General features: G+C 36.2%; 1 protein-coding gene across 4 annotated transcripts; it reads left to right on the top strand.

Annotated features, from left to right (window-relative positions):
• The first annotated feature begins 554 nt into the window (after positions 1–554).
• Positions 555–16,281, top strand: LOC132276783 (1,4-alpha-glucan-branching enzyme 1, chloroplastic/amyloplastic-like). 4 transcript variants are annotated; one of them, XM_059778389.1, is made up of 14 exons: positions 555–1,041; positions 5,442–5,561; positions 6,323–6,533; positions 6,935–7,004; positions 7,103–7,372; positions 7,945–8,851; positions 9,143–9,259; positions 9,557–9,619; positions 10,141–10,248; positions 13,218–13,319; positions 13,680–13,747; positions 13,946–14,027; positions 14,818–14,934; positions 15,754–16,281. In XM_059778389.1, exons 1-14 carry the CDS (start codon positions 964–966, stop codon positions 15,955–15,957), a joined length of 2,517 nt encoding a protein of 838 aa, XP_059634372.1. In that variant the 5' UTR covers positions 555–963; the 3' UTR covers positions 15,958–16,281. The 4 variants fall into 4 exon arrangements, with proteins under 4 accessions (XP_059634372.1, XP_059634375.1, XP_059634374.1 ...); XM_059778390.1 differs by lacking the exon at positions 555–1,041 and adding an exon at positions 1,508–1,525; XM_059778392.1 differs by lacking the exon at positions 5,442–5,561 and having other exon boundaries at positions 555–736.
• The last annotated feature ends 44,667 nt before the right edge of the window (positions 16,282–60,948 follow it).

The following is a 60,948-nucleotide window of genomic DNA, read 5'->3' as shown; positions in this document are numbered from 1 at the left end:
ATTCTCTTAACTTTTTGGTATTTTAAAATTATACGATTTTAAGAAGGATAATTTGGAATAAGAGCTTCGAAATATTTTGGACATTAACAATAATTTAATTTATAATGCATTTGTAATTATTTTATTTTATTCAATCAATTTAAAAAATAAACCATTTTATTATTTAATATATATAAAATCACTTATATGTAAAATTTCCAATATCTTCTTTTATATAAAATCACTTATATGTAGTATTTCCAATATCTTCTTTTAAATTTTGTGTTTTAAAATGTGAGTTATTTTTTATATCGTAAAAGATTTCCTATCCTTTATCTTCTAATTCGACTTTTGGGAGGACAGTAAAAAAGATATATAGAAATATATTTTACTATTTTTTTACACCATATCACCTCCCTTTCTTTTCTTTTCCCTTTTATTCCAATTCAATCAATCCAAACAAGTCCAAAGCTATTTTAGGTTATTATCAAAATCAAACCTGATGGTGATGGAACCTTCAACCACATTTGACGTCTTTTAACCTTAAAAAAAAAAAAAAAAAAAAAAAAAAAAAACCACATTTGACCTTCCTGGAGAGAGTGATCCTGGAGCGTCCGACGTGAAGACTTTGAATCAGAACGCTAAAGGAGACGTCCAGTGGCGTTTTGCGGAGGATATGGTTATGCTTTGCTTATCAGTGCGATCACGTCTTTTCAATCATTAAGAAAAGACAAAAGGAAGCAAACACATGCTTTTTGTGAGTGCCAAATTACCAATGTCTCAACGATTCAGATTATTCTTGTTTTGATTATAGGGTTTTGTTATACTGTTGACATATCCACCAACGGTTGCAATTTAGTTTTGGTTAATATAATAGGTAGAAGCTTCGAGAGAGAGTGACCATAAAAGAGTGAGACGGCTGAGGAACAGAGAGAGAGACTGAGATTGGTAGAGAGATGAAACAGTGAGTCTGATTGGGCGAAAATGTACGGATCCCAAGGCATTCTTTCTACACCTTTTTCTGGGTCTTTAGCAATCTTCTCAAGCAAAGACTCTGCAACGGTAATTTAAATTGTTCTCTCTATTATCTGATGATCGGCTTAATTTTTGTTTAAATTATTCTTTGTTGAATGAACTTCATCTCATGATCAGCTTAGTTCAATTAAAGGGTTTATTTTATTTTATTTTGTTTTATTTTTTTCATGTATAGGTGTTGCTGTTACTTGAGTTTGGTTGGGTGGTACATATAAATTTTTCTTGGGTTTATTATATATATAATTATAGGAAAATGAACTTCATCTCATGATCAGCTTAGTTTAATTAAAAGGTTTTTTTTTTAATTTTTTTTAATTTGTTTTCATGTATAGGTGGTTGCTGTTACTTGAATTTGGTTTGGTGGTACATATAAATTTTTCTTGGGTTTATTATATATATAATTATAGGAAAGATCTATTCAATCCAATCGGCTTGAACAACACCACTCTGATAACCGTTTCAATTTCCACTGTATTAGTAAAGTGGAGGAGCCAGAAGTGACCCAAGAATGGTAAGCATATGGAGCATAAGAATGTGAAATATGTTTTTCCGTTTGCACAATCTGGAAATCAATATAATATTTAATACAAAAAATAAAAACGATGATCATATATGTTGCAACGGTAAGGTTTGAAACAAAAAATAACCTCTTTGCATACGAAATTAAGGCTGCGTATATTTAATCATCCCCAAACCTTATAGTTATGGATGGCAACAGAAGCGGTTTTGGGTGGGGTACCCTCCACCCCCGTTTAGGTTACCCTGTCCTGTTCCCGCCCAAAACTGCTTAAAGGGGGTATCCTCCCACCCCATCCCCGCCCCAGTTAAAGGTTCCCCACCCCGCGGGCACCCACCTCTCCCCTTTTATAGGCCCACATGTAATGGCGGGAGCCTCATGCAATTGGTTATTCCTTTATATATGGAGGTTGTTCTTTGCGCAAATAATTAGGTTCACGAGGAGCCTCCAACTGAAATGTCCCTTCATCAATCTAGAACAACTAGTTAACTATTCTTAATTTTTTTCTAGATATGGCATAACATTGTACGGTTTGTACCTACTTAGTAGTAGTTACTAATATAGATGACATGATGATCTCAAAAGTTCAATCAGGATATCCAGAAAGCTATTTTCTTAAATATATATTATCTTAGTTCCTCAACATGAAGCATGAACACTGGTATGACACGATATGGACACGGTGATACGATAAATCTCATGTTACGTTTGGGAGCACCAAATTGATGCTTTAGATTTGAGATTGGAGAAAATTTAGTATAAACTTTGAACTAAATTAGAGTTTAAACTGCGAACATGGCCCAACAGGCCTTATTGAAAATTGGGGTAAACCCAGGAAAATTCACTTGAAGGGGCCAAACTAGTGGTGTGAAAACAAATACTGGTGTTAGGGAAAGCAAGACCCGGGCTGATTCTATACCTGCGCTAAGGTCTATCTCCTTCCTTTCTCGTGCTTGTTATCGGATAGGCTTGTTTGTTCTGGTCATGACTGAGATAGACATCCGTGGTAAGTTCCCAGAAGCTATTCCTACTCTTAAATAAATTGTAATGTATATTATTTCCAGTAGTTATCACAGGCTATGTTTTTAAATTTAATAGAAGATTTGAGACAAGATTACCTATGATCCTTAAGTATTTCATAACCCAATAAGTATAGGCGATACATATTATATTTGGTAGGCACTAGGGGGCTTCATGTTAATTTTTTTTTGGGTTAATTACAATGACACCCCCTGAGGTTTGCCTTAATTACAGCCATATAGAACTTAGCCTTTTTTTGAACAATGACACCCCTGTTAGTTTTATATCAAATTTTGCCAGCAAAATGTCTACATTGCCCTTCAATATTTAATTAATATGTGATGAGAAAATATTAGCATCGTAAAATGACTAAAATGCCCATCTTAAAAAACCCAACCACCACAACTCTCTCTGTCGTTTCTCTCTCTAACCTTTCAACTCCTTTATCACCACTCTCTTAACCCCTGCAGATCTCACCTCTCTTATGTAACCCTACAGAATCTCTTTATACCCTAACCCTTAGATCATGACAAACCCTCTCGAAATCCGACTGACTGACGACGACAACCAGCACCACCGACCATCGTCGACGATCAAATTGGCAGCGATGATCTTGACGTCTTGGCCAAGGTGATCATGGCTTTGGTGTTGAAGAGATCATGGTCGTTGATTTGATGAAAATGATCATCTCGATTGCTCGCATAAGTGGTCTCCTCGAGCTCTCGATGAACCTCTCTGTCATCTCGTTGGATGCATTTTCTCAAGATCAAGGCATGTTTTTGCGAAATCGTTCCACAGCTTAGAGAACTCCAATGAGAATGAAGTCGCAGTAGGGGAATTCTCAAGTAGGACAATTAGGAATTCGTCGTAGAATCAACAAACCTGCCTAGCAAGTTAAACCCAAGTTTGGTTTGATATGTTCTTCACCAAAACCAGGTGTGTGACCCCAAATGCCTCATGGGTTTCTTCGATTGGTCTCATCTCTAAATGCGTATCCCTCAATTCTTGCGATTTTACTCTACAATTTGTATTTATTTACGCATACAAATTAAGTTATTGAGCGAATGATTGAAAGCGATAAGCCCATTTCGGCAATTTTGGATTCATCTGTTACTTGTTATGTGAATCTTGTGTTTATAATGGGGGTAATGGTTGGGGTTCTAGAGAGGTGAAAGCTGAAGTGGGTTTATTGAGATAAACATGTAATCATAGAGGTATAATTTATGTGTGGAGAGCATTTAGCATAAGGATCTAAAGCAAGAAAATGCAAAAAACGGGAATGGGAGAATCTTCCTTGATCGTCAGCATCATAGGATTCTCACCACCATGTCTGTTTTGTGTCGCCAGGATCTTGTCGCCTTGTCTACGTTGGAATTGCGTCACCACAATGTTGTCGTCGCTGCTAGTCGCCGAACAAGATCTCATCGACGTCAGAATCGCTTCACCATCATGCCAACACCACTGCTAGTCAATGTTGCCAGAGCATCGTCACCGTTGCTGGAGCCCGAGAGAGAGAGAGTTGCAGAAGTATATGGGTTTCTCGTTGAAATGATAGAGTTTAGGCTTTATTAACTAATCGTTTGATATGGATGAATTGCTTAGAGTGAGTGAATGTAAGTCACTGAGCTCGGCAAGGACAGTTCCGGTGAATTTAGTATCTGAAATGATGAGCCTTGAATCAATGAAGATAAATTCAAATTCAATGGAAGTTGTAAAGGGACTGATTGGATATTGATTTTGGACTGTGGGTGGAGAGAGATGGGGAAGATGAGGGTATTTTTGTCCTAAAATGGCCTTTTGATACATTTTCTTATTTATAATTAAAAAATTAGGGTAATTGAAAAGTAGGGTAATAACGTCATTTTAACTTGTGTCAGAGCTGGCAGGAATGTCTTTGTTAAGTTTATGAAATCTGAAGGGGTCTCATTGTTCAAAAAGAGGTTAACTTGTATATGGCTGTAATTAAGGCAAACCTCAGGGGGTGTCATTGTAATTAACCCTTTTTTTTTTTTTTTTTTATGTTTCAAACTTACTAATTATAGGGAAGCCAATTCATAGGTATTTGCAAAATTTTCGGGGCCATGGTCCCCCTGGCACCTCAATAAGCCCACCCCCGATTGACAGTGATTGACCTTAATTGATTGACTAGAATCACCCCAATGTCATGGTCTTGGGAGGTGGACCCATCAAAAAATTTAATCCTCCTACATGCCCTGAATTAGGTCATTGTATCTGTATGTATAACAAAAATAATTCAATTTTGGCATTTCTTGAATAATAAGTATTTAACATGGAAGATGTGTAATTTGTGCTAAATATGACAAATTGAAGCAAAAAAAAAAAAAATTCTCTTAGTACAGGGCCTGCCATTATTTTCTTTTAGCACAGGACATGCCTGCTCTACTACAATGTTAACAAAGAGGTTAACAAAGAGGGTGTAACTCAAGTATTTAAATCTACACTTTTGACTTGTTTTTAAAAGTGATATTGCAAAGTTCCTAATCATTAGGATTTACCTGCACATTCAAGATTATATATAAAAAAAGGCACATGCTGTGCATGAAAATTGATTAAGCCTCCACGTGGCTCTCCAAAAGAATTTTTTCTCTCTTTGATACCTATCAATTAATCACAAAGCCTCAAAATTGCATAAACTTTGATGTGAAGCCCAACACATTGTAAAATTTCAACATGAACTTCGCAAATACTAATTTTTACAAGCCTTCTGTAATAAAGCAATCCAGGAATCTTGTTTTTTTGGTTTGTTGCAATTTTTTTCAAGATGCTACTTCATAGTTATGTGACTTATGTCTAGCATCCACATTTCTTCATTTTTATGCGACTTAGTTATGTAATGATCTTTACAGCCTTGTCTGGTTCCTTTTCGCAGGGCTCAAGAAATAACCGTTACCTTGCTGCACGACAGCCAATTGGAATTATCCCTGGGTCTCAAAATTTTCTTGGACGTGGCAAATTAGTTTTCCCAACACAATTCTTAAAATGTGGGAGGGTATGTTTAAGTTCCGACACTTCTAGATGGATTGTTATAACAAAACCAAGGAGTTCTTTGGAACAAAAGTTTGATCCATGTGAATGGTCCTGACCATCCGATTTTTCAAATTTATCAGAAGGCCAGAAGCACTTGGTGCATGGTCCCATTTATTTATTGTTGTGTGGTGTGGTACATTGAATTGACAGCTAACCAACTGGAATAAATTTCTTTGTGATCATGTTTCCAACTGAGTTTCGTTTTATACATTATGTCATTATTTACATAACATTCTGTTTTTTTTCATTTGGCTGACCTTACATAGTAGATGAAACAAAAATACAGAACAAAATAAAATCAGAAGCAAACTCTAGCATCTTGACTTAGAAACAACTGAATGTTCAATGACTGTTTAGAAAGTACAGGTAAAAAAGTTTTTTAGTCTATAGCATATATAAATTTCTTTGTGATCATGTTTCCAACTGAGTTTCGTTTTATACATTTTGTCATTATTTACATAACATTCTGTTTTCTTTTCATTTGGCTGACCTTACATAGTAGATGAAACAAAAATAAAGAACAGAATAAAATCAGAAGCAAACTCTAGCATCTTGACTTAGAAACAACTGAATGTTCAATGACGGTTTAGAAAGTACAGGTAAAAAGGTTTTTTTGTCTATAGCATATAAATTCTGACCCTCACTCTCTGGAGATATATTCCCTATATTCTCTTTGGAATATATTTGGTGTAAATTAGTGATCTGATGGATTTTCTCTGCTAGGTAGAACGCAATTCCACAACATCGGCTGTTTTGACCAATGACGACCCAACAATGACAACCATTGTAAACGAAGCTGAAAATATTGGTCTCTTGCGTGTAGATCCAGGCTTGGAACAATATAAAGAACACTTCCAGTATAGAGTGAAGAAATATGCAGATCAGAAAAGGCTTATTGAGAAATATGAGGGAAGCCTGGAGGAATTTGCACAAGGTGATGTACTAAGTCAACAATTCAAGCAAGTTTTGGCTTTTCCTTTTTATTTTCTACATGAGAAGTGGTAGGACCTACTTATAGTACATTTATAAAGTCCCGGAGACAACTACAATTAGGATATTAAGCATATCTTTGAGTAACTAAATGAAGATCCTCGCCTTATTATCAGCTGAAGCAGCTTTTCTCATAGTTAGAATTAGGTCATTGAATGCATTCTGTTGAATGGTGGAACACATTTCATAATCATCTTTTCTATAGTTAGATATCCCCTTTGATATATTAATTTTGTTTTGGACTGCCTATTTTTGGTCCAATGGCTAACTTTTGATCTTTTGTTTTGCTTACCAGTTACTTTTCCAATATAAGACTCCTCATTATCCATCCATTAATTGTTGTAGGTTATTTGAAATTTGGATTTAATAGAGAAGAAGGCGGCATAGTTTACCGTGAGTGGGCTCCTGCTGCACAGTGAGTTCTTCACCTCACAAAAATTCAAGGTTATCATATTTGTTATTTGTGGTCTTTGTTTAAGTGCTAACTTTGGGGTTGACTTTCTGATGAGGAAGGGAAGCACAAGTTATAGGGGACTTCAATGGGTGGAATGGTTCCAACCACAGGATGGAAAAGAATCAATTTGGTGTTTGGAGTATTAAAATTCCTGATTCTGGTGTGAATCCAGCCATTCCTCACAATTCTAGAGTCAAGTTCCGGTTCAAGCATGGTAATGGAGTTTGGGTTGATCGTATCCCAGCTTGGATAAAGTATGCCACTGTGGACCCTACAAGGTTTGCGGCACCGTATGATGGTGTATATTGGGACCCACCACTTTCAGAAAGGTGCCAACCATTCATCTTTTAAGTTATTTCCTTAACAAGCAAACTAAGACCATTTGAACAGCCAAATACCAAGGGCCTCATAAATATGAATCACAATTAACTAGATCCTTAGTCCCTACTTGGTTCACTTTTCTGAGAACTATTTTCTGTTTTGAAGAACTGAAAAACATTAAACAGTATGACAGTTTTTTTGCAAACCGAGTTAAAAAAATCCCTGTTTTTAGAGAAATGTATTTTATAAGTTATTTGAAAATTGTTTTGTGTTTGCTAAATTCTTGAAAATTGTTTTAAACTGAACCAATCAGGCCCCTTATCTGTTAGTATATTTCTCTTCAAAATTTTCCTATATTTTATGATAATTAAGTTGTAAGATACAGTTCATTTTGGCTTCAGGTTAAGAAAGTTTGTCTTCCACTTGACCTAATTACCAATAAAATAAGGGGAAAATTTTATGTATTTTCTTAGATCAAAATATGAATAAAATTAAATAGTTTTTTTTTTTTTTTTTTTTTCGGAAAGTCATAAAATAAAATTAAATAGTTGCTTGGCTTGTTCTTTTATTGACCATGCAGGTATCATTTTAAATACCCTCGTCCTCCAAAACCCAAGGCCCCACGAATATACGAAGCCCATGTTGGGATGAGTAGCTCAGAACCCCGAATAAATTCATACAGGGAGTTTGCAGATAATGTTTTGCCTCGTATTCAGGCGAATAACTATAATACAGTCCAGTTGATGGCTGTGATGGAACATTCCTACTATGCATCATTTGGGTATCATGTTACAAACTTTTTTGCAGTGAGCAGTAGATCTGGAACACCTGAAGACCTTAAGTATTTGATTGATAAAGCCCATAGCTTGGGTTTGCGGGTCTTGATGGATGTTGTTCACAGCCATGCAAGTAGCAATGTTACCGATGGCCTTAATGGCTTTGATGTTGGCCAAAGCTCGCAAGAGTCTTACTTCCACACTGGAGAGCGAGGCTACCACAATTTATGGGACAGCAAACTGTTTAACTATGCTAATTGGGAAGTTCTCCGTTTCCTTCTATCCAACTTGAGGTGGTGGTTAGAAGAGTTCAATTTTGATGGGTTCCGATTTGATGGAGTAACTTCAATGTTGTATCATCACCATGGAATCAACATGGGATTCACGGGGAATTATAATGAGTATTTCAGTGAGGCAACAGATGTTGATGCTGTGGTTTATATGATGCTGGCCAATTGTTTAATTCATAATATCTTTCCAGATGCAACTGTCATTGCCGAAGATGTTTCTGGGATGCCTGGACTTGGCCGGGCCGTCTCTGAGGGAGGAATTGGATTTGACTACCGTTTGGCGATGGCCATTCCTGACAAGTGGATTGATAACTTAAAGAATAAGAATGACGAAGAATGGTCAATGAAGGAAATATCACACAGTTTGACAAATAGGAGATACACCGAGAAGTGTGTCGCTTATGCTGAGAGCCACGATCAGGTACGCGATGTTCTCTTTGTGCTGAATGTTCACTTCTTCTGATTGAGTCTCATCCTTTTGTCCTATAGGTTATATCTCAAACTTGATGTCACAACTTTCTCGCTAAAAGGAAATGTAAAATAGAAGTTCTATAAAGTTCTACTGCTGTGGATCTTCTTTGCTTTGCCTATATTGACATCATTTCATAATCACTTGCATTCATCTCTTTAAGTTTAATTTATATACAATTTCACTTATACTCATACGTCTCTCTCTCTCTCTTCTTTTTCTAATTTCTGTGCTCTTGTGCAGGCCCTTGTGGGTGACAAGACTATTGCATTTTTTCTAATGGATAAAGAAATGTATTCTGGCATGTCTAGTTTGGTGGATGCTTCTCCTGCTATTGAGCGAGGGATTGCACTTCACAAGGTTTGTTCTGTTGTAAGCATTTGAATTGAATGCCCCTTGCAGGTATGGTTTCATGGCTCAACTGAGTGATGGTTTCTACCTTGAGGCTGATGTCACGGATCTTAACTCTTAACCTAACTGATCCAATAGTAATATAATGCTTACTTTATCTATTTATGTGGTGTTGTTTTATATTTTCAGTCTAGAAAACTGCAACTTTAAGGTTTATAATAAATATGGTTAAGGTCTCACATATTGTCTTCTGATGAATCATATGCTTCTGGTCATAGTTCTCATCGTTGCCATTTTCTTTTGTAGATGATTCATTTTATAACAATGGTATTAGGAGGAGACGGCTACCTTAATTTCATGGGAAATGAGGTGAGTAATTAGGACCCTACACTAGCCTGCTAAACTCGTGGAGTTGGTGCGCTTCAAGACTTGGATAGTGTAAAATAATATCTAACACGTGTGCCATCAATATTTTAATTTGTTTGCCTTTGAGAAAATTTCAATCCTCAAAAAAAAAAGAAAAGGAATTTTGTGCAGAAAAGGTGGGTCACTTTGTTCTTAAAACATTGCTAAAGGGGTAATCATGATCATGTAAAAATAAGATGAGCAGAGCAGATGAAATCAGCCAATGCTTCTAAAGTTACTCTTTTCAGATTCCATACTTGATGGTAGGTTAATTGGCATCATTTTAGGTGAAAATAATTACTGGAAACTCTTTCCTGACAGAAGCTTACACTCTGCTTATCATAAATCTGTTTTGAGGATCCTATTTCTACAAATAGGCATGGAAATAATCATGCATTCATGCTTTATACTTGTTACTTTCTTTTTTTTTTTCTTCCATGTTTTATACTTGTACAATACTTCTATTTCCTGTGTGCTTATTGTAGTTTGGCCATCCCGAGTGGATTGACTTCCCAAGAGAAGGCAATGGTTGGAGTTATGAAAAATGCAGACGTCAATGGGATCTTGTGGATACAGATCACTTGCGATACAAGGTTCAGAGTCTCATCTTTTAGCAGTTCATACTGTTACTTCTTGTTGCTATGTTTTAGAGCACTTAGTTCATGACATCAGTAGCCAACCTCCATTCCCATCCACTTCCTCTTGCAATTAAAGCCAATCATCATTAATGCTTCGTTTGGTTGGAGGGATGGAAAAACGAATGGAAGGAAGAGGGGAGGGATAGATGAGGCATCACTAGGGGAGGGAAGGTGTCTCCCTCTCTTTTTGTTTGGTTGAATGGAGTGGATAATAGAAAGGATGGATGGGGTAACACTCTTTTTTTTTTTTTTTTTGGTTGAGATGAAGGGTAAGAGAGTTTTTATAGTCTTTTTAGTAATATACCCCCATTATATACAATTATAAAAAGGAAGCATTTATTTCAAGTTTTTGGGAACGTTAAAAATGGAAACTACATATTTTTTTGTAGTTATCTTTTTCTCTCTCATCTCTTCCCCACAAATTTGGGCGGATAAAAAAATACAACCTTCCTCTTTTCCCTTCCCTCCTACCAAACACAAAAAGATTCTTCTATTCCCCCCTCCCCCACCCCACCCCACCCCACCCCCTTCCCCCCTCCTCATCCGTCCCTCCTCAATCCTTCCCTCCAACCAAACATACTATTAAGTCTTTGCCTAAATTTTTATTGTCACACCTTTTAGAAATCTCAGACTGTGACTTGACCTATTATGGCCTTGACCACTTGATCCATTTCATACTTTGGCAGTTCAAACCATATTGTTAATGGTCTGGTTGAAGTTCGTAACATTCATGCTTCAATAGTCTAATCATGTCCGGTTATGATGTGGGAACATACTGGGATGTGACGAGGGCCGTTCCAATACGCCAAACTGAATGTAGTGAATGTGTGGTTCAAGAAAAGCCTTTTATGTCAAATTTGATTTTATAAAAACCACTACCAACACTACTACTAACGTAGCAAGAGTGAGTAGGGATCGTCCCAAGGGATTATACGTGTTGGAATTTCAACTTCGACTCTAGCGTACCAAATGATTGCAAAAGAGAATTGGGTTGGTTGATTACTTCTAGAAAAGAATTAATTAAAATGCAATAAGATAAAGAGTAAGTAAGAAACTCAACAAGTGCAAATTGTCTCAATCAACATGTGTGAGGCCACAATACATCTATTGGTAGAGGAATATATTGTCTAGACATCATGTGAAGAGAACAAAATATCAAATCAAGTCATTGAACCTTTCATTAAGCTCATAGTCCAAGCAATCCATAAGGATGACTTAGTTAAACATGCATTATCTAAACATCATGTGAGAGGCCACAATTTATCTATTGGGAGAGGAATAAATTGTCTAAACACATGTGAAAGATACAACATATCATAACTAGTCATTAATCATTCATTAAGCTCACAATCCACATACAACACAATATTAGAGGAATATGCCATTTGGACTCACAAGCATGGAACATCAAACATCAAGAGTAGATTGTCCTCCCATCTAACATTATACTACCACTACACTAAATCTACACTACTAGCATGAAAATAAAGCTATCTAGACTAGGGGAGAGGCACAAGCCATCAAGAATAGGTATAAACCATCAAATGAACCAAAATAGCATTCATTAAGCATATCATCTTGATAATCTCTAGATCTATAGCATCAATACACATAGACATGCATCAAAAACACTAAATCTAGAGATAAGCACATGAATATCCTACTCTAGCATACATAGACATATGGGTAGAATAGAATAGTCAATTGGAAGCATTAAACCATACAAACCATGAAATAATCAAGATTTATATATACATGAATATCAAGATGTATCAAACAACACTAATCCCTCAATAATACACAAGATTAGAGTATAGAAAGCATGCTTGGGGCTAACTCTAGCCCCAAGAGGATGTCTAGACACTCATGATAGTGATGATCCAACCCTCAAGGGCTAACTCCATGGCTGCTTCTTGTTGGTGAAGATCTCCTCCAATGGTTGCTCTAGCTTCCCTCCTCCCTCCTCTCCAAGAATAGCCTCCAAGGTGATTTTCAATGTGTGACAAAAGACTCTAGACTCCTCCCCAAAAAGTGTATCATATTCCTTATATAGGTAGGTCAAATACACCCTATGATGAGCTGTGGTCGTGCAAGGCATATTCTCCAACGATTGGGTGAAGGACGGAATAAATGAGCTGGACTTTAACTTTTTCTCGCTGGAGGAAGTTCGATCGATCGAACCTTAACTTGGATCGATCGAAGATGGGTTCGATCGATCGAACTGCATCTTGGATCGATCGAAGTGGTCTGACTCCTCCGGATAAGGACAAGGCTGAGATATTTCGAAGATATTTATGGGGAAAAGGACAAAAGTAGTTGGTAGGCGTACAGTTGTGGATAAGATCAATAATTTGAATAGGATAAAATAGGGTTCGATCGATCGAAGGTGATGTTGGATCGATCGAACTTGGAATTTCAGCAAAGGCCAAGGTTGGATCTATCGAGAAGTACTGTGATCGATCATAGATGTTCGATCGATCGAACTCTAAGTTGGATCGATCGAACTTTTCAGCTGCACAACTTTGATTCCTTTTTGCTCCTTTCTTTCTCCACTTTGCTCCCTCCTTTGGTTTATCTCAGGATTGCTTCAATTAAGCTCTTATTTGGCTGAGTTAGCTCAATTTTGGGATTAGTGCCTGAAAATATAAATAACACGTAATAAGTCTAAAACGGCAAAGTAAGATAGATAAAGGTACTAGAATGCTTAAGCTTAACGGGTTTAAATGCGCACTTCTCAGTGCTCATCAGGATGCATATATGATGGATGGCTCTACTTTGATATAATGATTAAGCAACTTTATAGCACATAATTTATGGTCCTTCCTACAATAATTTTTATTTGTTGCCACATTATTTATTTTTTTCACTTCCATTAGTTACATCCTAAAGTAATTTTTTCGTTCTTAATGCTTGTACTTCTGCAGTTCATGAATGCATTTGACAGAGCTATGAATTCTCTCGATGATAGATTTTCATTCCTTGCATCAACAAAACAGATAGTGAGCAGCACAGATGAAGATGACAAGGTAAAGATGCTCCTGGGAAGTAACCTTTTGAGAAGCAATCCATAGGGCTTACAGGAGTCGGTATTAGAGACGATGAAATTATATTTAAGCAATTAATTGATGAATTCTTGATACAACAGTTCTTTATATGCATCTCTAGATTCTCTACATAATTTAAAAGAGAATAATGGCTTTTTGGATAGCTTGCTGCCCACAAGCCTTCCTCAAACTACAAACCTTCCATTGGTGTGACATGTCCAATTAACAAGAACAGCATTTAAAGTTCTCAATATTAACTTTATGTAGGCTTGATTGATCATTTTGCTTTGATGATTCCACTGTGTTAATGTCTAAATACTGATTATTTGGTTCATTTTACAGGTTATTGTGTTTGAACGCGGAGACCTAGTTTTTGTATTCAACTTCCATCCAGAAAAGACATATGATGGGTATATTTGTTTTTCATTATGCAAAATATTTGTGTGATTCTATGCGAATATGGCTCCACAGAGTATATGGAAGAATCAGATTGGTGGATCCAAGTTTAAAACATTTTGGAGAAGGCTTTGAGGATGATGATAATAATGCTATAATTTTATTTTGGGCTTTTCAAAATCTTCAAGTGATCCATGCTCTAAAACATACAGGTACAAGGTTGGGTGTGACTTGCCTGGGAAATATAGAGTTGCACTGGACAGTGATGCTTGGGAGTTTGGTGGGCATGGAAGAGTAAGGAATTAACCCTTCTTAAAATTATACATGCTCTACTATTTCTTAACGAGAGTGTAATATATTTTATAGACTGCTTGACTGGAGCACTTTTATACAGGTTATTGTTGATTGATTAATTTATCAGTGTTACTCTTTGCTCTGGTGCTATCCATTTTTCCTTTTCTCTTGGTGAAGTAAGAGTTACCTCAGACCCCATCCCACGCTATACTCCATTCCCTCTCCACCCCTCCTATTGAAGATGATTTTCAAGCTTCTTGGGAGCTTGAATGACATCCAACACTACAGACTAACCTCTAGAATTGATGTCATCTTTTAGACTACTACTAGAGAACCATAATGAAACTCTTTTTAACTTTTATCTCAAATTTATGTTATTGGATTTTTAGGAGTGATAAGATTTTTGGTATTCTAATTCAGTGCTCACTAAATGATCTAATTTTTTATTTTTTATTTTTAGTTTATTTAGTGGGCAATTGAATCAAGATAACTATATTTGAGAAGTTTAATTACATGTGGTACAGATTTGACACCACATGGTTTAGGGGTTCCATTTTCTGAAAAGCCAATGATGAGCTCTTTTTGGCTTGATTAGCTGGTTGAAAATTGATACATTTTCGTAGCTTTTCTTTTTCCTCATTTGGGGCAGTAAGACATCCCACCCAAGGTTCTGGGTTTGAATGTGTGTCCATCCTTGTTTATTCAGTAATGCATCCAAGGATATTGTGAATGTAAATTATTTATCAGTTATTAATTTATTGACAATATAGTGGATGGTTTCTTATGTCAGGTTGGGCACGATTGGGACCATTTCACATGCCCTGAAGGAATACCTGGAGTGCCTGAAACTAACTTCAACAACCGTCCCAATTCCTTCAAAGTACTCTCACCGGCTAGAACATGTGTGGTATGATTGTCTCTGGGCTTTCCCTCTCTACTCTCTGTTATTTGTATTTTTATTTTTTTATTTTTTTATTTTTTTTGTGGCTTAGTTGGTACTCACACACACATGCTTCCACCGAGGCTCGAACCCCTGACTTCCCTTTGGAAAGCAGGGTACCGTTAGGCCACTGGCCTGTTGGTAACCTGAATCTCTGTTGTTTGTACTAGTAGTTGTATTTGCAGTACAACCTTTCCGTTCCTGAGAAGTCCACTTATTGGCAAATGAATGCTATAAAGTAATTAGATATAGCTGGATGTATATAATGTATAGTGGTGTTTGTTCTCTTTTTGATGGACATATGCATCACTTTTCACCATGGAGGAATGACGGAACGTTCTCTTATACCTAATGTTAAGAATTCCCCCGTTTCTTTTATCTTTTGGTAAATGAAAATACTTATTACAGGGGGAAAAAATCTTTCTTCAAATTATGTATTTATTGCATGTGTGGCTGTACACAAACTGATAATTTAAGCAGTTGTCATAATAATTTCTCTGGGAAATAGTTTGCATTGAAATGAATTTTCTTAGGGTTAATCTCAGTCTCAAATTCTTTGACATACAATTACAAGTTATAAATGGAGTGTAGTGTAAACCTTGTCAAAACATTATAGAAGAGATACACAAGAAATTTTCAATGGCATGACTCACCATCACTTCCCAGCATGGGACATCAGTTTGAAGTTCAACTTAGTGAGTGTTTTAATTCGTTTTTCATGTCAAAGTTTGTAGTTTGAGCCATCAGATGGAATATACATTTAATATTCCTCCTTTTCCTTTAAAGGTCTACTATAGAGTTGACGAAAATTTAGAAGAAAGCAAAAATGTTTGCGAGTCAGCAAGTGCCAATGAGACGGTTGTGGCAAGTATGGTGGATAGCAGTGAGAGATCTGAAAAATTAGCTCCTGATGAAGATATCGATGCTGGCCCAAGCAAAATAGGATGTGTAGAAGCGGAAGAGATGGGAGAAGGATCGTTGGAAGACTGACCAACAATCTTTTGCCCTCGCATGTTGAATTGAAATGGAGATATTGATGCTGCCCCAAGAAAAATATGAAGTTTGGAAATGGAAAAGATGGGAGAAGGCGCGTTAAAGACTGACCAACAATCGTTTGCCCGTGCATATCGAATCGAAATGCAGATCTTTTTGTCTATTCATGTTGCTGTGAGTGATAGTGGTTACATGGTATATAGAATTTTCTATTTGTAATAAGGGGAGAAATAACCAGCCTTTGTGCTGGTTGTACATAATAACAAGTACTCCTACACTTTTTACTTGTTCAATACTGAATATGCTGGAGGGTTTGAATCTCGGTAGAGGCATAATATATAATGGGCGTGTGTTTGCTTGAACTTTTTGGATTTTTAAAAAAAAAAAATTAATATGCTTCATGTGAGCTATATCCCCCAATAGACTTCCATGATTCAACCCGTGAGTTCTTATAATGTCTGGTGACCTATGAGTGCTTGTCTATTATTTACTTTTAAGAATTGTAGTACATCACATTGGCTGGCTGACTTTTCTTTGTGCTTCTTTATTCACCAGGTTTTTTATTTCTCAAAAATGGCCAAAATAAATTGAATTATTTTTTAAGGATACATCACAGGCACATCATGAGTGATTCAAGTTAAAATGACCAAAATAATTCAAATTTGAGGATACATCACAAAGAGACCAGTATAACTCTAGTAGTCTACAAATTATTTTCCATTCTACAAACTCAACTTCTGTCAAGATTTTCTGTGTGTTTCATAAACACAAGTGAAGAAGAGACTAAACAAATGGTGGGGGGAGAGAAAATAACTCTCTTTTGATTTATTCATTTCCCTTCATTGAATAAATAAAATCGGCATTTAATGGATGATCCAACACGACTCGGGTACCGTACCCACTACCCGGGGTATGGTAGAAATATTCCTCATTTACATTTCAAGTCAATCTATGAACTTTAATGCACCCTTTCTCTGTTAAGATGTGGTACCATTGTACTACAAAATCATTGGCATAAACCCCAAAATTGTCTCCATCCTATCATTGCCATTTATTTTACAAGAGTCACAAATAAACTGAATCAATGCTCGGAAGTATGTAACCTCTAAAAGTTTTCAATTGTGAAATTGTCTACGGAATTATACATCCCAAGTCACCCTCCCATTATTAAGACAATAATAACCAGCAACCACAATATGTCCATTTACAACAATTTTGAAGAGTCGATTTAGATTGACTCATCGTAACAATGGGTGGGAATCTAAAACATAATGTGTTTAGATAATATGTCCATGATTAATTGTGCATTTGATTTGGAGAATTGGAGGGTGGGTGGGGAAAAGAAAGAGAATAGGGAGGGGCTCTCCTCAACCACAAATGGTTTCTTAGAAAAGGAAACCACCTTATTTGATAAGTGTGACACTAAAACCTCCAAGACTGTAAAAAAACTTCCATTTTTCATGCTGGCATAAAATGTGTTCCAGACTTAAGAATACTATGTAGCTAGTGGAAGACTTATCAAATGGAAGTCTTGAACATTGTTGCCAAGCATCAAATTGTAATACTTGTCGAATGTCTCGATTCTACTTTAGATCAGATTTTTTAAATTTTTTATTACAAGTGTTTTAGGGGGAAAAAAATTAATTTGTAAATTTTTTTCCAAAACATATAAAGATGTGTATTATTATATTATAGATATAAAACAAATTAAAAACACTCTTGAGCTTTTATTTATTTTTATTTTTTCTTTTCCTTGTTTCTGACATTATACGGGATTCATCTTTGTAACTTTGTTTATTAGTTGAAAATCTTTTGTTTAAAGGATTGCTTCTGAATGAAGTTTATCATGTGTAGACACCTGAAACTTCAATTTAAAAAAATTACAATTGAATCCACATGTAAATAAAGCTTTCCCTCTCGTTAATTAATTATGAGTTAGTTAATTTCTAAATTAACTTTCCTAAAAAAAACCTTCTAAAAAAAATTATGATCATAAATAATTTTATAACTAAAGTTTTTTTTTTCTTGAAGGACGCAAACATTTGGCAAACTAAACCATGGTTATGAATACTATTTCCTATTTCTAAATGTTTTTTTTTTTTTTTTCAATTATGATTATTAATATTATTTTCTATTCTTAAACATTTCCTTTCCATAAATGACATTAGTAAGAGTTATCAAGGGTTGTAACTCGAGCGGGTCCAATCCCAATTTTCTCTAGCTCAGCCCGAATTTTTACGAGCTTGGACAATAATTTTTTGTTTTCGGCCTGGGCCTGGGCTCGAGTTGTTATGATCTAAAACCCGAATCTCAGCTCGAAATTCTAAAGCCCGTTAAACCCACCCAAGGAATCCGAAAAATCAAGTCCAACCAACCGGACAAAAATACAAGAAACATTGTTCTAAAGAAAATTGAACTCTGAACATTATTACCATTTCTGCTTCAACATTACTTGTGCATTCATTTGCTTAGTAAAATATATAACTTTTTGATCCTATCAACAGATTCGGATCTTATCCTCCACTTTTTCTTTTTCTTTTTTTATTCTCATTCTCTCACAGATACAAATAAAACATACATATAATAATAGTTACATAATATAAAATTATAAATACTAATAATATATATATATTTAAAAAATAAAATAATGATTTTTTGTGTTCTTATCAAAATTCTAAATGCAATAAAATACTAATATTTAGTTAATTAATATAATAAAATTATCAAATGCAATTTTAGATGCAATAAAATACTAATATTTAGTAAATTAATATAATAAAATAAGTATGTATAGATTTTATATTACATATTTAAATTAATATTTAAAAAATACTGATCTGATAAACACTAATTTGCATAACATTACTTAGTTTTTCTATTATAGTAGAATTATAATATATATCAACTAACAATGAATCTCACCAATATATACAAAGCATGAATATGACAAAATTATATAATGGTTCTAACTTCTATATGATATGTTTTAAAAGGTTTTTTTTTTTTTTTCTTCTTCTCTAAAGAGTATTTCATAAATTAAATCTTATAAAAAAAATAAAATTCAAAAGGATTTCATTGGCTATTATAAAATACAAAAGGCTATTGTGATATATATTAAAAACAAAAAATGCTTTCTATTCAAATGAAAAGTTAAAAACAAACTTATATAACTTTTCCTCAATACGCTCCCCCATTATTCTTATCACAATTTTTTAATGATTTTATCACTCAACGGGGCAGTGAATGAATTGTCATATATATTATTACAATTCGTTTGAGTTATAAAAATAACATTTAAGCATTTATTTGACAAATGTACTACTTTGTGATTGTGATATATATTGAATACAAAAAAATGATTTCTATTCGAGTTCCCTTCAAAGTCATGAAAAGTGTTTTAATAAATACAAATTGAATATTTAAATAAAAATACCTCAATCTAGGTTCCTTTTAAATCACTATACCATTTTATTATATAAAGATTGAATATTTGAAAAAAAAATAATAATTTTGATTTAAATTTATTTGAATTCCCTTTGAATTCACGGATAATATTTTAATAAGTTAAGATTGAATCATTGAAAGTAACAATTTAACAAAAAGTGTTTTAATTAGTAAATATTGAATATTTGAACGAAAATACTTCAATCAAGGTACCTTTTATCGTATAAAGATTTAATATTTGAAAAAAAATGAGAATTTTGAGTTAAATTTATTCGAGTTGCCTTTGAAGTAACAAAGAGTGTTTTAATGAGTAAAAATCTAATATTTGAATGAAAGTACCTCAAAAAATGTACCTTTTAAATCACAAGTCATTATTTGATCATTTTTTTTCAAACTTAACGAAATTATATATCCAAAATAAAAAATAGCAGTATTATTTGCCCAAAATTAAATATATTAACGTATTTAGTCTAAGGTAGCAGTGATATATATATATACATGCATAGATATAAAAATTATAGTAATAGTGTGTATTTTATATAGGGAGATAGAAAAAAAATATTTATTTTTCAACGGCCCAGTGACCTAGCGGTATCATCCTTTTACTCCTCAATGGAAGGTCCGGGTTCAAGTATCAGAAGAGACACGTGTGTGAGAGTACTAATTAGGAAAATTTTTTTTTTTATTTTATTTTATAAATAATTAATAATTTTTAGTGTTTATTTAATAAATAATTTAGTTTACAGGTTAAAACTTAAACCTAAAAGCATTAAACCCTAACTATAAATACCAAAAGATGGCCCAAGCGCCTCCTCCGTCTTTCATTTCCAAACACAGTTCCGCTGTTTCAAATCGTCTTTCGTCCATACAGAGTCTCCAAAATTCCAAATCCTGTATCGCCGTCCTCGACATCATCCTGCCGACGTCGTGACGCTGTCCCGCCGTCGTCTGCTGTCCGTCCTCGACATCGTCCGTAATCGACGTCGGCCGCCGTCGTCTGTCCTCGCCATCGACGTCGTCTGCTGTCCCGCCGTCCTCGTCGTCTGCTGTCCCGCCGTCCTCGTCGTCGTCTGTGCCGTTGTCCCGCTGTCGTCGTCTGTGCCGCTGTCCATCCGTCATCGTCTGCTGTCACATCGGTAGGTACTGCATCAGTTGGAGAAAATAAATCAGAAGTTATGTGTTGAAGTGATTTTAGTTATAAATCTTTTTACTGATTTCACGGTCGAATATTTATATAGTGTTGAAGAGATTTTAGTTAAAGATATTGGCGTGACGTAAAATAAATTAAATATTATTACAAATATAATAAATTGAGTGTTTGAGTGGGTAGAGTGTGTGTTTATTTTTTTTGTTATTTAGAAATCCCTTTTTATTTTTATTTTTATTTTTATTGGTTCTTTGTATAATACTCTCTCTGCATCTTTTTTGTCACTCTCTATAATCTCTGTTATTGTTTTGCCTGGCATATTTATAGTTTGTTATTTTTGTAACTAGATACCCTTTCTGCATCTTTCTTGTATTGTCACTCTCTATGAATTCAATCTCCATTATTGTTGTTTTACCTTGCATATTGAGTTGAAATTTATAGACACACAATTTGCTATTATTATTATTGATTGACTGAGCATTTTTTTTTATTTTCTTCACACATACGATTTTAGACAGTATTGAAAATTTGGGACGGTGAAAAAGCGAGCGAGACAAAGGCAACAAATGAAGCCTCAATAAAAACCACGCCAAATTCATGGAACCAAAATTTGAAGTGTTGAATCATTTCACAAAAGTTCCGAAAGAAGGTGGGTAGCCTTCTGATCAGGCTAAGTATGGGCTGGGGACTCACTAGGTGGAATTATCCCTGGGTGGGCAATGTACTGAGCCTGAGTTCAGTGTCCAGCCCACCCAACCCGCCGATCCCAGTTGCAGCCCTAGTTATTACCTTCTAAATTAAATTATGTAATAAATAATTTTATTCTTAAAAGTTTCCATGTCTTTAAGGGAACCAAAAGGACATAAATTTGGCAAAACTAAATTATGGTGTACTCAATTATTTCCCATTCCTAAATCGATCATTGTGGAGAAAAAAGTAATATTTTGGAGAAATACTAATCCCTTCCAAATAGTCAATTATAGGTCATTCAAAGAGGTGTGCTCTATAACTATTCTAACTGTGTAAATGGTTTTTTTTTTTTTTGAAATTTTAAATATTTTTTAAAGATACCAAAGTGTTTTTTTAGAATGTATAAAAATTATAAAAATTTCACTCACTTCTGTGAGTAGTATTGGTATCTATATGGCATTGTTACCTGGTTCAAATAAATTTTACATGACTTGAAAGTAAGAATGTATTTAATACTACTTATTTAACTGTATAAATTTTACATTTGACTCAAATGTTTAAACCTTGTGATGACTGATTAGAGAAATTGACATTTCAAAAATAGCCTTGACTAGTAGTTTTGACTCCTAGGTAAGAACCGTTGGAAAGAATGGTTGGTAGACCATTCTTGGCATTTAATTGTAAACGAACATATAGAAATTTAGATGCTCCTCACCTTTTAATCTGAATTCACTTTCCCCCTTGGAGCACTGAAACTCAGCTGAAAGGTGAAAGTCCTCATTGATTCTACCTGTACAAGTGTGTTGAAACCTTACTAATTTGGTGGTGTTAAGTTTCTGGGAAATTTCTAAGGAGAGATCCCATCTATATATAACTGATATACCACTTCACGATATGAAGTTTCATTCTCTTGATTGTTGAGAGAGTGAAGATGAATATTTCTGTTTGTAATTTTAGAGGTAAGTCGTGCACTAATGCTTGTTATTTTGATGTATTATAATTAAGGGTTTGAGTTCTTATTTGTTTGTCTCAATAGATTTAGATTTTGCTTTGCTGGTTTGACTAGATTTCTATCACGGTTTTGTTCTTCTTGTGCTCCATATGAGATTCTAGGGTTAGGGTTTTGGTGTTCCGATTTTAGGTATTTGTTCTCTAGCATACTGATATTCTATTTCGTTGAAAAGTTTGGCTATGTTTCTGAATATTTTAGGGTTTTTTTCTTTGTTTTTCTGTTCTATGATATCCGTTTTAGAACTAGAGTTCTTGCACTTTTGATAGCACATGAGATTAGTTTTGCAATTGTTTGATCGTTTTGTCTATACTAATATCTACAAAAAAAAAAAAAAAAAAATTCTAGGGCAAAAAAATCATTCAATGCCTAATATTTTACTTATAAATATGATTTTTATGCACATGTATATAGAAGGTTATATATAAATATGTGATTTTTTCCCCCTAAATATAAATAGGCTTGTATAAAAGTCCCTTGCAAATGCTAATCTTTGCAGCTGCCTCCCTTCTCCCCTTAGTGGTTGATGCCGAAGTGGAAGAGAGAGAGAGAGAGAGAGAGAGAGAGAGAGCTGCGGTGGAGTTTTTCTTTCTTTTTTGGGGGTTGGATTAAAGTTTTGGCTCTAAAAACTATCAAAGGGTCAATGAGCATTATGCCTCCTCAGTCCTCAGGTAGTTAATTTCATTGCTATCTATGCTCTTCTTATTTCTTTAATTGGCGTTTTAATGTCTATAATGACATGTTTGTTTTTTTCGATTTTATGAACTATCTTCAGTTGAATGATTTTCTTCTTCTTCTTATTATATGTCCTTATGTTTGTGATGCTAGCTTAAGTCACAAATATAAATACTTGAACTACTAATGTCAATATTTAAAAAATATGACTTTTTCCACTCAAATTCCAGGTTTACTTGTTGGGCTGAGAAAAAAAAGCTCTTGGGAATGGGTGGAGTTGGCAAAAGATAGCCGATAGGTATGTTTTTGGGCTTATTATTATTATTTTGTTAATTAAGGATGTTGCATTGTATTTATTGTCTTTCTCATGTATTTAAAAATATTTCAAACATCATTTGCATAAATTAATCAATCCTTTTTTATTTTATTTTTTGGCCAATTTAAACTATGGAGCCCTTGCTTGAAAAAGTTTTGAATAAAACTCTTCAGTGAGTCTCAAGTATCAGATGTGTTCCTGTCCGTTCAACCAAAACTACTAATGGTATAAGCAGGCAGCGTTGTGGACAAACACAATTATTGATCTGCTTGTAGGAGTGAAAGTGTTGGTGTCTGCAATAAACCAAGCCCACTACATATAGCTTTAATTAGCTTTGTAACTGCTGTTTTATTAATTTTTTGTTTTTTGTCTAGGGATTTTATAGTTAGAATGATTTGATTGGTTGTGTTTGATTTTCTATTTGGGTCTAAGTTGTATTCTTATTATGTTAGAGTGCTAGATATTAAAATAAAATAATGGTTTCCTTTCATGTTTGGTTCTTTATAATCGTTGTTATCTTCTCTTTCCTTAACTTTAATAGTAATTTTTTTTTTTTTCCCCTTCTAGCATGTGTTAATTTTACTATGGATTAGTTTCTTTATGACATTAGTGGCTGGCCTGGTAACCTCTTGGTAATGTATGTGGCTGGCCTGGTAATCTCTTGGTAATGTATGACACTACCAAGAGGAATCTTCACACCTGTTTCTTTGATTCTTAGCAATAATGGAATCTTCAAACATTAGTGGCTGGCCTAGTAACCTCTTGGTTCTAATCCTCATCTACATGTTTGAGTTATGTGCTATACCAGCCAACCTCTAGAAACCAGCAGGTAGTTTCAAAGTATGGGATTGCAATTGGAATTGCTCTCTTTATCAAAGAAGGCCACGTTGAACATACAGGGTTTATTGTGTTTGAAAATTACTCAAATTAGTTTAGGCAAAACCCTAAATCAAGAGGGAATTAAACTATTTAAGAAGCATGAAAAAACTGGTTTTTAGGAAACAGGGGTTTGGGATCTAGAAAACAAATCATGCTCAATTGGCTTCAAGTTTCTATGCAATGAGTAGAGAATAAATGGTTCTGATAGTCAGTGAAGGTTTGTTTAAATGCCTAATTGTTTTTTTCCCCTAAATCTCAAGTTTTCAGTGCTAGAACTAATCGCTGTCAATATAAATTTTACTGTAGCACCTAATTTTTTAAAGTGGTTTTTGGTTTTTGTTAATTTTATTATTTTGTGATATAAAAATCTGGCAGTTGGAATGGGAATTCTCTGAAATGCATTTTAAGGGTCCTTCCAGTTAGGGAGAAACTAATGAAAATGATAGTCTCAACACTCATGCGTGACTTCTCTGCAGGAATTGTAAATAGAGTGTGCTTGCTTACTATACTTTCAGGATTATGGATTATACTCTCTGGCTGGATGGTTGCTCCAGAACCACTCTCTGATATATATAGATAATTTTTTTTGATAAGTAGCCACTCTCTGATATTGAGTGGTGCTTTTGGCCTGCTTGGCTCATTTAAGCTCTCCATTTGGATTGTTCCTTTGTTCCTTGTAGTTTTTCCTTCCTTTCACAGGAAAAAAATAAAATCATGAAATAGGTGTGAAAAGTCGCATATAAAAATAAAGAAATAAAGGAGGGACTTTGAAATGCTTCAAAAAGAAAAGTTGAAGCTATCCTTGTATTCTTTAACAGTACATTTGGATTTCTAGTAGGGTAACAATCTGAGAAGGTGACGATTATAAGAGAAAGGAAGGAGAGGATAGTGCTAACCTCTCTGTGTTTGGATAACTAAGGAGGGAAAAGAAAGAAAAAGAAACGCTGATAGTAACCCTTCATCAGATGGAAAGAGATGAAAGTGTCCTTGTATGATGACTATCGCAAGCCTACTGATGTATTCTTGATGGAAAAGAGCCACATATGGTAATAGATGTAAAAGAATGAATCAATGGCACTTGAATGTATCGAGTATCAAGGGGAGTCCGAGACACCACAGGGTATCAAGGGTGTCAAGGGGAGTCAGACACACTCCTAACATGTCCACAGGTGCTGGACACCACAAAAAGGAGTCCAAAGTGTAAAGTATCAACAGTCCAAGAGTTCTTGGATTAAATTCCAACAGCCCTTTTATAAAAAGGATTCTTTCAATACTCATACATATACGCGCACGTATTTACAGTTCAATTTTTTATTTGTTTTAACTCCTAGGTGTTTATCCTTGGGTCTCTAAATTCTTTATTTGAAACCCTAATTTTCTTATTTTTGACCTTTTGTATAACCTATTCACATTAGTGGAGTGGCTGGATGCATAAGGGAAGTGCACGTTTGTGAGACCCTAGTTGGGATGCATAGGGGAGTCAAACTACGAGCAAGAGCGTGGTACTGCTGCCCTTCTATTTTAAGGATTCTGTATATCCTATATGCCTTCCCGCAATGGGAGTGGACTCTATTCTCTCCCAACCATCGCTCAGTCAGTGTCAAAAAGGTTATTCACAACAACCCCATCTGAAAACATCTCTCGATTCAAACTAAGCCTCAGAAACAAATTCCTTTATATCCGAGATGCGGTACTCTTTTCTTCGCACTGATTTCATTGAATGCTAATTCATAGCCTACATAGTTGTTAAAGGTGCGCCTATGCTCCAAAAAAGCTCCAGGCTCATCAAGGCTCAGCTAGAGCACCTCCACCTACTGCAAGCCAGAGCCCTTCAATAAGGCTTACATAAAGCCCTTAGGCTCACGCTTTTTAGCAGGCTCCAGGCTCAAAAAAGGCGCGCCTTGTATTTTTTAATCATTTATTCATATCTTTTTATTTTTACTTAATGACCACTAAATTAAAAGGTTCTATACCATATATCGTATTGTTTAACCTTATGAAATATTTGACAAAATTCATAAATTTATGGTTCAATACTTATATTAATTGCAATTACTGCTTGATTATGAATATATATAATAATATATGTTTAAATATGCATTATTATATACACGCGCCTTACTTCGATCAGGCTCGCACCTTATACTGCGCCTTGCGCTTAGGCTCCAGAAGGCCTTTGGCGCTTAATGACTACTAAATTTATGGTTCACTACTTATATTAACTGCAATTACTGCTTGATTATGAATATATATAATAATATATGTTTAAATATGCATTATTATATCCACACGCCTTACTTTGATTAGGCTCGCGCCTTGCTATTAGGCTCCAGAAGACCTTTGGCGCCTTAGTGCGCCTTGAGCCTTTAACAACTATGAAAGCCTACTTAAAATCTATTTTCTCTTTCATCCTAGAAGTGTCATATCGCCCCATACTCTCATTTTTTACTAAAAGGAAGTCATTTCATATATACTGTAATATAAAACTGATTTGGGGTAGAGCCAAACTAGTGGGCAACTTAGTTTGCCATTCACTATGCTATTTAAGTAGGCTCAATATGGTTCTCAGCGAGGTAGGTAATTTGACAAGAAAGAAAGTTTGAATTTTGAACTACGTTCGGCCTGATTCTCATCACACTTGACTTGAGATACGTATGCACTCGAGACAACCCTGAAAGTAGGGAAGGGACATTTGTAAGAAGACAACGAAAGCAGGCAAGAAGCAGAAGCAAAGAAAGAGAAAGAGCATTTTCGGTACTAGAAAGAGGGGGAAGTGACTTAGTTCTAGATTTGCAGGGAGGAAAATCTATGATAGGAGTTTCATCGAGCAAAGAATTTACCTCAGAGATTGAAGACTCGATATCGAAATCCTCAAAATTGAAGTGAGCTAGGCAAGCTTCTAAAGGATCATTGGTTTGCATAGTTAGGAGTGAATCCTCAACCAACTCGTCAATGACATCAAGGAAGAAGCATTAACTATCATCGCGGGGCTGATGAATGGCATTGAAGATATTTAGCTTGACTTTCATATTCCTAAAAGATATATCCATAGCGCCCGTCATACAGTTAATGCAAGCATTCACTGTGGTGAGGAAAGGGTGACCAAGGATTACAAGAATACATCTCTTAGGATTATAGACAGGTTCTGTATCAAGAATAAGGAAATCAACCGAAAAATAGAACTTATCACTTTTATGAGTACATCTTCAATGATGCCACGTGGTTGCTTAACAGAACGGTTAGCAAGTTGTAAAACAACCGACTTAGGTTTTAGATCTCCCAAGCCTAAATTCTCATACACCGAGTAAGGAATGAAATTAGCTCCTAGATCAATAAGTGTTCGCTCTATCACATTGTTTCCAATGATGCAAGAAATTATGAGAGCACCAGGATCTTTGAACTTTGGAGGAGTGCTATGTTGAATTATTGCACTGACTTGCTCAGTGAGACAAATTTTCTTAGGAACTTGGTTTTTTGATTTCCTCTTTCGAGTGCACAAGTCCTTTAAAAATTTGGAGTAGGCTGGGATTTTCATAATAGCATCAAGGAGAGGTAGATTGATCTTGACTTGCTTGAAAACCTCCATCATGTCTTGAATTTTCTCCCCTTGCTTGCCAAAGTAGGAGGGTCTAGGTTACATCAACTCCCTAGGAGAGGAGTTAGATCCTCATGGACATGGCTGTAGCTTCAAGGATTGAAGACGAATAAGAAGATTTCCTCTGCAGCCCCATTGTTGCAAAACTTAGCATAAAACCTAGAAAAACTCTCCCCTCTCTGCAATATATTTTTTTCAAAGTGTAATAATCATCCTTGATACCAGCCTTTTACCCCCTCTTAAACTCAAAATAGGCTGCCTAACAATCCTAGCCCGTTGAAATTCAAAAATCCTAGAAAAGAGGAACAAACTTTGACAAAATCAAAGTTGGGCTGCGTAGGCTGGCGTTTAGACGCCATATCCTGCGTCCGGACGTGAAGGCTGAGTGTATGGCCCCAAATGCAACTTGTTTTGCATTTCTTCAGCTTGGACCATTGAGTCCTCCTTCAACCTAATGTCTTGCTGAGAGTTTCCATAGGTACATTGGAACCTCTTTTCCTCACTAGCCTTAGATGTTGACACCCGGAGTGCATTTGATCTTCAAAAGACATGGCCAGTGAATCGGCCATTCGAAAGTAAACACCTTCTACAGTACCTCATTCAACCTTCCAACCTCCAATTCTAACTATGTTTGAAAGTTATGTTGGCCATTCATTCGGCCGTTTCTTGCATTTCTTTCTCACATGCTTCATACATGGAAGGGTAGTACTTTTTAAGGTTAACCCCATTAGTGAGCATTAGATAGAGAATACCATCTAACTCCATTAATCTAGATGCACTCCTTCCAAGGATCTGTTCCATAAGGAAAAGTCCTTCCTAATTTGGGCTCCATTTTCCATATTTTTTGACCTTTTATCCTAATTGGGAATTGAACTTTTCACACTAAGTCTCTTTTAACAAACGACTAACTCCAACCTTTTTATTGTATGCCTTCATGACATTCTCCTTTTGAATAGTTATGTGATCTAAGGCATTAAGACATACCTTGTCAAGATCTTCCAATCCCGCTAGCGTGGCTTGGTTGTATTCGCTAAACTTTGGTCAGTCTTTTCTTCTTGAACTTTCTTAGCCTCCTTTTTTATGACATCTTCTACTTGAATGTCACTGTATATTCCAACTGGAACAGGTTTAGATTATGTTGGTCTTGTACTTTCCAGAGGTGGGTTTCCAGCAAAATCATCATCTTCAACATCTATTTTCACAGAAGTTAGCTGATTGGGTTTAGACTGAAAGACCAATGAAAGGATTACCACCATGTTACAGGAGACTTCATATGGCAGGCTTCTAAAATGGATTTTCTTTTCGGTGGAAAAGCCTCAAGACAATTTAGTCTCCTCATCAGGTTTCTTTAGTGTGTCTTCTTTCACGAGGGATTCTCCTACTTCAGAGGTAAGTGATACCTCCATAAGGTCACTTGGATCCAGGTCTCTTCCTATGGCTAGTCTTTTGGCCAAGTCTGATGGTTTTCTTTGGAAACCAGACTCTTTCCTTTGGAAATGGCTCCCTTTCCACGTTTTTCTCCTTTCAGCCCTCATCCGTTGGAGCTGGTGTTTATGAGTATGAGTCAAATCTGAATCGTCATATTGAGGGAATTTCGGATGGTCTAGCCGCTTCCATCTATTTGGTGGAATGATATGAGGCTTAACCATTCTTGGATGGGATGGTTCAATTCCTTTTTTGACCCATGTTTTTTAAACCAATTTGGGTCTGGAATGAGTGTGGCTTTCATGATTTCTGCTGCACTTCCCACTAGAACTTCTGTACTTTCCACTGGAACGTGATGTCCCCTCATAGGCAGCCTCCTTCCTTGCCAGTTGGGAGGTATTCGTGCCTCTCCATTGCATATTTTCTTTGATGGAAATACCTCCGTTCAGTATGGACTTGGCTTTCCTTTTTTGAAATGGTTACTGTGACAGTCTTTGCTGTCATAGTAACTTTGTCCTGCACCTTAGCTGTTGGAAAGTAATTTTGTCCTGCACCTTCCTTTTCTGTCCACAATCATCACTGGAAAGTCCTCCTACTTGCTTGTCCTTTTGAAGGTCTTTTTAACCTCCTTCATTCCTTGCGTTTTGGACAGTAACCTTGTCGAACAAGGGTTATCTTTGTCTCTTGAAGTTGCTTTTCCAACTCGGCTATGATCTTTTTTCATGGATGATGCTGTTGGAATTTCCAGCTTCCCTTTAGCTTTTGGGTCTGTCAATTCCACCTTTTTCCTGGGATGCTCAGGAGCCAAAGAAATAACATTGGCAGTAACCACCTTGGGGAATGGATTTTCGTCAACACCCATCACTTTTGGCATCTCTGGAAAGATTTTCTCGGCTTTAGAAATGTCAAGAATAGCCTTTGTAAGGGTCTATACCTCCGTTCAGTATGGACTTGGCTTTCCTTTTTTGAAATGGTTACTGTGACAGTCTTTTCTGTTATAGTAACTTTGTCCTGCACCTTCCTTTTCTGTCCACAATCATCACTGGAAAGTCCTCCTACTTGCTTGTCCTTTTGAAGTTCTTTTTAACCTCCTTCATTCCTTGCATTTTGGACAGCAACCTTGTCGAACAAGGGTTATCTCTGTCTCCTGAAGTTGCTTTTCCAACTCTGCTATGATCTTTTTTCATGGATGATGATGCTGGAATTTCCAGCTTCCCTTTAGCTTTTGGGTCTGTCAATTCCACCTTTTTCCTGGGATGCTCAGGAGCCAAAGAAATAACATTGGCAGTAACCACCTTGGGGAATGGATTTTCGTCAACACCCATCACTTTCGGCATCTCTGGAAAGATTTTCTCGGCTTCAGAAATGTCAAGAATAGCCTTTGTAAGGGTCTATGCCTTGCAACTTGGAATTGGAAATGGCTTGCAAGTTGGTAGTGGCCACTTTTGGTTTTGACAAGGTCTCACATGTGTTGGTCTTTTTGATGTTGAGTTCAGCCACATTGACTTCAAAGTCGCCTTCAACATCAATGGTGAACACATCATAATTGGGGTCGCGATAGTAAGTGCCCTTGGAAGAGGCTTTCATGTCCTGTTCTTTATGAAGGAGTTATTCATACTTAGCCACTCTACTGGCCAAGTCAAACAAGTTATGAAACTTTACCCCTTCGAACTTCGTACGAAGTTCTGGTGGCAAGGACAAATTGCATTTATACTTTGGCTCTCCTGAATCTGGATAGGAAACCCTCTATTGAATCTCCAGGCAGTTGGTGAAGTCTGGAAAGGTCTGCCATGGAAACTTCTGGTTCAGCCCTGTAGAACTGGTTATGGAACATATCTTCAAATTGTTGTTAACTTTGAATAGAGTTCGCTGGAAGATGGGAATACCACATGAAAGCATAACCAGTTAGCGTATTTGGAAACAAACGTATCTTTGGCCATGCATTGGTTGCTGCTTCCCTACATTGAGCAGTGAAGCGGCTGATATGTTCCAATGTGGACTGTTTGCCCTCTCCATTGAAGTGGCAAACTCTGGAATCCTGATATTTCTCGGATACTCAATCTCAATAACAAATTCTGGGTAAGGCTTTCTATAAGCTGGCCTTCTTCCCTTTTATGTTAGGTCAAACTCTTGTTGAAAAAATTCCATAAGTTGGCTGATATCAAAAACCATATGCTATGGATGGTTATTGTTTGGCCAAGCTTGCTGCTGGTTGATCTGTTGATGCCCCGCAACTTCCATTGGCAGTGGGTTAGGATCTAGGGGAAGGTTATTCCTCTAACGGTTTCTTCCTTCTTGATCTAGAAGTGGCTCTCTTTGGAAAGGTTGCCCCCTAATTGCCATAGGAATGGCCATATGTGGCCTTGGAGGCGTAGATGCTGTTGGTTGAGTATTCACAAATGGAATGCTTTGTTGTCCTCGAGGAATGTGGTATGAAAACGGCTAGCTAGGTTGATCAGTCAGTTGTGGAAACATCATAGGTGGGGGGTTCTGAACTTGCTGAGTGATTGGCATGGGCACTTATTGTGGAACGGATATCTGTGCCACTAGAGGAACCATGGGTGTTACTAGAATGTGGATTTGTGCCATTTGAGCATACTGCACCTGCTGCTAATTGTGAGGGAACGGATGTGAGGTAAAGGTCGACTGCATAATCCCTTCAGAATCCTTCAGAATTATTTGGCCTAGAGGCCAAACTTTGATTCAAACTTCTAAAAGACCGTTGTAACATAGATTCAAACCTATGAGAGTTTCGGTCTACCAAATCTTCTAACTTCCGCTCTTAAGCATAGCGGTTTTTGCTTGATCTTGAGCGTACCTATCTTGTTGGAAAGCCATTATGCGGATGTTATCCATGATATGCCCGTTTGTCATTTACTTGAGCAAACTTTTCAACCATATCTTCTTTTTCTTTGGGTGCAACTCGTTAACTTTCTACTGGAAGTTCACTAGTGATGTAGAACAGCTCGCTCACGATTATCTGAACATACAGGATCATCGCAAATCAGGGAGGCTGAAAAGGTAAGGAGAATAGAAGGAAATAAATAAATAAGGAAAAGTCAAAAGAATCATCACAAATCAGGGAGGCTGAAAAGGTAAGGAAAATAGAAGGAAATAAATAAATAAATAAGGAAAAGTCAAAAGGAGATTTCGTGTAGTTGCCAGCAATAGAAGATATTATTCTCCATTGCAAGATTGAAGGAGGATTCTACTCCATTAAATCTCAAATTTCCCCTTTAATATTATTTCACGCCTACTTTCTTTTTTTATTTTATTTTTGACTTGCCTATATAAAGGCAAGAGATGTAAGTCTACAGACATCATCATTATCAATATAATTTCAATTTCTCTCTTGTGAGTGTATTCTTTGTGAGTTCAAGGGTTTAACCCTGTTCTTTATTGTTTCCGCTACGTTAGTTGGTATCAGAGCAAGGTTCCGAATCCAAGATTCGCCTTTGTTTTCGATGGCCGGTTCACAAGATGGAAGCAACACCTCCAGCGACGGTGATCGTGATGGAGTAGCTCTTTTGAGGGCTGAGTTTATTGAGTTCCAGATCAACGTTAATCGAACCTTGCTTGATATGCATGAAACTATGCGTCAAGTATTGGCGAGATTGACAATGGTAGAACTTAACCGCGAGAACAATAGGCTGCCCAACGACGGTGATCATGGACGTCCTGCTGGTAATCGCAACCCAAACCCACCGAATAGGCAACCAGCCTATGAGGAAAATGTCGGTTTTGGTAACCACCGAGCTGTACAGGTGTTTGGAGATAATTGAGGTCGATGGGAAATTGATGATTCTAGGGATTTTCGTATGAAGATTGACCTACCCACCTTTCAAGGTCATCTTTGTATTGATTGAAGAATTCTTGGACTGGATTAGTGAAGTTGAACGTTTCTTTGACAATATGAAAATCCAGGAGGAGAAGCAAGTCAAACTCGTGGCCTATAAGTTGAAAGGTGGCGCATCAGCATGGTGGGATCAAGTGCAAACTACCCGTGCACGTGAGGGTAATCTGGTACGTACGTGGGTTAAGATGAAGAAGTTGATGAAAGCTCAATTTTTACCTCTTGATTACGAACAGGTTCTTCTCAGAAATATCAGTCTTGCACGTAGGGAAGTAGAACGATTGCTGAATATGCTGAAGAATTTAATCGGTTGTCATCCCGTAACAACTTGGTGGAACCCGAATTTAGCATGGTGGCCCGTTTCAAAGGCGGGTTACAATGGGATATTGAAGAGAAAGCGGTGCTGCAACGGTTATTCAAACTGTCTGAGATTGTCACGGCGACGGAGAGAGCAGAATCGTTACTAGAGAAGTCAAAGAATCGGTCTCGTGGTTCATATAATACCCAACGTCCTACACATGACATGGGTAAACAGACCGCGGTAGCCCCTTTTTCAATGACATGGCGAGGCATTAGAGATGGTCCAACAAAGGCCAAACCGCAGCACCCATAGGCCCTGCTGGGAGGGGAGCCCTAGTTGTGAGAGAAAATCCCTATGCGCACCCAAGTATGGGCAAGTGTTTTCGATGTGGAGAACCTGGCCATAAATCAAACAATTGCCCCAAGCGACCGACAATAAATCTGGTCGAGCATGAGGAAGGCGAGGGTGAGGAAGGTGAGTTCCTTACCTTTGAAGAAGAAGAGGTGACTGAAGTAGACAATGGCGAGTTGTTGTCCCACTCTTTAGTCGTGAGGAGGTTGATGTTCACGCCAAAGGAGGAGGAGCACCCGTAGCGTCATAATGTGTTCTGTACACGTTGCACTGTCAACCATAAGGTATGTGACGTTATTATTGATAGCGACAGTAGTGAGAACATTGTTTCCTTAACAATGGTACGAAAATTGGGGCTCAAAACAGAGAAACATCTCCATCCATACAAAATTGGATGGATTAAGAAAGGCTCAGAAACGCGAGTAACTGAAACCTGCACCGTTCCATTCTCAATTGGGAAAACATATGCAGAGGAGGTGCGTTGTGATGTAGTCGACATGGACGCATGCCATATGATATTGGGTAGACCATGGCAATTTGATGTCGATGCCACTCACCGTGGTGGAGACAATGTGTATATTCTATACAAGAATGGTTAGAAGATTGTTTTGGGTCTGATGAAAGAAGCTGAATTTCCCAAAAGAAATTCAGTTTTGTTGATCAACAGTGAGGAATTTATGGGCGAAGTAACAATTGCACTGAAATCTTTGCTGTTATGTCCAAGGGGGAAGTAGTTAAACCACCTCCTTTTATAGTACCAGCAATAGTGCAACCATTACTGCAGGAGTTTATTGAGTTGGTGCCGGAAGACTTGCCTGATAGTCTCCCTCCCATGAGGGACATTCAACACCACATTGACTTGGTGCGTGGGGTGAGCCTGCCAAATCTACCACATTACCGAATGAGTCCCTACGAGAGTTAGATCTTACAAGAGCAAGTGGAAGAGTTGCTACGGAAAGGGTTGATTCAGGAGAGCATAAGCCCATGTGCTGTTCCGGCCTTGCTAGTACTGATGAAAGATGGCAGTTGGAGAATGTGCGTTGATAGTCGCGCAATTAACAGAATCACTGTCAAGTACAGATTTCCCATTCCACGGTTGGATGATATGCTGGATATGTTGGCGGGATCGAAAGTCTTCACCAAAGTGGACCTCAAGAGTGGATACCATTAGATCAGAATCCGCCCTGGGGATGAGTGGAAAACGGCGTTCAAAACAAAAGGACTGTATGAGTGGTTAGTCACGCCATTCGGATTATCCAACGCGCCAAGTGGTTGATGAATCAGGTACTCAAACCATTTATTGGTCGATTTGTAGTTGTTTATTTCGACGATATTCTGGTTTATAGTCAAACAGAGGTAGAACACCTTTTGCACTTGAGAGAGATATTAACAGCTTTGCAGAAGAATAAACTGTTCATTAATCTGAAGAAGTGTAGCTTTGTGACCCCAAGCCTAGTATTCCTCGGCTATGTGGTTTGTAGTGATGGCATTCGCGTAGATGAGGAGAAGGTGAGGGCCATTCGGGAGTGGCCTACGCCGAAGAATGCGGGAGAAGTACGCAGTTTCCATGGCTTAGCCACGTTCTACCAAAGGTTCATCAAGAACTTCAGTAGTATTATGGCTCCCATCACAGAATGCATGAAGAAAGGAAAATTACAATGGGGAGGGGAAGCTGAGATAAGTTTTGCCTTAAGCAAGGAAAAACTGTCAACAGTCCCGATCTTAGTCCTTCCAGATTTTAAGAAGCTATTTCAGGTAGATTGCGATGCCTTAATAGTGGAAATTGGAGCAGTTCTATCACAAAAAGGAAGGTCAGTAGCGTTTTATAGTGAGAAGCTGAGTGAAGCACGCAAGAAGTGGACTACCTATGAGTTAGAATTCTATGCGGTGGTGCAAGCTTTGCATACATGGGAGCATTATCTTATCCAGCGAGAGTTCGTGCTGTTTACAGATCACCAAGCATTGAAATCCATTAACAATCAAAACAGCGTCAATTGGATGCACGCGCGATGGGCGACTTATATCCAGCGATTCACCTTCTCGCTAAAACACAATTCAGGCCAACAGAACAAAGTTGCAGATGCACTAAGTCGGATAGCAGCTTTCTTAGTAACTATGAGGGCTGAAATCACAGGTTCGAATGCCTGAAGGAGTTATATGAGGCTGACGAAGATTTTGGCCTAACCTGGGCAGCATGTAAAACGAGCCAATCCTATAAAGGGTTGCACATGCAAGAAGGATTTCTCTTTAATGGCAATCAGTTGTGTATTCCACGGAGCTCTTTGCGGGAGCAAGTGGTTCGTGAATTGCATGGAGGAGGATTAGGAGGACATTTGGGGCGTGATAAGACGCGAGAGCTGGTAGAAGAATGGTATTATTGGTCACAACTCAAGCGTGACGTGGAGAACCATGTGCGGCGGTGCTCAATCTGCCAAACTAATAAAGGCCAATCTCAGAATACTGGTCTTTACACACCGCTGCCTATTCCAGATGCTCCATGGGAGGATTTATCCATGGATTTTGTTCTAGGGTTGCCGAAGACGCAGCGAGGAACAGACTCTGTTTTTGTGGTGGTTGATCGATTCTCCATGATGTCCTATTTTATTGCAGGCAAGAAGACGAACTATGCAGTCCAAATGGCCAATTTGTTCTTTAAGGAGGTAGTTGTTTACATGGGGTGCCACAGTCTATTACCTCAGATCGTGACACCAAGTTTTTATCTCACTTTTGGTGGACTTTATGGAAGAGATACGATACCTCTCTTAATTTAAGTAGCACGAGTCAACCCCAGACTGATGGCCAAACAGAGGTGGTGAATAGGACCTTTGGAAATCTAATTCGCTGCATTTCAGGAGAGAAACCAAAACAGTGGGATCTTGCTCTTGCCCAGGCAGAATTTGCTTACAATTGCATAGTTAATAGGTCCACTGGCAAATCCCCATTTGCGGTTGTGTATTGTTGTCCTCCAAAAGTTGCTTTGGATTTGGTATCCTTACCGAAGTTGCCGGGGAAGAATGTTGCTGCAGAGAAAATGGATGAGCACATTAAGACCATTCAGGAGTGTCAAGAAACATATAGAGGAAATTTACGCCAAATACAAGGCCGCAGCTGACAAGAGACGAAGGAAAAGAGTATTTGAAGAAGGGGACTTGATTATGGTGTATCTAAGAAAAGAGAGGTTTTCAGTGTGAACATACAACAAGCTGCAAGCTAAGAAATATGGTCCGTACCAGATTCTAAAGAAAATCAATGACAACGCCTATGTGATTGATTTACCTATTGACATGGCCATTTCTTCTACCTTTAATGTGGCTGACATACATGAATATTATCCGCCAGATTTGGGTAACTCGGGGACGAGTTCTTTTTACGCAGGGGAGACTGATGTAGAACAGCTCGCTCACGATTATCTGAACATACAGGATCATCGCAAATCAGGGAGGCTGAAAAGGTAAGGAGAATAGAAGGAAATAAATAAATAAATAAGGAAAAGTCAAAAAGGAGAATTGGTGTAGTTGCCAGCAATAGAAGATAGTATTCTCCATTGCAAGATTTAGGTAGGATTCTACTCCATCAAATCTCAAATTTTCCCTTTAATATTATTTCACGAATACTTTCTTTTTTTAATTTTATTTTTGACTTGTCTATATAAAGGCAAGAGATGTAAGTTTACAGACATTATCATTATCAATATAATTTCAATTTCTCTCTTGTGAGTGTGTTCTTTGTGAGTTCAAGGGTTTAACTCTGTTCTTTATCGTTTCCGCTACGTTAACTAGCTTGCAATTCATCAACTTCGGTAGGGTCTTAAACAGATTTGTTGTGTCTTCTTCCACCAGCCATGGAACAATCTTTCTAGAAGGTCTCACCGGGCGTGCCAATATGTTTAGCTCACAAAAAAGGGGTCCCTTCCAAGCGTGTGGAAGGGATGCGGGCGTGCCAGGAACTGCTTTCGTTCCAAAGAGGAGCTCCAAACAATATTCCAATGGAGAATTGTTGGGATCAGGAGATTGAGAGGAAGATTTGAATGACTACTTCCTAGGGTTCTTTTTGCCTTGAAAAAGGACTTTGGGAGAGTTCTATAGCTAGTGGAAAGTAAAATGAAATTGGAAGTGCGAGACTTGCAATTGAAAAAACTAGGAACTACTTGCTGGAAAGTAGAAAAAGAAAGTGCTGGATTTAAATTAGACATAATGTAAATTCATTTTTGGAATGAAAAGATACATGAATTGAATAGCAAAGTTCTGTGTTGATTGTTGTGTGCTGTGAACAAGGTTTGCTTGCTGCACATAAGTACCCTATTTATATAATTTCCTTGCAGCAGTTGCAAATGGCTGTTACAGCAACAATTTGGGATGCTTCCAAGTGGAATGTCTGGATTGTGCCATATGTGGTCTTAATGTCTTCTCCAGCTTTCTCAGTGTGTTGATACAAGTAAAATCAATATCTCCCATGATCTACAACTTATAAAGAGGGGTCTTGGTGGTTGAATACATATTGCAAGCCTTTATTCACATTCTGGAACTGCCAGGTGGAAAGGACCGGTTTTAGCAGCAGTTGGAAACTTCAACCTGGAAGGTCCGGATCAAGCCACGTGTCCCGTGATCTGACAATTTCCTTTCGTGTGTATGAATCCTTCTCTTTATGAATTATAAGTTCTACATATATATACCACAATATATACACTTCTTTCATTAATTTGAATAACCACCCATGTTTTCATTTAGGTAGTTTGCTATAATTTAGCAAAAACTCCTAAAATTTCTCTTGATGGAACTGGTCATATATTATTCTTTCCGTACATCATCTTACAAACACTTCTTCATGTAACAGCAGTTGCATGATATTTGGAGCAACTCCTATAGAGTAGGAAGTATTTTAGGAGTGGGTGGTTTCCTTCCTTTATTGACCAAGTCAATAATATTTTAAACTTAAAACATGGATGATCCGGTGTCTATTTTGTAGCAATTATATGCTGCATGTGCCCTTTTTGTGGACTTTCGTCCCACCAGATTTCCCTTACCCTTGACCTGGTTTTCAGTGCCACATGGCAACATCTGAGTGGTTCCATGTTTCAAAGTTCAAGTTGCTGGGTGGAACTGCTTGTAGAGTAGCACTTCTCTTTTATCCCTAACGTGACATTTCTTCTCAGTTGCTGGAACAATAATCTGGTGTGGCAAGTTTCCATGGAACTTGCCGCATGTCAACATTCATAGGCCTAAATTGGTGGTATTAACAACATGCATATTATGGGACATTTGGGGTTGTTATGGAGGGAGGAACAGGCTGGATTTCAGTTCCAGCAAAGTCCCACAGGCGGCTGCACTTGTCCAGAATGGTTAATTTGCATTCCTTTATTTCTGAAGTTGATTTCGTGTGTTTGCATACCTTAAGCATGTTTAACATGAAATTGTGTAATCTCTCTATATAAATGACTATATTTTCCCACAAAGCACACTCATCATGTGATTTATGTTTGAGGATTGGTTCTGCATGTGTTTTGAAATCTGGTCCTGACATTTTATTTGTGAATTTGTGAATGTTGATGCAGGCCTCTCAAGGGTGACAACGGTGGAAAAGTTTACAGCAGTCCTTAAGGGGAAGATCAATGGGGTATGGTTTTGTTGATTTTGCAAGCATAGAAGAAGCAGCCAAGGCTAAAGAAGAATTGGACGGTACTCTGTTGGATAATTATGTCATCCCCTGCCAACAAACGTTAACCTAGACCCCACCTCAACCAGAACAAACAAACAAGGCTATCATTTATGGTGGTGGACCATTGACTTTATATTATCTCAAATTGTACTAGAACTTTTGTGTAATAACTAAGAACTATGTTAACTGTGGTTTATACTGTTTGAAATTGGTTTGTGGATTTGTTCGGGAAGCAAAAATAAGCCTCACACAAGTGTTTCAAAAGTCAGGTAGGTTGTCAAGTTTTAATTATACAGGCTAAAATGGTGTATCGTGGCTTGAAACTAAACTATATTTATGCGTTTGTTAATGTTTTCGAAGGCAGTGGAAATGTTTCGTTTCGGGAAGTCAATGAGGAAAATGGTACTAGGATATGGATACCGGACTAGCATCGTGGTCCAAATTATGTTAACAGTTGGAAATATATTACATGATGCGTCCGGTGGTAATTTTTCTGTTTTTTCTTAAGAGATCTAATACCATCACAAATTTTAATATAAGTAAGTACTTATTCATGAATTTTAAATATTGTGAACGTTTAATAATTTAGTCTTGTTAATAAATTAATGAATAAATATTTAGCACATAAACACACACATATATATTGGATTATGGGGATAAGTGCAAAAAACATTAAAAAATGTGCAAATAACATGTGTTCTTAAGCTACCTTTATTTTAAAAAATGTGCAAATAAGGGCTTTTTGTCAGAGGGATAGGTAAAAAAAAGAAAATATCCTCCAATATTCTTTATTAAATAATAATAATAAAAATTAGAGAAGTTGAAATTATCTAAATAGACATTGACCAAAACAACGTCGTTTTGCGTAATGAAACACAACACACGCAAAATACGTCGTTTGGCTAATGAAACACTAAATAGGGTTAGGGTTATATAGCCCAATCACATCATTAGTCATTCTTCATTATACGATCTCATACCAACACATAGCCCTTCACAAACACAGGCACCAAAGACGAAGCAAAGACGGTCATTCTCATGGCTTGATTGTGAACGATCCCTAATTTCTGGCAATTAGGGTTTGAGATCAAAGATGAACTTCTGCCATTGAAAGCAAAAAATGTGTTTATGAGGTTAGGGTCTTTATATTTTCTCATTTCTGATTTATTTCATGATGATAAAAGTTAGGGTATTTGTATTTATGAGATTCAGTGGATTATGTAATGTTATTGTTATTTTTTTGTTCGATAAAGAGTTTTATTCGAATCTGTGTGGTCCCCTTTGGGGTTTTGTGTTGATTGTCAACGAATTTGAGTTCCACATGTCTTTATTTGCTTTGATTATAGTTAAAATAATTTCCACTTTGTCTTCTTCATGCTTATTGCAGTGTATTGTATAGTTCTTTATTAAAAAGTTGGGTTACAATTTGAGATAAAAATGAGGGTTTTTTGCCTTTTTTTCTTGATCTGGGCTCCACATGTTTAATAAAGTGTTAAACTGACTTAAACTTGTCAAATTTTTTATTTTATATATATTTTTTGGCATTTGAGGTTGGTTCTATTAATGTCTTTACACTGATATTAGTATTATTTATTATCATATTCTGTCTGCACATGCATGTAATATATTGGGTATGTTCTTGTCCTTACAGTGCATGTAAATAATTTGTCTATATATGCATGTAAATAATTTGTCTGTACATGCATGTAAATAATTACTCTACACATGCATGTAATTTGATGTTAGTCTGCACATGCATGTAATTTGATGTTAATTAGTATTGTGTGTTTAAATTTTTGTAGGTGTCGTTCATAATGTCTAAAAAGTATATAATTGAGATGCATTATGATAGAAAATTTGATAAGGACCATTATTACTATATTGGGGGGAAAGTTGATAAATTTGATAATTGTGATCCTGATCGTATGTCATATTTTGAAATTGAAGATATGTTGACACTACTGAACTTAGATCCCAAAAGTGAAGTCTATTATAGAGACCTTAGTTGGAAATGTTTGCAATGTACAAGAACTTTTCATTGGTGAAGGTACTAGTAGTTGGAAGTAAATATATTCCAGTTGCTGATGTTGATGTGTCAACTGCACCTGAACCTGAAACTGCACTTACACCTGCACCTCATTCATCTGCCCATTCATCTTCCCATTCATCTTCCCATTCCTATTCCCATTCACCTGCACCTGAGAGTGAGGATAACAATGGTGATATTGAAGCTTTATAGGGTCAAGTAGAAGACTTAGATGGAGATTCTGTATATGCACCAAGTGATGAGTTGAGGAGTGTTCATAGCTTATCAGATGAGAAAGTTGATAGCAACATCAGGGCTAGTGAATATGTTGTTGAGAGGGATTTGGATATTAAACCTTTAGAAATTGGTATGAAGTTTGCATGTGCAGATGATCTTAGGGTAGCATTGAGGGACCATGCTATAAAACATAAGTATGATTTCAGGCTTAAGAAAAATGAGAAAAACAGGATAACTGTTGTGTGTATTAGTAAACGTGGTTGGAGGATTCATGCATCAAAGAATAACAGTAATAATAGCTTTCAAATCAAGACATATAAAAGTACACACCACTGTATTCCACCTGAAACAAATAGGCAAGCAACATCTAGGTACATAGCCGATCACTACATAAACTAATTCAGAGTGGACCCAACTTGGAAGAATTGTGGTTTAAATGGCTTTATTGAAAAGGATTTTGAGATACAAGTTTCTAGATTCAAGGTAAGCAGAGCTAAGGCAAAAGCCTTGAAAATGATTGAAGGTAATTTTGAAGAGCAGTTTATGAAGATCAGAGAATACTGTGAGCTTGTTAACCTTATTAACTTGAAATAGACAAAAATGCAAATTAGAACTAAAACGGGAAAGTAAGATAGATGAATGGACTAAAATATCCTAACTTAGGTGCTAAAATCTGCAACATTTGAGCACTTATCACACTCCCAAACTTATTATTATTTTTTTTTCCTAGTTGGCACTCACACACACATGCCTCCATTGAGACTCGAACCCCTGACCTCTCTTTGAGAAGTAGGAACTTGGTATCGCTAGGCCACTGGCCTGTTGGTATATACTCCCAAACTTAGATATTGTTAGTCCCTAGCAATGAGCTACAAAGAAAAGAAAGAAATAAACAACTATACAACTATAAACTAGAAAACAATAAAAGGATAGCCCCACTTTCGTAGGGAACACAATTGCATTTAGCATATGCAACAAGCCTTTTAAACCCCTAGGTTACCCCTAGTGGATGAGTGAAGTCTCGTGAAGGTTTCCAGAAATGATACCCACAAACATTAAGCTCTTTCACACTAAAGAGGAATCAATATTCCAAACAAGTATTGGGAGAAAACTACCTTAAGTATGCAATTTTTCAACCATCTCTAAGCAATTCTCCAAAATTTCAACAACAAGCAAGCAAGTATGGTCTACCACACATCAAGCAAGACGATCATACAAATCAAAACAACTTTAGAATCTTTTTTAGTGATCCGACCTCAAATATGCTGTTATCTTAGCCAACTAATGAAATTGTCACAGCCGGCCTCAAGCTAGCTCACAAATCTAGTACCGATCATCAAGACAAAGAATGAACTCTTTATTAAAGTTTATTTGACTAGGTGCACTCATTTTTTTCACTCGATTTTATTTATTTATTTATTTTTTCATTAGGATCAAAGATGGAAGTATAGTGCAATGTAGTGATCTCTTAAACTTTCTAGAAAATTCATAAGGCGAGCGTTAGGTCAATGATTCCCAAACCGGACGATTTTAGGGCATTAGGTGTAGAAACACCTTTAATGTGATACCCCTCAATTCTAAAGCCACGGGTGATCAAGTCCGAACACAGATCCGAGGAATACCAGACAATTAATATGTAAACAAGTAAGAGTACAAAAGAATTACAAATAAAATAATACGCTGAAAAAATTCTAAATATCAAAATTCTCCAATAATAATGGATTAATATAATTTAATCTTCCAATCCGTACAACTCGAGAATCCATCCAGTGGACCCCTAATAATCTCAAATGAACAAAAAATTACAGAACTAAAATCCAAAACTAAAATAAGAAAAGAAATCCTATGTAGTCGGAAGAGTGAGTGTCTGTATCTGCTCGGCACGATCAAGCTCTAATCCTGGAACTTGCGAACACCTGAAAAAAATAAGAGTGGGTCAGGCCCACATGCAAGTTCTATTCTACTAAAATCCATACAGAAACCCGATACACAGATACATCATAGATATTTCAACAATATCTATATAGTCTGTAAATATATAAATCCACACTACAGGACTCTCACTGGACTACAATGGGGGTCTCAACCTGAATAGAATGCAACATGCAAAAACGCACCCAAAGGTAGGCATGAATACCTAGACCTAACAGGGTATACCTCAACTATCACAACCAATTACGCATCCCAATGCATATACGCTTCCAAACCAACGATCCTAAGACTCAAGCTCATATCGCGGTACCATAAATTATATATATACATTTTCATCCAAAACCAATGTAGTGCCGCTCAACTGTTCGTTGCCAAGACACGACATAAAATTAGGATTTAAATGTTTTAATTAAATCCATTACCTTCCTAATACAGAAATATAAACAGCCATCCAATATATCGTTCAACTGTTTTAGTTGACAGGACATGCAACCATGTATGATTTAACTGTTTTAGTTAGTCCATTCCGTATGTATGAATAGGTAGGAATTTGCGTTTGATCTAATCCGTTCTTAATATGCCACCGTCCCATATCGGTGCATATAATGCATATGATCCACAAATGATGCAACACTTTAGATAGTACATCAAATAAAATCCACATAATCCATATAGTTGATAAAAACAGAATTTAAACAGTTCATCAACTAAAATCCAAAATAACATCCCTGTAATTGCTAGAATATTATTTAATAGTTCAGCAATTAGAATCCAAAGCATTTAATCCATGTAATTGCAGACAGAGTTTTAATATCTCAGCAATTAAAATCCAAAGTAAGCATAAAACAAGTCTGATAATTAAATAACCCCATTATGCATTCAAAACAAGTTTTATAAATCAAACTACAGTCCATTAAATTACTAGACACAGTTCAAGCAATTAAATCCCCTCCATCCATTAACAGCATGCAACTTGTTTTATGCTTTCATACTGTTTAGTCCAATCGCATAAAAACATCAATTCTGCAGTTTGGGTTCTAATACAGCATAATATAAGGTTTAGAGTCCATGCTACAGTCCATTAGATTATTAAAACAAAATTTAACAGTCTAATCCTTCCTATCTGTTAACCGTATGCAAAATTGTTTAATCTTCGATATTGCTCAAATTATTAGCATACAACTAAAGATTATGCATCAAAGGGTTTTAATACACTCTAAATTAATATATAGAACCCTCATTAATATTCCAACACAGTTCCAGAAACCCACCTCGTCCAAACAGTGCCCTAAACAGTTGAATATACGTTTTTGGGCGAGAGCTGGCTCTCACAAATTGAGAGCCTGCTCCATCAACACGGGAGCCTGCTCTAAAAAGTTGGGAGCCTTCTCCATACACTTGGGAGCCTTCTCCATTCACTTGAGAGCTTTCTCCATTTACTTGGGAGCCTTCTCCATTCACTTGGGAGCCTTCTCCATTGACTTGGGAGCCGTATTCTTCAAAACTGCTCATCTTCTTCACCTCCGGCGAAGTTCAGAGCTTTCGTATTTTTTTATTTACCTATCTAAGGTTTAATTTATGTCCCAGAATTAATTATATGCAGGTGTCATACATCATCGACATGAATTAAAACCAGTTTAAAAATCAACTAAATCATGATCAAAACAAAAACATGTATAAACTATTAAACCTTTTAATTCAATGCATTTAAATTCACTACAACCATACTTATAAGATCAGTTTTGACGTTAATTAAAACCCTGGAGACTACCTAGGCATGCACAGAACACAGGTTTAAGGGAAATAGTTAGAATAGAGACTTGCCTTTAGGTTTCCGTTCAAAACCTTAGACACCCATCTCTGAATTTTCTGACCACTTCCTAGACTGTCATTCCACTCCTCCGTTGCTCTTGGTTCAACCCAGAAGCACTCCATCCCATCCTCCTTGAACCTCTCTGTTTTCCTCTCAAGTTTCACTCTCAAGACTTTCTGTATCTCGTTGCCTCTACTGTTACGTGTTTAGGGTTCTAAAACCCTTGGGAACCTCATACTCATATATATATAGGCTTTGTCTTCTAAAAACCTAATTCTAATACCAAACTACTAATTATGTCGGCTGACCTAAATCCCGTGTATTCATAACTAAAACAAAACCCTAAATTACAATCAACGCGTTTAACCAATTAAAACAATTACGTCCATCAAAGAATAATAATAATACAATTAATGTAACTACAGAAAATCAAAATACAATTAAACAATGAATTAATTCAAATAAACACAATTATAAAAATAATTCATCAATTAATTCAAATAAACATACACATACACAATTAAACAATTAAAAAAATACACAATTAAATAATTAAATCAATTAAACATAAAAACACATAGCCATGTAAACAACTAAAAATGCCCAAGAAATCAAATTTAAATTCTAATTTTATCCTTTTGAAAATTAGGGGTATTACATTCTTCCCCCCTAACAAAAGGAATTCCGTCCTCGGAATTCATGAAACTCTGAATTAGTTGTCTTTTAAAATTTATTTCCGTTTTCATGTGGCACAACCTCTTTATACGGGCTCCACCAAATTCCAACGCATCTAACAATACACAAGGTTCCTATATTTAAGAAACACCATAAATGCACAACTTCTAGGTAATATTAACAACGATCCAATCTTACCCAATATTTAGTTAAGGGTAACAATCCCTATTCCTCCAAGTTCCATAAAATATACGCATAAAATTCCTATGCATCCAGCACTAACTAGTTGGTAATGCTAAGCTGTAGGCTACTTCCTCAACTAATGCACACAATCTGTGAAAAGTCAATCTGATACGTAAAAACTGACCTTCCCCCCCCCCACCTTGCTTCCTATATGGAAGACATCCCAAACAACCGTTTCCAGATAGAAAACTTTAATGTATAAGTTCAACTATTTACAAAATTCAACTGCCGCCTCCAAACCGCGCGTATTCCGCTCCAAAAGAGAGTATTTCCCTCCGATGTATCCTTAAATAAGGCAAGGTCTTATTATATAACCCTCGCTTCCATGATAGACCAACAAGTGAAATATCTGCACTACGTAATATCCAAAACCTCAAACGTAGTCACACTAACCTCCTTGTGCCAACAATAGCACAAATAATAACTAAAAAGCGAAGTAACACTTTCAATTACCCATGCAAACCTAGGATAAATGTCCTAAGCTTAGCCTCCATGATCAAAGATAATGTCCCGACCAAATCTCCCGTCTAGAGATGCGAAGCAAAGGTGTTGCTCCAACATCTTCAGAAAATTCCTTTGACATAGCATCTTTTGTCTACTATAATAAATAACCACATACTATAACTCCGTTATCAGTGCAACGTAGAACTGACATGAAACGCCAAAGTAAACACTACCAAAAGTAATGTCCAAAAGCGAACTTACTCTATCCACCACTCTTAATCCATATGGAATTAAAATTCCAACCAATGTCGGAAATTTCTACCAACCATCCACTCCTGATTAGTCCTACTCCCATTTTGATTTAGGAAGTGGCTAAAACCTCCAATGATATCTGATTATGAATCGTCCACCTTCCTTACAGGAATTTTTTACTGAGAGACAGTTATGTATTCGTCTCTACCCATTCCTGTTCCTCAAAACTAACATTAGATGTCGTGATGCAACTCATAACCATTTGACTGCACCATAAAATTTATGAATTTTACAGCTTAGTCACTCCGACCTTCCTAGCATCAATAAGACAACCTACTAATCCTCCTTCAGTACCCTAAGTTCATCTGAGTAAGGTACTACCTCCTCCAAGGTCAGCTCCAATATTCCAAGTTGACCTCTTCAATTACCTTGGTAATAACAAGTGTTATTTTACACATGCTAAAACTCAACTGATTGCGTAATAACTACCAAAGGTTCAATTACCATAGCGGTTGATAAGATCATCCTCCTCCCTTTTACTTTCACTAGATGAAACTTAATGCAAAGTGTGATTTACCACATCTATCCATCTAAGTCGTCTCGTGATCTGTGCTGTGCGTATGAACTAATATCTTACCAGTTCCAAAATAGACAAAATGAAGCTGATTTAATTTTATCAGTCAAGCAATATCCCAATTAGAATCTTGTCCCTTGTGTAGTATCAGCAATCCCTTAACTAAATCTATAGAAAACTGCTCTGTCCCATTTCAGTATAGGAAATGATTGAAAGGATTTAGCGATCTCTGATGGTCCATCTGGATTATCTAATAGATATCAGACTTTGAGGCAAAATCACTGTGTCCCTCCTCCTGCCTGTCCTCCGAACATCTGCTTCATTGCGTGAAGCATCATATGTCTACCAGAATAAATAAAAAACTAAGAGTTGTTAACCTCAGTCCTTACATCCTCCTTCCAATTTGTCTACAGAAATTACTGGTAGTCTGGTACCACTAGTTTTCATCTGCAGCCATTATTTAATTTGGAGTATCGGTAAAAACTAACTTTGTAACTAAATCCATACATTCTGATCTATGATAAACTTACCGATATAGAAAGTCAATCGGTAATTCTATTCATCAAAAGTCAACTAACTACGACTGTTCCACATACATCGTGCACATCTTCTTTATTGAGGTGTTCGGTCTCGCCTTCATGTCCTTGACACCCTATTTCCCTAACACAAGTAAGTGTCTCTTAGACTTCCTGTCTAACTTAAAAAAAATATGGATTCTGCCCATCCCCCAAATAGTCAGCAATTTCCTAGCAACAACTATTTATTGCGAACTGTGACCTAAATTTTTCTTTCCATATTATTTGTGCGAATGAAGAGACTTCGCTTCCTCCTTGATATGCAACCCCAGCAACTCCTCCCAATGACATGCCCTCATGAATAAAATTCTTGACTAAGAATAGACCGATGAATAGTTAGTCCATCTACTATCCTCAGTCGGTGTCATTCCAATAAGTACTTAAACCAGTACACAATCCTTTTACCGACTTGGGAACAACTTTTGAAATTTTTAAGAAGATGTTCAGTTAAGTCAGTACCTCCGATAAATCATCGTGGCGTTATAGTATATCAAACCAATCGTACTAGATTATTTGCCTCGTACTACTGGTTTTAATTTTCCCATCCTGAAGACATACCATATTTACGCATGTTTAGGTTCAATAGATTGGCTAAAGTTATGTATACTTACCAAATCCTATGACCACATGCTTAACATCCTAGCATGATTAATGCTATTCCTCAAAAATGATAGTTGGCTGATCACACACTTGTGTCCCCAACTAAACCACATTCCCAAACCTGAATAATTGACGAAAAATTAAACACATAAGGTACACACAATTAAAAAAAAAAAAAAAAATCATACTTAAAACATTGTTCTTTCTAGAAAAGAAAGTCTCCTTTAGAATCAACCTTCCTAAATTGGTTCACAATTTCTGTTTATAGTTCTGTAGGGACTTATCCAACCTCGAACCATATGCTCTAACCATAGCTCAAAACAAAATCCATTTACCTCAGCACATTCCAAGGGCTTAATCCCCATCCTCCTTATACGCGGAATGTAAACCGTCTAACGTAGCTTTATAAAGCAACTCAGAACTTCACAACCTAATCACCATACCCTCCGGAACATGATATAAAATCATTGCTTCGTTCCGTTAAGAACTCCATCCGATTCCTGAACCCTTGAAGAGTTCTGTTATCTACTTCTTTTAAAAGTAATCCAAAAGTTTAACTATATGTAGGTTGATCCTCACCCACTTTACTAGTATCATTCACTATACTATTAGCGAATAAGATCACCCTTGTGTGATCCTTCATCTTCCAGACTTAGTACCCTCTTTCCTGGATACATTACAACCCCTCTATTAGGATCCTCTTCGGACTCCTATTCCTCGTTTGTCTCCTTTATGAGAACAATTGAAGCCGTGTTAGTCCCGTTAGGCGGTGACCTAAAACACACTCCAAAACCTTTCCTTGGCTTATACTTTTTAAAAGTAGCGCCAACTGAAACTAAACCTTCGATCTCAAGTTCTGCTTCTGACAAAGAACTCCATAACATACTCCTTTACTCCTTTGGGTCTGTATCGCTTTCGCCATGGACCCCATCCTCCTCCTAGTGTTAACCATTCCATAACTATGAAATATAATTGACATCTGCTCCTCCTAATGAACCGTAAATAGAGTACAACGAATCCTAATATGACTCTAAGTTTTAAGAGACGCAACGCGGAAGTAATATAACGAAAAACACTCCTAAAGACACTGGAACCTGGAGAGCTCTGATACCAACTGTCGAACCCCTCGATTCTAGAGCCACAGGTGATCAAGTCCGAGCACAGATTTGAGGGATACCAGACAATTAATATGTAAACAAGTAAGAGTACAAAAGAATTAAAAATAAAATAATACGCTGAAAGAATTCTAAATATCAAAATTCTCCAATAATAATAAATTAATATAATTTAATCTTCCAATCCGTACAACTCGGGAATCCATCCAGTGGACCCCTAATAATCCCAAATGAATAAAAAATTGCAGAACTAAAATCCAAAACTAAAATAAGAAAGGAAATCCTATGTAGTCGGAAGAGTGAGTGTCTGTATCTGCTCGGCATGATCAAGCTTTAATCCTAGAACTTGCGAACACCTGAAAAAAATAAGAGTGGGTCAGACCCACATGCAAGTTCTATTATACTACAATCCATACAGAAACCTGATACGCAAATACATCTTAGATAACTCAATAATATCTATATAGTTCGTAAATATATATATCCATACTACAGGACTCTCACTGGACTACAATGGGGGTCTCAACCTGAATAGAAGGCAACATGCAAAAACGCACCCAAAGGTGGGCATGAATACCTAGACCTAACAGGGTATACTTCAACTATTACAACCAGTTACGCATCCCAATGCATATACGCTCCCTAATCAACGATCCTGAGACTCAAGCTCATATCGCGATACCATAAATTATATATATACATTTCCATCCAAAACCAATGTAGTGCCGCTCAACTGTTCGTTGCCAAGACACGACATAAAATTAGGATTTAAATGTTTTAATTAAATCCATTACCTTCCTAATACAGAAATATAAAGAACTATCCAATATGTCGTTCAACTGTTTTAGTTTACAGGACATGCAACCATGTAGGATTTAACTATTTTAGTTAGTCCATTCCGTATGTATGAATAGGTAAGAATTAGTGTTTTGATATAATCCGTCCCTAATATGCCACCGTCCCATACCGGTGCATATAATGCATATGATCCATAAATGATGCAACACTTTAGACAGTACATCAAATAAAATTCACATAATCCATATAGTTGATAAAAACAGAATTTAAACAGTTCATCAACTAAAATCCAAAATAACATCCCTGTAATTGCTAGAATATTATTTAATAGTTCAGCAATTAGAATCCAAAGCATTTAATCCATGTAATTGCAGACAGAGTTTTAATATCCCAATAATTAAAATCCAAAGTAAGCATAAAACAAGTCTGATAATTAAATGACCCCATTATGCATTCAAAACAAGTTTTATAAATCAAACTACAGTCCGTTAAATTGCTAGACACAGTTCAAGCAATTAAATCCCCTCTATCCGTTAACAGTATGCAACTTGTTTTACGCTTCATACTGTTTAGTCCAATGGCATAAAAACATCAATTCTGCAGTTTGGGTTCTAATACAGCATAATATAAGGTTTAGAGTCCATGCTACAGTCCATTAGATTATTAAAACAAAATTTAACAGTCTAATCCTTCCTGTCTGTTAACCGTATGCAAAATTGTTTACTCTTCGATACTGTTCAAATTATTAGCATACAACTAAAGATTATGCATCAAAGGGTTTTAATACACTCTGAATTAATATATAGAACCCTCATTAATATTCCAACACAGTTCCAGAAACCCACCTCGTCCAAACAGTGCCCTAAACAGTTGAATATGCGTTTCTGGGCGAGAGCAGGCTCTCACAAATTGAGAGCCTGCTCCATCAACATGGGAGCCTGCTCTAAGAAGTTGGGAGCCTTCTCCATACACTTGGGGAGCCTTCTCTATTCACTTGGGAGCCGTATTCTTCAAAACTGCTCATCTTCTTTGCCTCCGGCGAAGTTCAGAGCTTCTGTATTATTTTATTTAACTATCTAAGGTTTAATTTATGTCCCAGAATTAATTATATGCAGGTGTCATACATCAACGACATGAATTAAAACCAGTTTTAAAATCAACTAAATCATGATCAAAACAAAAACAAGTATAAACCATTAAGCCTTTTAATTCAATGCATTTAAATTCACAACAACCATACTTATAAGATCAGTTTTAACGTTAATTAAAACCCTGGAGACTACCTAGGCATGCACAGAACACAGGTTTAAGGGAAAGAGTTAGAATAGAGACTTGCCTTTAGGTTTCGGTTCAAAACCTTAAACCTCCGTCTCTGAATTTTCTGACCACTTCATAGACTGTCGTGCCACTCCTCCATTGCTCTTGGTTCAACCCAGAAGCACTCCGTCCCATCCTCCTTAAAACTCTCCGTTTACCTTTCAAGTTTCACTCTCAAGACTCTCTGTATCTCGTTGCCTCCATTGTTACGTGTTTAGCGTTCTAAAACCCTTCGCAATGTCATACTCATATATATATAGGCTTTGTCTTCTGAAAACCTAATTCTAATACCAAACTACTAATTATGTCGGCTGACCTAAATTCCGTGTATTCATAACTAAAACAAAACCCTAAATTACAATCAATGCGTTTAACTGATTAAAACAATTACGTCTATGAAAGAATAATAATAATACAATTAATGTAACTACAGAAAATCAAAATACAATGAAACAATTAATTAATTCAAATAAACACATTACAGAAAATAATTCCTCAATTAATTCAAATAAACATGCACATACACAATTAAACAATTAAAAAAAATACACAATTAAACAATTAAATCAATTAAACATAAAAACACATAGCCACGTAAACAACTAAAAATGCCCAAGAAATCAAATTTAAATTCCAATTTTATCCTTTTGAAAATTAGGGTATTACACCTAAGGACTTACAAGCTCAAATTAATTAGGCTACAAATCAAAACAACTTCCATCTAATCATTTCACACTCCTCACCTTTGGTAAGAAGTCCTCACTTTTCTTTTCTTTTTCTTTCTTTCTTTCTTCTTCTTTTTCTTCTTTTTTTTTTTTTTTTTTTTTTTTTTTTTTTTTTTTTGAAATAAAAAAACTAGAGTTTGGGCCTTTCACTTTTCGGCGTGAGAAATTCAATACTTGATGGGGCGAGAATCCGGGCTACTTAGTGAAAATGGTTTGTTTTCCACCTTTGTCAAGAATGAAAGCTTTCAAAGCACTACTAGCTTAATTGGGATATAACCAAATCAGTAATCAACAAAGCATGTATCCCACAAATAAGTGTTAGTATGTGCCTATGCTAGTGTAGAACTCTAGTGTGAATCTCAAAACAGTCACAAGATCAAGACGATGTGGACCACAGATGCAAGCATGATATCAATCTTTCGAAAAATTTATCCATAAATGGCATCCACAAGGCACACAAAGAGTATTACACTCTCAAGTCAAACAATTTTTACATTCTAAGTATCATGGTCCTCAAAATCATACCACTTGCATAGAAAATAAGTGCGACATGCCAAAATATGCTAACACACCCCCAAACTTAATCTGTGCATTGTCCTCAATGTACAAAGATAGAACCAGATAGTGGAAAGAGTATACCAAATGTGTGTAGCAAATAGGACCCGGCAACGGAACCTTAGTTTTGGAAACCGCACCCCCAAACTTGGATTCCAAAAACCTGTCTGAAAATGGTCACACTAACACTTGTCAAAGCATACGCATCCGTGATATAAATGAGATATAGAATAGAGAACTAGGAATGATTGGGCATAAATCAATGGCATATAGTAATAAAATCCTGAATATCCAAAATCGATATCAATAATATCAAAATCCTAAAAATCCATGTATGAAAATAAATCCAAAACTAATATCCAAAACCACGTGTATCTAATGCATCGTAAAGTAATGTCCAAAACCAATGCAAAGATATTAAAACAGTGCAAACATCCCCAAAAATATCAGTGTATCAGAATGTAGAGCATGGAATAAGTAATAGTGGGAAAGAGAAAATGGTGGAATTACGGACTAGCATCCAGCTCAAGCATATCTGCAATGACCTGGAGCATGTCCGACATCTCCTGGCTATGTCTAGTAAGAGACTGCTGAATGTCTATCTGCAAATCTGAGATGTCTCTCCTCGCCTCCACTACAGATCTCACCAGGTCGTCGAATCGCCTCGCTAAATCATCATGTTGCCTTGCCAAATCATCATGTTGCCTTGCCAAATCATCATGTCACCTCGTCATGTCAGCTCTGAAAGAAGTAAAATCAAACTGCAGCTGAGTTAAGTCAGCTCTGTGGCTGAAATCTGAACTGGCATGGTAGGAACGAGTGTTAGCCTGGGGCATCGGCTCTGAAGGAGGAATATATGATGAGCCTGGCTGTTGAGATGGATGGGGAGGAAGAGGTGGAGTCGATTGAGAAGTGGATGTGAAAGTAGTAGTACGCTGCCTCTGTCTAGGTCTGAAGGAGGAAAGTGATCCATGAGATCCCTCTTCTGCCTGCTCCTCTGCTCTCTACTGTGCTCGGAGCCTTTTCTGCTTTCTATTTTTCTGACTTTTCAGACAAGCATTATAAGTCTTCTTCCATTGCTTGGCATTATACACTATTTTCTCTTTTTGCTCAGACGTCTCTGCAATCCCAGCTGGATCGAATGAATAGCCCTTGTCTAGCAGAATCTGTGTGATCAGATGGCCAAATAGTAAAGGCCGGGAATCAGCTCTGGAATTATGCTTGAATATCAGATTCTCCCGGTACTTATGTATAATCTCCCAAATGAGAGCATGAATAGATATCCAGCGGCCCTGGCTAAAACTGTATAGAGCCTTCAAGAATCCCCTCTCGCTTCTGTGTACCGTGACCTGAGGAAAATGCATTAAGATGCAGCACATAATCTATGAACCAGTAGCGGGGATTAACATCCACCCGCTTCGCAAAGATGTTGCCTAAATAGGTTATTTGTGGGGAAAACAACGCAACCATAATCATATCTGGAGAGAAATCGGTAATGATCGGGTACAGTGGCTCCTCAGAATCAGTGATCACTAGTGAAAGATAGGGACATCGACAGGCTGTAGTGATAGCCGTAATAGATATATCAATGTCTTGACCATCGATGGTAGTGTACATAAGCTGGTGATCATCCTCATCCATCCGGAGATGCTGGAAAAACAGAGAAACCAACCGGGGATATACTATGGTATCTGCCATAGTCATAATAGTAGCGATGCCCCTGCGGGTGAGCTCAGCAAAAGACTACTGGTTTCTGCTCAGACCGGGCAAATAACTCTGTGTCAAATCTGTGCTCCGGCTCCAATTTCCTGTCTGAAAAGTATGGGTCAGACACTGCCCTGAGAATGGGGCCCTGTGAATCAATAGAAAATGGCCCTGAAGAAGATACAGATGCAGATGTAGTAGCTTCAGAAGACGAAGAAGATTCCTCCTATAGAGATGGAGGAGGCTGTGTAGCTTTGGCCACTCTCTTTCTAGCAAGAGTCTTTTTCTTACTCTGCATGTGCAAAAACAACAAATATAAGTCAATGCACAAGTATAGAATATGGTAAACATCTGAAAAAAAAAACACAAAGCATGCCTGAAGCAAGTAGAAATAGAGAATAGAAAGATAAAAACATGCTTGTGCAAGAAGTGATCAAGATAACTTCAAGAATATCATTCAAATCATTTTCAACATTTTGGAACTCAGCATGTAACAACATAAGAATAAATCATGGCAAAGTAAACAATCTTAGATATGTAAAACAATGCAATGGTAACATAGAGGGCAGAAAAGTCACTTTTGAAAGCATTTAAGCAAAAATGAGATCAAAATGACAAGTATAGGATGTGATGTGCATAAAGTATGCAACGTGCATTCATAAACCTAAAACTCAAAAAGATTTTGTAATTTCATGATAAGTAGACCCTAGGATGGCATCGTATTAATTCCTAAGCAAGAATGTCTACAGATTTAACATTTAAGACTAATGGAGCAAGCATGATGACATGGAGGAAACAAGTCATGGCAAAGGTCTACCTAGAACTCAAGAAGCATATAAATCATGAAATAAAGACTAACTGAAATGCACAATTGCAAAACACTTTAATCCTAAGCATGTTATGATACACAAGTTTAAAGATGAATCTTGGACATGGCATGCAACTATGTAGCATGTTTAAGAATGATGCACAAATATCAATGCTAAACTCCAATCACAAAAATATCCCATCCTCAAATTTCAATAAAATCAACAACCTAAGATTACTCATTGCTCGTGAACCCCTCTAAGTAATATAGAAGTAGAAAATTGATCGCTTATGGCTTGCGACCCCCTCTAAGCACAAATGAAGCAAAGAATGGTAGAGAGTGTGAATAACAAGAAACTTACCGCTTTATGGATCAAAACATGACCGGTCAAGAACTTCGGTCTCAAGCCCTTACTAGCTTTTCAAAAATGGATCACAAGTATATACAATTAAGCAAATGGCATTTTAAAGTTCAACTAGAGTTCACAAGTGGGTACTAAGGCCAAAGAAGAACAATGATATCCATGACATGCATTTTGAACTCAAAATAGTCACTTCCCTTGCAAACTTATTCAAAGATCAATGTATCATGATATTGCAACAAAGATTTATTCAAACATGTTTGAAAAGCAAAAAATGTGATAAAGTGTGTGCAAAATGTGACCAATTATGTGCAAACAAGGCCTATTTCATTTTATTGCACAAAGCACACATTTATTCCAAGAAAGATCACATTTAGGCAAATTCAAGCTTATTATGCAATATTGGAACATTTGACTTCAAAAAGTTTGTTTTAGAAGGACAATATGTAATCCCCCTAAATTTTCCAAGGTTTTATTTATTTATTTTATTTCATTTTAATTATCTATGTGGCTATGTGAACTATTATTTATTTATTTATTTTTATTTTTATTATCTGCGAGGCTATGCGAATTATTTGTTCTCTAACTGTTATTTATGTAATGTGTGATTAATTGTTATTGAGTTGTAGTTATTTAATTATCTGTTTATTTGTTTTTGTTTAGTTAGATGTTTAGAGTTTTGAATTAATTACTTTATTTTAGTTTTATTTTTTGTTTTAAATATTAAAAGAGGTTTTGGGCTTGTAGTGTGGGCCAATTAAATGGTGTTGGGTCATAAGGAAGAAGCTTGGACGGGCTGAAGTTTTGGCCCGTAGTGATAGCTGACATTTTAGCCCATAGAAGTATGGTTGGGAATATGTATATACTTTATATATGCATATATAAATATATGTTTGGTAATATGGTTTATATATATATATATATATATATATATATTTACTTACCTAATACGTAGTCGTAAGTATTATTATTATTTAATTTTACTTATATTGTAATGTTAAGTCTTTTATTTATTATTATAAGGTATCATTTGATTGCATTATTAAATGATTAAGTTGTTATATTATAAATTTCTTTTATGCAAAACGTGGCTTTGAGTGGGTAACTTTTGTATAGGTCTGTTAGGGTGGTGTGATTGTTGACTTAGGTTTTTTGATATATTATATTATATATAGGCAATGTGCTATAAAATAATAGAAGTATAGAACTGGCTTTGGAAAAGAAGGCAACGAAAAAGAAAAGAAAGAAAACGGAGAGTGGCAGCAAGAAAGAAAGAAAAGAAAGAAGGATAAAGAAAGAGAAGAAGGAGGAGAGTGGTGAGGCCAGCTGTTGTGGGTGATATCTGGAGCGCAGACGCAGATGACGGCGACCTAAAAGCCGCCGGCGTCAAAGGGGAAATCGGAGGAAAAAAAGAGTTGCGATCCGAAATTCATAAAAAGGCAAGTCTTTGTTCTTCTCGTTCTCATTGATTTCGTATTCGATCCGTCTGTAGAATGGCTTTGGGGAATAATTTACAGATTTAATTAAAGCTTTCTATGTTGAAATCGGATCATGGCAATAAACTAATGTGATACCCCTCGATTCTAGAACCACGGGTGATCAAGTCCGAGCACATATTCGAGGGTTACCAAACAATTAAGTATATAAACAAACATTGAGTACAAAAGGAATAAAGATTAAAGAATAAATAAGCTGAAAGAAATCTAAATAATAATCCTTAAAATTTTAATTAAATACTCCAATATTTCCAAAACCTCCAATATTATTACAACTCGGGAATCCATTTAGTGGACCCCTAATAATATCCCAACTGGAAATAAATAACTGAACTGAAAGAAAATTCAAAACTAAAACATGAAGAAAAGCCCTACGTAGTCAGAAGAGTGAGTGACTGTCTCTGCTCAACACGAACAAGCTCTAAGACTGGAACTGACGAACACCTTAAAAAAATAATAGTGGGTCAGGCCCACGAACAAGTTCTACTCTACTACAATCCAAACAGAGATCGATACACTGATACATCCTAGACAACTCAACAATAGCTAATTAGTCCATATATATATATAGACACACACTATAGGACGCTCACTGGACTATAAGTCTGTCTCAACCTGAATAGAAGGTAACATGCAAATTGCATATAAAATGGGCATGTGTACCTAGACCTATCAGGGCACCCAGATGTCTACTATATTCAATTATCCATTCTAGGCAATATATGCACCCTAACCATGATCCTGAGACTCAAGCTCATATCATGACACCATAATCATATATGTAAATCCATTCAAGACTAAGGTATGCCATTCAACTGTTCATTGACCTGACACAAATATAAGTATGACTTAACTTTTATAATTAATCCATTCCTTTATATCAGAATATGTAGGACTTAGCGTTTTGAAATAATCCATCCCAAATATGCCACCGTCCCATATCGGTGCATATAATCCACCAAAATCCAATAATTGATAGAACAAAATAAAGTAGTTCATCAATTAAAATCCAGAGAATGATATAATGAAAATCAGATAAATAACTGAGCATATTATATTGACATATTTAAGAGTATATTCATATTAATCCATTTAACTTGCTAGAACAACAACAAGCAATTAAATCTTCCATAACCATTGATAGTATGCAAATCAGTATTTAAATTTCATGATGTCCAATATCCTAGCATAATAACATAGATTAATAATTCTGGGATTTTAACATTTATAAATAAATCATTTAAAACCTCCCATCAAAGTTCAGAATCACATTTTAGCCCCTGAAATCCCAAAAATGTAATACCCCTAATTTTAAAAGGATAGTCTCGGTATTTAATTAATTGTTTTATTGCATTTTTATTTGATTATTTGCTTATTTGCTGATTTGTTTAATTATTTTTATTTATTTGAATTAATTATTTTTTATTTATTTGAATTAATTGTTTAATTGTTTATTTAATTGAATTAATTGGTTAGTTGTTTTATTTAATTGATTATTTGATTTATTTACATTTATGCTTAGGTGAACTTAGTTTAAATATGAATTAAATGTATTATATAATTATAGGGTTTTATATTCTTTACGGGTTAGCCGAATTGTATTTTCTTTTCTGTTCTTTCCCTAAGCGTAATTAGAATTAGGTTACCCTAAGTTGGCCTATAAATACATCATTAGTGGTCTGCCAAGGGTTTGGAACCCTATCCCAGTAATAGTGGAGGTAGAGAGAAAGAACAGTGAGGTTTGAGAGAACAGAGAGAACCAGTAGGCTTTCGGCTGTAGATTAAGGGACGGATTAAGGAGGAGGGAATGTATTGCTTGTGGATTTAAACCAGAGCAGTAGGAGGTTGACAGTGAACGGAAGTCGTCGGAAAACTTAGGAAGACGACGTTAAGGTTTCAAAACTGAAATCTCCAAGGCAAGTTTTATTCTTACTCTCTCCCCTTGACCTGTGTTCTATGCATGCCGAGATGATCTCTAGGATTGTAATCGGACATTAAATTAATCTTGTATGCTTATTAACTCAGAATTAATCTGTATATGTGTCGTAAATTTTATTTGTTTTTTTCGTATCAATTATTTTCTCATATGTGTTCTAAATTTTCGTTAATGATGCATACTGGAGTTTATATGTTTTCTAGGTAACGTTGGGACATAAATTGAACCCTAGGAAAAGTACTAAACATTACAGAGGGTTCTGCAACGTTGTCGGAGGTGAAGAAGACGAACCAGGATAGTTTACGGCTCTCTGTGGGAGAGAGAGTTGGCTCCCTAGGCTCCCTAAGTGAGAGAGTCGGCTCTCCATGTAGGAGAGCCGGCTCCCTTGTTTAAATACACCAGAAGGTGTATTTTTGGGCATTTTTGGCAATTCAGGGGTTGAAATGGAATTTTGGACGTTTGTGGGGGGTTTTAAATGATTTAAATCAACTTATTAAAATCCTAAAACAGTTAGTATATGCTAATATTACTGTACATCATGAAATTTAATTATTTATTTGCATGCTGTCAGTGGATGTGGAATATTTATTTACTTGTTGTTGTTCTAGCAAGTTAATTGGATTTGTATAATTATACCTAAGTATAATTGAATATAATATGTTCAGTTGGTTATCTGATTTATATTATATCATTCATTAGATTTTTACTGACGTTTTATTGATTACTACTTTGTCAATTATTGGACTGTCTTGTGGATTAATTGAAGTTTAAATTAAATTATTTAAATTGTCAAATAAGCAATTAAACAAATAATCAAGAAATCAAATAAATAATATAAAAATGCAAATAAAAGAAATAAATAAATACCGAGACTATCCTTTTAAAATTAGGGATATTATAACAAATTAATGTTATCTATATATATATATATATATATATATATATATATGTACATATATTTATGGTCTTAGTTTGCTGCTTATTGATTTAAACACATAGGGAGTTATTTACGGATCTAATTAAAGCATTTTATGTTGAAATTGTACCGTGGTAGTGAACAATTAAAGTTATATATATACAAATATTATATATATAAACATATATATATTCATTGTCTTAGTTTGCTGCTTATTGATTTAAATACATCTATAAATGGGTTAATTACATAAAATCATGAACCAAATTGTTTGATTTGGGTTTGGTTTAATGCCGAGGAAATTCTATGTTGTTTTAATTTGTTGGGTTCAGTCTTGAACCATCTAGACGAGCTGTGTAAAATTTCAGAGTGTATTTCGTATTTTTATATAATCTGTGTCGTTTTAATCTGGTATTTTGAGTTAAGATTTCATTGTCATTTTATTTATTTATTATTTTATTTATTTATTTTTTTTTTGTAAATAATCAACAAATTTTTCCTATCCATGAATTACATGAATTGGGTTTAGAAGGAAGCTTGGGATTT

Source organism: Cornus florida, unplaced genomic scaffold, assembly GCF_030987335.1.
Source record: "Cornus florida cultivar Cherokee Brave unplaced genomic scaffold, ASM3098733v1 CherokeeBrave_3.0.0_Hap2_Chr10, whole genome shotgun sequence".
Lineage (NCBI taxonomy): Eukaryota > Viridiplantae > Streptophyta > Magnoliopsida > Cornales > Cornaceae > Cornus > Cornus florida.
This window is presented reverse-complemented; position numbering and strand designations above follow the sequence as displayed.

Excerpts from the sequence above, each read along its gene's own strand:
- LOC132276783 (XM_059778389.1), top strand. The coding sequence starts at position 964 with ATGTACGGATCCCAAGGCATTCTTTCTACACCTTTTTCTGGGTCTTTA. Across the intron at positions 7,373-7,944 it reads GACCCACCACTTTCAGAAAG|GTATCATTTTAAATACCCTC; the intron begins GTGCCAACCATT and ends TTGACCATGCAG. Across the intron at positions 10,249-13,217 it reads CAGATCACTTGCGATACAAG|TTCATGAATGCATTTGACAG; the intron begins GTTCAGAGTCTC and ends GTACTTCTGCAG.